Below are 70,926 nucleotides of genomic sequence, written 5' to 3'. Positions count from 1 at the left end.
TTCGTCACCAAGGCTTCTCCGCACCATCACAGAGAGCTACTCCCAACCACTGAAGTTGATGTGCATGTTGAAACCTATCTGCTGTCATAATCTAGGCCTGCAAAAGCAGAGTATTTCTGGAAGTCACGTTTTAGCCCTGTAATCCTCATGGAGTACTTAGAGAGCCCTGCAAATTTCACACACGGGAGTGTGCAGTCTAACACTTCTGCACAGAAGATGTTGTGGCTTCTATCTTACAGATAAGGACATTGAGGCGTGGTTAGCATGAGTGGTGGTTTACACAGCAGCATTTCTTAGCTAAATGTAAGCCTTCACTCTCCTTGCTCTCTCACTTGCATTTTTAAAAAGAGATTTATTTATGCTAACAGAACTGGGGTACAGACCAGAGGTGTGGTGGGTGAGAGAATTCACAGAGACAGAGCAGGGAGCAGAACAGGCAGATTGACAAAGTGCACTGCTGAGGGGAGCAGCGGGCGGTCAGGAGAGGTCTGCCGCGCCACGTGGGTCACTCCCTGGCCAGGAGTCAAACTGCAGTGGCTTCGTAGAGCTTCATAATGTGGTGCGTTAACCCGTTGCACCACCAGGGAGGGCCCACACTTGCTTTTTTTTTTAAACATTCATTCACTTTCTCTCTCTCTTTTGTCTTCTTCCATAACTATTATGCCTCTTTTTTTCTTTGCCTTTTTCACAAAGCTGCCTATATCGACATGTTGTAACACCAGACAAGACTTTTTAACACCAGTGTAGAGCATCGACCTAGCCTAGCAGCTTTACGGGGGGAGGGCTGACCTGTCTGGTGCCAGCAATCTCACCAGACAGGTCAGCCCTCCCCCCGTAAAGCTGCTCAAGCTGACAATTCACACAGAACACTGGACCTTTGGAAACTTTGGCCAAGAAGCTCCAATCACAACAGGAGCAACTGGGTCCCTTTGTTTTCTAGTTCCCAAGGGAGAATCAGATAGAACAACCTACTTGAAGATAACCACAAGTTTCATTTCCAATTGTGGGAGCAACTTGATAGACATTTCCCAGCATTGGCTCACATGTGACACATCCTGAGTGTATATTATAGGACAGGACAGGATTTCAGGAGCTCAGGACTCAGTAGTACCCACGAGAGAGTGCCCAAGACCAGCCGCTGGGAAGGGGATAAGACCACACGATGCCTTAAAGATTTTATTTTTACGTAGAAGAACGGGGGTGCAAGCCAGAAGTGTGGGGTGTGCGAGGATTCCCCAGAGACAGGGTGGGGAGCAGAACAAGCAGATCTACTGAAATCCACTGCTGAAGGGAGCAGCAGGGAGACAGAGAGGGTCTGCTGCTCCCTGGGCATCACTCCCTGGCCAGGGATTGAACCCGTGCTTCAGTGGCTATGACAGCTTCATAGTGCTGAGACTTTACCCCTGTGCCACCAGGGAGGGCCACTACCTGATACTTCAAAACACAAAGAATTGATGTGAGCATCACAGGGTCTCTCCCTCTCTTTCACCCTCCCTCCCTCTCGGTCTTCTCTTCCTTTCATCTCCTTCCCCTTGTTCTTTTTTTTTTTTTCTCTCTCTCTCTCTCCAGTGTAACTAATTTTGAAAATCATCAACCCTAAGGAGACCACCGAGTCTTGCCCGCTACTTGAGATGCGATGCCCTCGCAGTTTATCAGTAGATAGAGGTTTTCTGAGGTTTCTGAGGTATTCAACCACCAGTCAAATAAAATCCAGGCAAATATAGTTGTCAAGACATGATAATCCTCCTAAAAATCCATGTTAACTAGTACATAATGAGACTTCTTAACCAGGAGCTTAAGTTGCAAAGTGGACAAGAACTATACAGATTAAGCTGAGGCTCAGCCCAGTGATATTTGACCTGTATATAATCTATGTAATGGGAGTTTTCTCAACTTTTTTGTAGATAATTTGGGACTGTATTATCCAGGAATGATAGACATTGAACATGAGGATTTACTGGTCTGAATCTTGCCGTAAATGCTAAAAAACTCTGGGGTGAATTTAATCCCTAGCCTCGTCTGACGTTGGTGCAGGAGTAACAGAATATCCTTTTATGGAATTATGCTCATTAGTAATGTTTCTATGTGGTCGCCTGAAACTGTGGGCTCCCCAGAGAATCATGAACGCTGCCTATTTCTTTTGTTTTTCTCAGTAAACATTGTTTTAATGGGTCTCAAAATTCTGTGGCAAGTTTTTGATTGATTTCCATCAAAAAATACTGATTTTAAAGGGTAGTAACTTAAACTAACATCACATTACATTAAAAAAAATCTATCGAACAGTCTCCTTTTCTTCTAAAGTCTTAGGACGCATTGTCATCATTAGCCAGCCTTTCTATTATTAAACTTAAATGGACATGGAGATGAGCAGATCTGAGCCTGTCCTCCCTCCCACGATTAAGACTGCGGTGCCAGGTATCGGGGCAACAGCCAGTGGACTTTCCGGCCAACTCGGCAACCTGGCCCGTGCCTCCTTGCCCATCATCTTGATGACACCAGGACCATGGTCTCGCGTCACGAACCACAAAACCCCTCAAGCAGGATGATCAGAGACGCTAAACAGAGACTTACGAGGAACTATAAGGACAGCAGCGTGAACAGATCTCAAGAATTGCAGGTACCTGCCAACACTTCCCAGAATGAAAAGCCAATCTTCTGTTCTGGAAACTCGCAAGCAGCAGGGGCTGTGCAACAGTCCAACACAGGGGAACACCCAGCTCTAAGGTGGCCTGAACCAGAATAGTCAACCGGGCGTTGAAGCCGGCTACTTCCAGCGGTGGTCATTGTGGGGGTCGGGGGTCGCCAGCCACACCGCCACATGAACATTTCAGAAGTCTCTTTCTGGGCACCAACACCTGCATTATGCCCAGGAGAGTCTTCAGGCAATGCTTCATGGTGCAGTTCAACAGCCTGGACTTCAGCTGTGTGCTGACGGGAGCAGAAGCGATCACCACGCCAGGCCTGAGGACACCATCTCCAGTCTGCTCAGACTGACCGTGCCGGCATCCTGGGCTTGCTGGCCGGACAAGCTGGTGGAGCCTACAATCCAGAGTCGCCAGCAACATGGTTCTGGCAGGGAACAGGCCTGGGTTCTGGCCTGTCACTACCAAAAACCAACAAACAGAAAGCAGCCATTGAGTCTGTAAGTGCTTTTCCTTTTCAGGTAGGTCGTTGGCCGTTGATCTGAAAGAACGGCGGGCGGAGCATCCCAGAGAGACTTCTGCCTCTCCGCCCGAGCTGGGCTCTCCGTGAGCTAGACAAACACAGTCATAAGCGAACATACTGTCAGACAGCCTGTCACGCCTGGTGTCGCTGGGATTCCCCGCGCTCAGCCTCTCAGTTATCTTGTCCCTGGAACATTTGATGGTGTCAATGCCTCGAGCTCATGCATGAGGGAATCTCAGTTCTAAGCAAGTTGTAGGGTAAAGAAAACATCTCTAAGCTTTAAAACCGAGGCTATAGTTGGTCTAGCTGACTGCCAGGGATTAAGTTGATAATAAATAACTATCATTAGGGAGCCCTTCCAAGGTTCAGGAGAAATATACTTTTACTTACACAACTATTAGTTACCGCGTGTGCTTTGTGCCAGCAATGAGTTATGACTCAGTGATGAATGAGACACACTGCTTACATTCTAGTCGAAAGATAAGTAATCAATAATTTTTTTAAAAATTATTTATTTGTGCATACAGCACTGGGGTACAGGCCAGAACTGCAGGGGCGGTGAGAGGCTTCACCAGAGACATAGTGGGGAGCAGCACAGGCAGATCGAAGAAGTACACTGCTGAGGGGAGCAGCGGTGGGGCCAGGAGAGGTCTGCCACGCCATGTGGTCTCCTCCCAGGCAGGCGGGGATCGAACTCTTGAGGAAGTGGCTTTAGCTTCTCGGTGCTGTGCTTTAACCCACTGCGCCACCAGGGAGGGCTAAGTAATCAATAATTTTTTTAATTAAGACGATTAGAGTCATGGATGAATAGCTGTGTGTGCTTCATTTCACTTGGGCGGGATTTCCAAAACGCCTCCTCTCTGAGCGCTCTGCCGCAGAGCAGATCTCAGTGGGCCAATGGTCAAAGCTTTCCCTCTCTTCAAGCGTTCCCGCTTCACATGGCCTTATAATGTCCGTGCCTGAAGCAGGGCATCTTAAGCTTAGCGCCAGGAGCAAGAAGGAAGAGAGCAGTCGGGAGTCTTTTGTTGGACTCTGACTGCGAACCAGGTATCTTTTGACAAATGCATTGCTTTCCCCAGGATTCCACGTGCTGTGTATAACGCTCACTCCTTCCGAAGGGCGACGCAGCAGCAAAAGCATGATGTGATTTTTGCAGTCGCCAACTTCACAAGAATAAGAAGCGCTTGGAAACTGAGCTGAGCGCTGGGGAGGCCACACGTCTTTGGGGTGACAGAGACCCAGTGTGACCCTAGGGGGGTGTGGGTCCCGGCTGTAACAGAGCGCACTGTAAACGTGGGCGGAACTATCTGGTTTTGATTAACTCTGAAATGAAGGGAAACAGAGGACAGTGGAGTCATGCAGCTTTAAGCAACAGAAACATTCGCTTGGTAAACTCCACACAGAACCTGTAAGAAAGAAAGGGAGCGTGGAGGCAGCGTGGAAGCTTTCACGGGGAGATGGTGATGACACCACGGCTGGGGAGCTTCTGCCCTGGACTCTCTGTTTCGACGCCCCAACTCTTCCCTGCGAGGCTTTGGCTCCACGAGTGTCGCCGTCAGCGGGGCGTCTACCACCACCCGCGCTCATCACCACGGCGGCTCTGAGCCGCCCGCCCGCCCGCCCGCCCGCGCGAGCAGCGTCCAGCGCAGGGCCTGGAAGCCTCTGAGCCGCAGCCCCGCCCGCGTGCCGCCGGCGCGGCCCCACACGCGCTCCCTGTGCGCGTCGAGCTGCGCCACTAGGTGGAGCCAAGGCCCCGGCGGAGGCCAGGACGGGCGGGCGGGCGGCACCGGCTGCAGAGCGGCTCCTGCGGAGAGAGCAGGGGAAGGCGGGAGGGAGGTGATGGCTGCCCTGGTCTCTGCCCGAGGGCCGCCCTGGAGCTGAACTCAGAAGTCCCTTCTCCATTGGCCGAGCAAGTCCTTTGTGAAACATAGGATGAGTTTGGCTTATTTATTTTAGAGACTGGTTTATTCATGCACACAGGACCTGCTGCTGGGGGGGGGGCGGGGGTGTCGCACGCCTGGTGCCCTGGCCACACAGCGCAGCCTAGGTGCAGCGGCCCGCTGGTGCCCACACGCTCTTTCCTCCCCAGCTTAGTGCGGGGGTGGGGGGGTCCCCGGCCCTGTCTCTGTGCCCAGCACTCAGGCTCCGCGTCCCGGCCCCTGCCTAAGAGTTCTCTCCCTTTACTGCCGTGTTCCACAAGGTCCCGTTGCCCCCCAGTCCCGGGGTGTGGATGAGTCCGCTTTGGAACGTGTTGCCCTTTTCGCGGGAGCCCCCCGTCACCCCTCTGAGGTCCCCCGAGGTTGCCTAATGATCCCTGACTTGGCTTAGGACTCAGTTTCGTCCTTGACCCTGGACTGGACAGCACGTCCCGAGTCAGGGCCAGTGACCCCACGGCGGTGACACCCACTGCACACTGCGGGGCTGCGCAAGAGCCCATTCCCACTGCGCGCGTGGGTCCTTGGCTTTCTCCCGCCAGGAAGCTGTGAGAGCCGCATGGCCAGGTTCTAGGGCTTCCCCCGCCCAGTTCCGCGCCGCCGGTCAGTGTGGCGGCCGATTGCTCAGGCAGGATTCAGAGAGAACTGGGGCAGCTTGACCAGCCAGCTGCCACTTCTCTGACCCAGCCTGGCTGCTCAGTCACATTGATTATGACACTACATACACTTCCAGCGTCCAGCATTAGAACCTGACAGCTGCAAAAACTACTCTGGACACATTAAAATATTCTACAAGGGGATCCCACCCTTGTCAGACAGGACAAGATCAACGGTGCGGACTTAATGTCTGAAAGCCCAATGCAAAACCCTACGTCTGCATAAGGTCAAGTGAGTCTGTAAGCCCCTGTGGAAGACCAAGGAAGGGGAGAGTGGAGCTCAAATGGGGGGGGGGGACCCAGCTTTTGCCTCTCTGCTATGGATTCTTTAGTAAGCAAGAGATTACAATTAAAGTGGCTCAGGCCCTCCCTGGTGGCGCAGCGGGTTACAGCACAGCACTGAGAAGCTAAAGCCGCTTCCGCATGAGTTCGATCCCCGCCTGCCCCGGAGGAGACCACAGGGCGCAGCAGACCTCTCCTGACCGGCCCGCTGCTCCCCTCAGCAGTGGACTTCGTCGATCTGCCTGTTCGGCTCCCCACTCTGTCTCTGTGAATCCTCTCACAGCCCCTGCATCTCTGTTCTATATCCCAGCTCTGTATGCATAAATAAATAAATCTTAAAAAAAATCAAAGTGGCTAAGACTGCACAGATAACACGGTATGTCTTAGGTTGGGGCAACTTCGGAACTGAACCTCCCCCTGCCACATCTTAATATCGCAGGCTCCTGGCTATATAAATTAAGCTTGTGTGTGCTGGAATAGCCCACAGCGAAACCTGTGGGCCCTGGGTTTGAATTCTCACTTGACCTAATAACCTCTCCGTCTAGCCATCCCTGGGGAGTGATTTCCAGCTGACAGGCTACAGCGTGATCACCACCAAGCACCCCGTCCCTTCATCACAGAGCCACTGACCTTCTTCCCTCCTTCCACCCACCCCTGACCCCTTCCCATCTGGTCGGCACCAATCTGTGGTCTGAATATCAGACTTAGTTTTCATGTAGTTTTGCATCTTTTTAACTCGAAGCATGCCAAGAGCTGAGATACATTCAGAAAATTGCATTATTTATTTATTTATTCATACAGAACTGGGGTACAGGCCAGAGATGCGGAAGGTGAGAGGATTCACCAGAGACACAGTGGGGAGCAGAGCAGGCAGAGCGACGAAGTACACTGCTGAGGGGAGCAGCGGGCGGGTCAGGAGAGGTCTGCCGCGCCATGTGGTCACCTCCGGGGCAGGCGGGATCGAACTCATGCGGAAGCGGCTTAAGCTTCTTTGTGCTGTGCTTTAACCCGCTGCACCACCAGGGCCCCAGAAAATAGCATTGTTAGTAGGATAATATATTAGGTTTCCATTATTGCCTTTCCCAGGAGAGGTTTATATGGTAATGTGGGTGAGGCTCAAGCAGAACAAACGAGACCCTCAAATCAGAAATTAGGACTCATGGCACAGGCGAGGGAGGAATTGCGAAAGACAGATGGAGACCTCAGGCTGCAGAGACGATGCAGACCTCAGGCTGCGGAGACGATGGAGACCTCAGGCTGCGGAATCACGCCGGGAGCATCAGTCAGAACTTGATTTCCACACCCCTGGGCCTGGACAGTCCTGTTCTCTGAAACTTGACAAACAGAAAAGCTCCTGAGCCCCGCCACCACCCCTGCTCTCTCCCTTGGTTAAAACTTTCTGAAGAACATATCTGAGAGGATCAAAGCTCCCGCTTCCTCCCCTTTGATGTGTGGTCAGGGAGGCTCTGGTGTCAGCCTGCTGCTGCGCTTCCCTACACTGACACTCAGCTTCCTGAGGTCCAGAGTGCCACCCCTGCTCTGACCTGGCTACAGTGGGGTTCACGTTCCTGGCAATACCTGCGTTCTCCAGCTCCTTTCAGGCCCCTGAAGAAAGGATCCAGGTCAAGCAATTTAAAGGTTAGTATCTCGTTTTGCGCTTGACTGCTCTGCAGGATGGGGCCTCTCTTGAGAATGCTTTCCTTCCAGAACAACCCTGATTCTGCACCCTGAATTCACATGCTGTCTGCAGGTCTGCAGGTCAGTTTTGGGCTCACGCTGGTGTGGACATCTTCAGCTGAGAGAGCCTGTGCTTTTCCGACAGCAGCCTGACAGTCTGACCTGACTGCCAGGCCTGGGCTCCCTTGCCACCACAGGCGAGCTCTGGGCGCCAGAGGTTGGAAGAGCCAGAGCCAAGCTGTGGTCAGCCTCTCTCCGGGAAAAGGTGTCACTGCAAGTGTTTCCCTGTTTGTAGGACGAATGGCTTAAGCAGCACGCACTGTGTTTGTGCCCCAAGGAATGTATTTCTTAGCACATCTTGACTTGAGGCATTCTCCAGAGAATGTGTGGGAAGGTGCTTTTCATGGAGAACCAGTCAGGGCAATGCACTTCTCAAGCTCCAGCAAAGCCTTGGCTCATCTCCCCGGGGGCTGAGCTTATCTTGTCCACAAACTGACAATATCCCCCCAGTAGATCCTTAAGACAGAAACAAACAAACAAACAAAACCCCCACAAAACCTAAGTTGCCCCCCTGAAGGGAAAAATAAGCATAAACCCTCAACTTCCTTATAATTTCTTTATCCTTTAGTCCTTCATTTTCTGCCAACACTCAAGGCTTCTGAATGTCTCACTAGCACCAGGTCCGTCCCCGAGGCCCTTTCCGGCCTCTGGGGTCTCCGGGCTGGTCTTCTCAGACACTCTGGTCAGGCCGTGGTCCCCGTGGAGAGCAAGGCAGAGTCCTTGCGTCGTCTTGTCCCTGAGAACAACCGCAAGGCCCTTTCCTCAGCCGAGCTTTCTCCCTGCTGGCCTTTTGGGGACAGAGGCTCCTGAAATAGTCGAGTGCCTGCTGGGGGGCTGGGAGGCCACTGTGCCCCCTTTTCCCGGTGCTGTCCACTGACCCCTGCAGGCCGGCGCTTACCCTCGGACTCCGCCTCCAACAGGCTGAGACCTTGGGGCCCCTTGAGCCTTCTCAGCCTGGTCTCCTCACCTGGCAAACGTACCCAGAATGCTTGTGGGGCGTAAGTGAACCAGGAAAGCCTTGGCTCCCCTCTGACAACCATCTCTCACTCTTGCTCTTTCTGTATTCTTCACTCTCGTCACAACAAGCCAGGGTCCTGGGCTCCACGTGGGAGTGCCCCAAGCTTCTCCCTCCGCACGGCCCTGCCACACCTTTGCTAGCCCGGAAACCAGCTCCAGATTTCTGCGGAACAGCTTCTCTGCCAGTCCCCCTCTGTGGAGCTCTGTATTTCAGTTATCCTTGGTGATCTAAGTCCCACAAGTTTATCTGCTAAGAACTACTGAGAGTCCCTCAGGGCAGGCTTCAGTCTTTGCAGCTTTTTGGCTGTTACTTGTGTGAATATAACCACCGCCTAGGCCCCAGGCTGCTCCTTGTTCCCCCCTCTGCACACTCGCGCTCTTACTGAGTACCTGCAGCAGGCCCTATGTGGTGGGAAAAGCTGCCCCGTGGAGGTCGCCAGACATCCCAAGCAGGTAACACTTGCGGATTTGAGCGCAGAAAATGTCGGCATCCTTCTGCCCTCTGCCCTATCTAGTGGCGCTTCAAATGCCCTGACCCTCAGCTTTGAACACTGAACAGGATTGAAAAGGAAAACGTGTTTAGACACCAGACACTGAAAAGCAGGAGCATCAGAAACAGCTTCCAGGAAGGAAGGGACACAAAAGAACAAGCATCTAATTGCTATCAGACGTCTCAACACTGGAAACAAGATGTCAAAGGGCAATGAGCATCTTCAAAACGTGGGAGAAAAGAAATCTGAACCCGAGGCTAGCTGCTGTGTCCTGAGGGGGGTGCCATGAACTGGGGGTGCCAGCCTCTGTGTCTTCGGGGGAGGGGCGGGCCATCACCAGCCATCACCAGGGTTAGTGTCACTGCAGAGGACACGGGAGAGAAGCCTCGTCACCCAGAGGCTCTTCCCAGGACAACACCTGTGCTCCTGAGCCCCAGATGGTGGCACCGAGTAGGGTGGCGGCAGAGGCAGCAAGCCCCACCCTTCAATCAGCGTGCCGCCCCACAAACCCAAATCCTTCCTTTCCCCTAGTGATGTAGGAGCATCATCCTAGCAAGGAAGGAGTGGCCAGGAAACACTCCAGTCACGCCGCGTCCGGCGGGAGCTGCGGCGCAAGGCTCAGGTGTGTCGCTGCTCTGGGGCCGCCGCACCACTCTGGCTTCAGGCATCAGCACGGCAGGGGGGGTGATGGGGAGCAGCCGTGCCCGACAGCAGCATGGGCCCTGGCCTTCAGTTAGCTGCAGCCTGCCCGCAGTACCTCAGGCAGCATGCCTTGGGTGTGCTAATCAACCTCTTGTGTAAGGACTAAGTCCTTCACTTTAGCTTTTTAAATTTTTATTTAAAGATTTATTTATTTATGCGAACAAGAGGTGCAGAGGTGAGTGGACTCACCAGAGACAGAGTGGGGAGACGAACAGGTGGATTCAGTCTTCCTCTGGGAACCGAGCAACCATGCCACGAGAAGGCCAGCCACAGAGAGGCCGTCAGGAGGAAATCCGAGGCTCTCGTCAAGGCCTCTCTGAGCAGCCTGGCAGCCTGCACCAAGAGCCCTCAGGCAGCCCCTCGGACTCCACGCCCAGCCTGCCTGGCCCCACGGGCCCCAGCTCCAGGCAACTTGCTTCAGGCTGAGGAATCACCCAAACAAGCTTAGTCATCTGGCAGGATTTGAGAGCTAATGAAATTCGTCGATTTAACTAATTTAATCAATGATTGTTTGCAGCTATTCGAGGCTGGGTGGTTGGTGGCAGTATTGGGAATAACTGCAGCACAAGGCTTCCAGTCTAGCGCCGAAGATTGGTGCTAAATAAACAGCGATGGTAGCGAGATGGCAGGAGTGTGAGGGAGCATCTGTGGGAAGACGGGGAACGTCCCCAAGTTGAGAGCTTGGGACGAGCAGGAGGAGCTGAGAAGGAGCTTTTGTGTTCAAGATGGAAGCCAAGCACCCGGGAAGCCAAGAAAGAAGGCTGAACGCCTCTAAGGAACCAAGGTGACTGCAGTGAGCCTGCAGTGTGAGGAGCCATGAGAGGAGAGGAAGGCGACCGTATTGAGAATTCGGGAAGCTTTTTAGTGAGACGCGAGGTCTTTGAGGCACCGTAAGCCTCAAGGTCACATACACTTGACTAGAGTATAACGCATATACGCGCTAACAGATCCAGCCAATTTTCAGTATGCCCTTTGGTTTTTGTGCCTGGTTGGGAGAATTGGGAACTTTTGATGAAATACCCATCAGCACTCTTGGCTGGTTTAGGGCATGTGGTATTTTTTTCTTGGCCATGGACCACTCTGGTCCCCAGGCCTGGCTGCCTCCACGTAAACGAATGGGTGGGATTGCCACTGATGGTTTCCATATGAGCTGCCTCTGAAAGACTCTTGGCATGGACTGGTACAACTCCATCCCCAGTGTTAAAAACCGTTGATCAGTCTATCCCAACAACCCACCAGAGACGCCTGCTGTCTTTCAGGAAATTCCACGCTTCTGGGCCAAGCCCATTGTTTGAACGCCCCTGAACATCTCCCGAGGAGCTGCTCTCAAGCCCAGCCAGGACGAAGAAATAGATACGGACCCAAAGAGACTGAAAAACTGGGCAGGAAGCTATATAAAATGAGATGCAGCTTGGAAAAATACGAATTGTTACATCTGGGAGAGAAAATAATATATCACTGGCAATCCTGCACCCCACCCCTCCCTCAGCAAATGTATAAATATACTTAAGTCTAGGAGACCGTCAAGCTAATGAGGCTTAAGCTTCAGGTCCTCAACTGCATAGGCCCCTTCCAAGGCCTTGGGAGAGCATAGCAACATGTTCTTTGTAGATTTTTGTGAATTGGCAAAGGTGAGCTGACTTTGTTCACCAAGAAAAAATAGAATCTGCCAACCGTGCCAGTTACATGCTACCCAAAACCTGCGTCTGAACCTTGGCTGGACGAAACGTTCAGGGACAAATCAACAAGGTCGGTGCTCCCTCTTGCTAAGAACTCCTCCTCCTCGTTCCCGCCACTCAGCCGGGACATGAGCGGCAGAATCAGGCTCAGGCCATGGGCAAACACTGGGTCGAGTGTGTGCAGGTGGTATAGATGCGAAGGCTGGTCTCAGGCAAAGCCATGAAGCCAGGAGGTGAGTTCTAACACCACCAGCTGCTCAGCTGCTCAGCAATCCTTTACCAAGTCCTGCTTTGGCCTAGAAGCCTCCTGGGCTCTCCCTCCACTGAGGTCAAAATGACTGATAATTTACCACAAATATTCTGGGACAGAAACTGTTGTCTTTATATTACCGGACTTCAGTGCCTTCAGCTTCAGCTTACTTGTAGAACAATGGTCAGAAATGGCTACTATGGAGAAATAGGGTTTCTGAGAAGCCCTTTCAAGCATGGTGGGATAGAAGGTAGGGGTTCCCTGGGAGCCGGAGAGGCACCACGTGACGCAGCAGGAAGAAAGCGTAGAGTGACTTTATTTGGAAATCTCATATACTGCTTTGGTTACGTTCCACATGGAAAATATTTTCAACTATTTTCTCTGGAGTAAAATTAACCATATAGGAGGATGCAGGTGGCCTCCTACGGGAGGAGATCCTGGGGCCCCTGGAACTTGCCATCTGTCACAGCCCCCCGTTTGCATCACCCCACTGGAGAAGCATGTGGTTAGCATGGAGCTGGCATGTGGTTAGCAGGGATGGCTTTGGCTGAAGAGAACTTCTCCTCTGCATGGGGCAACAAGAATCTCCAGTATCTGGAGGGGTTCGGACTTTGTACCTTTCAAATTGCAATCGTTTAGAGCTGTGCTTCTTCGCCAGTCCCTGCCACCGCCCCGACATCTGGTAGAACAAACACCCCCCTCCTGACAGGCTGCCCTGGCTCGAGGCGCCTGGGAGACACAGAGGGTGGTATGCACAGCGGGCGTGCCCTTGGCTGAGGGTGGACTGGCCCTTTGCCACCCTTGAGAAGAGTACCTTGGGCAAGTAGGGAAGCTCCCCAGAGCCTGGAGTCCATCCCTCTAACAGAAGAAGACTAAGCCCTTCTCTTTGTGTGAGGCTTCACGCGTCACATTTACCTATCAGTAATCCTAGCAATTAATGAAGGCCGACTCCAGACTTGCACTGAGCAAAGATGGTGGAAGAGCAACTGGCCTCAGCCCTTTTCCTCCCCCACTTTCTATGGCCTGTGTCCTCACAGAGATCCTCCTTCTCCAGGATGCAGGGTTTTGGCAATTCAGACTTCTGGTCGACCCCTCTGAGCACAGTAGATGTCTCCAGAAGGACGTGGGGCTTGGTGGCTCATTCCTCTGAGAAATGTCCCAGAAGGTAACAAGGTGGCACACTTAACACCAATACGCGAATCTGCAATGATAAACTCAGTCGTCGGCAGAGGAGTCTGGCTGTGCAGCGGACCTTCCCAGCACCCTGCAGTTGACTCCTCTCCTATGGGAAAGGAAAGTCTGGCCAGGACCCCTTTCCCCAGGCTTGGAGCCACCTCCAGGCGCTCAGTAGAGCCAAGATTAACATTTTGGGAGAAATACAGCTGCAAATCCCGGAGGGCTCCCTCATGCCGAGATCTATGCCGCCAAGATGGGGCCATTGCCGCACGGTCTCTACCTGGAGCTTAGAAGGATTCCCAGGAAAGTCTACAACTTGCTGTCTACTCCTCCCAGCTCAGGCGATGCCAGCAGACAGGGGCTCTGGGGCCTTGCTGGTGGGCACACTGGGCCTCTGGGAAGCCCCTTGGGAGAGGTCCGACCTCATCTGAGACATTTTTTGGCAAGGTGCCTCTGATTATTTGTCCCCTGACTTGCTGCAGGACATCCAGCTTCTGAGGCCACTTGTCCCCTGACTTCCCAAATTCTTCTGTTGTGCCATCCTTCCTCCCCTGAGGCCCCAGAATTACGCCTCAAGCTTCCTGCTTTGTTCCCCAGCAACTCCCTCCAGGTCCAGCTCTTCCCAGCGCACTGGCCCTGCCTTCTGGCCTCATCAGCTGCAATCCATGCAGGAGTCCTCAGCCCCACAAGGCTCCCCAATGTGGGCAGCAGCGGTGACTGCGGTCAAACAGTAGTCCTGCATGGCCAAGCGCCCTGGAGGAGACAGGAAGCAACTGGACTATTTGCTTACGGATTCATATTGGAGGGAAAGTGCCAAATCAGTGTTTTCAAGTCAGCTCAATGGCAATGCCAGAGGAGAGAGACAGCAGCACCGTGTATTTACCTGCTTCTATTTGGGGCCCTTTCACTTACCATGCGGGCTGGCTTAAGTGCAAGGCCAAGAACAAAGAAGTCCGCTTCCAAGTTTACTTGGCTCTGAGTGTAGAGAGCCTCTCAGCGCAGTGGGGCGTTCGGTGTCGTGGGGTCACTGCTGCCCAGAACAGCCTCTGGCCGGGACACAGAAAGCCTGCAGACTGGCTGCCTTGCTGTGCCCTGGACCAGCCCTCCGGGGTGGGTTTCACTGGCTTGGCACATGTGTCAAGGCATCTGTCTGCTTCCCTCTTCTGGTTTGGACTGAAACTGATTTACTCCAAAATCTGTTATGTGTTTAGAATGTGTCATGGCCCAAATACTGGGTTTCAGTGCTATTCGAGTAACTTGTACAATTAATTACACTTTATACGGGCTATTAGGGCTTGAGTTGGCATGAAGCGTAGATATTGGGAACGAATAGTATGCAGATGGCGGATAACAACGACCCCAATAGCTAACATTTGTGTGGTTTGCAAAGCACTTTCACATGCATTATCTCTTTTAGTCCTCACAACTACCCCCCTGAGGCAGGTAGCGGAGTAAAAAAGAAATTGTTAGCCCCGTTTCACAAATGACGGACTCAGAGAAACTAGAGATGGCACAGTCCGCGGCTGAGTTCCAAACTCCACAAGAGCTGGCAGCTGAAAGCACGCAACTGTAGCTCCTGGGTTTTTAAAGTTTCTTCTTTTGAAATTTTCTGACATTATCCTGCATGGACGCCCAGTTAACATCTTTATCGTGATACAGTTGACCACAATAACCAGCATGCAGTACAGCTTGACAAGTTTTGACATATGCGTGGAGTCCTGAAATTAGCACCGTCATGGAGATAACGGACATGTTCATTGCCCCCCCCCCCCCAAAGCTTCCTGACCCTCCTCACATGCTTCTGTACCATCCCCAGGCAGCCACTGACATGCTGGCTCTTTCTATCACTTGGCAGTTCTTAGACTTTTATACACATGTAGCCATTCAGTATGTGACTTCTAAAAAATTATTTGATCGCTCTCATTCAGCATCTGCTCATCCATATTATAGTACAGGTTAGTGATGAATTTCCTTGCTTTGCTGAATAGCAATGATTCTATGGAGATGCCACGATTTGCTCATCCTTCCCCTGTTGGTCAGTAGTGGTGTTTGCGGAGTGGGGCTAGAACAAAGCCGGATGAACACGGACATGCAGCGCTCCGCCAGGCAAATGCCTGCTCGCCTGTCTTCATTTCTCATCACGCAGGAGCAGGAGGCTGCATCCTTCACAAGGCATACTTTTCACATTTTATGAAACTCTCAAATTGTTTCCCAAAGACTGTGGACCATAACCAAGGGGCACCTGGGGACCCCATATAAAAGGGTCTAATCCATTCTAAAATGGATTCCTGCCATCGGCTGCATAAAGACAAAGGAAGTGGACTCTTAGTGGGATAGATCGGTGATGGAGTTAGTGTGCACAGGAGAACAGAGGAGACTAGAGTGTCCCAATAAACACCCCAAGTACCCATCCCCTGTAGACAATGCCCAGCCATACAGGTCAGCCCAGTGGAGGCCTGAAAGCTTGCCACAAATCTAAGTTACTTTCTGGTGGGGACAGCAAGAAAGGAGCCAGGTGGGTGTGGGACCAAGGGAGATAAATAAAAATACCACTCAAGATAACAGCTGCCGTTGTCTCTGCTAAGGACAGGCGAGAAAGGAAAGGCTATAGAGGAGGAAAAGGTAGTATGTTTGGAAACATCCTGGTTAGCACTGAAGGTCTCCAACTCAGACCACCCCTACATGCTCAGAACTGCTCTCCTACAGACACCCCCGTCTGGCATGCAGAGTGTCTTGAGCTTAGAACACAAAATCCCTCGAGGCCGAGAAGCTTCTGTCCCTGCTTGAGTCCACCCTCCCCTTAGATCTTCACACCTCGAATTTCTGCCCTTCCCTAATCAAAGAAGCACCCACCGCTTTCATGACCGAGAAGAATGTCGGGGGTGGGAGTACCTCATGCAGTCGCGGGGTTTATAAGTAAACGTGTCTTCTCTGAGCACCTCATATTTACCCCCGGAGCAAGGAGGAGGCACCCCCTTCACCTATGTCCCATGAAGTCCCCGCCCCTTTGACAGCACAGCTCCCTAAACACAAGCCAAATCTCCCCAATCTTCTCTACATTTCTTTAGGTCATACGGCCATGTAAACTTCCCACAGGTATGTTATTACATTGCCTTGGTGTCTGTTAACTTGTCAGGCACTATTCTGATTACTCACCCGGCCCTAGAAGAACCCACAGGAGTGTGGGGTGACTCCCTCTTGCTCCAGCAGTTCCCTTCACTCATCGGTTGTGGGTAAACGAATTTGTGAATGCCGATAGAGAAAAGGTCAAGGGAAGTGCCTCAGACACAACTGGCTCCAGATCAGGTGTGATGCTCCGTTCTGCTCCTCCCCGCCCAGTGTCAGCTCTGCTGTGTTCTGTGAGGTTTCAGTCACAGCCAGGGCGTTTCTCCAAGCTGTGCTCTGACACTCCCAGGTACCTATGACCTGTGTAACTTGCAGTGCTTGTACAAAGAAGACTTTTTTTTCCTTTAAAGATTTATATATTGGGGCCCTCCCGGTGGCACAGGGGGTTAAAACACAGCACTGAGAAGCTAAAGCCACTTCCACATGAGTTCGATCCCAATCCTCCCCAAAGGTGACCCCATGGCGCGGCAGACCTCTCCTGACCCGCCCACTGCTCCCCTCAGCAGTGTACTTCATCGATCTGCCTGTTCTCTTCCCTGCTCTGTCTCTGTTGAAGCCTCTCACTGCCCCTGTACCTCTGGCCTGTACCCCAGTTCTGTATGGATAAATAAACAAATCGTTTTTAAAAATTTATATATTTAGGCATACAAGAGGTGGGGTGAGGGTCAGAGGTACGGGGTGCTGAGAGGCCTCCCCATAGACAGAGTGGGGAGCAGAACAAGCAGAGTGACTGAAATCCATTGCTGAGGGGAGCAGTGGGGAGACAGGAGAGGTCTGCTGTGCCCTGCAGGTCAGCTCCCTGGCCGGGGATTGAACTTGTGCTGCAGTGGCTGGCCATAGCTTCACAGTGCTGAGACTTAACCCCGTGCACCACCAGGAAGGCCCTGACTCTTTCCTTTATAAAAACAATAAACTTCTGCTTCTCTCCCCTGGAGTGTGAATATCACACGTGCTAGCTCCGCCACACGTACTGTCCTGGATGGTCACCCAGTCCCCCGAGCTCTAGCTTATTGCTGTCACCACCGGAGTCTGCAACAGTTTTCAATTTGATTCCTTTGTGAACCTCATTAATATGCAGTTATCACCTCCCTCCAGATCATGAACAGACATTAACCACCACCGGAGCCAGGGAGTTCGACAGAGGAAGAATTTGCGTGAGAAGATGGACAGAGCCTCCTTTCCCAGCACAGGGTTCTCATCAGTCTCCAGAGAGACCTTGAGAGGAAAAGTAAGAACGACCATGTAGGGACAAAGAGAGATGAAAAAACGCCCTAGCGTCTGCTTCAGCAAAGACCGTAGCCAAGAGTAGCTGTGAGGCTCAGAGGCCTGAGATGCGAAGCTACCGTTTTAGAAAACTCAGCAAATCTAAACAGATGAGCCGCTAGCAAAAGGAGTTCGCTGCTGGCTATTTTCCTTCCTGTTCGGAAACACTGTTTGGTCTCAGAGGCGTTTTGTCAGTTTGTTTTATCCCGAGTGACATGCAAAAGGCATAGCCTGGGCACTGCGGAGAAACACAGGCTGCTTCCACAACCCACGAAGGAATTGGTTTTCACAAGTTGGACTTTTCCTGTTCACCTGACGGATCTTCACCTCGACTGACCTTCAGGCCCACAGACTCGTGACCCATGCCATCTCTCTCCTGGACGGCAGCGCTGCGCCTATCCGGCCTCCAGCCCACCCTTGCGGCCTGCTGTCCGGCACGCCCAGTCTGTCCTCCACAGCGAGCCAGAGGGAAGGGCTCTGACGCACCAGGGAATGCGTCAACGTGCTTTTTTCACAAGTGAACTAGCGGGCAAGGTAGTAAAGCAGACAGTAGCCCCAGGACCCCACGCTGTGTCTGAGGACAAGAACACAAGTCCCGAACACAGTTGGCCACGTGTCTCCCTCGGCCCCAGGGTTGTGGGACAATGACGTGGGTCCCCCTAGATGGGGCGTTCAGTTGCCAGCGAGACCCCATGGCAGGGTGAGTCGCCCCCTCCAGCCTGAGTCCTCATGGGCTGGAACAGTAAGACTCTGACATTTCAAGTCGCTAAAATTCTAGCACTGAATATTCTAGTCTATCAGAGCACTGCCAGAATATTATGGTACAGAGGTTGGAACTAGAAAAGGGGCTCCTGGTAACCACAACCATAGCACCTTGGTGTGACAGAGCCATGTGTGACTCGGCCTCAGGGGCCAGATAGGTGCTCGCAGGGTCACCCCACAGCTCCAGACTCCTCCAAGCCAGCACCCGCTGTACATCTCACATGCCCCCCCTTTTAAAAGGGGGGCGTTTAGTGTGGTCGCCACGGCCCTGTCCTCTCACAGGCACTGGGGTAGGGTGGGCTGGTTGAGCCTTCAGGTTCTTGAGATCAGCAGGGGCTAGGCCAGACCTGGAGTGGAAACTACCACACAAGATACCACGAGGAGGGCCTCTGCGCTTCACTCCGAGGCCTCCACTTGGACTGTCCTGCCCGACCTGATGGGAAATGCAGGTTGTCCCCTTGGGGAGGGACAGTACTTTTGCCTGTGTGAAGAAGTCAGCACCAAGTATTTGACAGCTAAAAACAGACTCCGGCCAACATTCTGAGTGTTTGTCGGCCAGTTTCTAGCGCCGGAGGACAAGAGGCTCTAGCTCCCCACATCGGTGGGGGCAGCCACAGCCACGTGGCCAGCCCTGGCCAGCGGGCTGTGCCAGAGCTGGTGTGAGCCAGAGGATTTAAATGGCACTGGAAGAACCTCCGAGTCTGCTCCTCGCCCACGGAGGACCATGGACTGCTCTGACACTCTACTCCAGTAAGGAAGAAGGAAGAGTCCCTGAGGGTCTAGAATGAGATTTTCTGCCAACCTCACCTGGAAATGCAGTGTCCGTGAGAAATTCACTTTTGTTTCAAGCCACCGAAATTTTGGAACATTCCATAGCACAAACTTTCCTACACAAAGGATACATTTACCTTTCTCAAAGTCAGAGGAGAGCCAGAAGCAGAATTCAAATTTAGTTCTGTCCAGCTCTGAGGTGGAATCTCAGCTACTATCTCACTACTAACTCCAAGGGGATTTCTAAAGCCCATGTTTGAGCTAGGGTTGGTGAATTAGATTGAGTAATACAGGACTTTAAAAAACTGGACCCACGAAGAGGCTGATGGAACATAATTAGGATGGGGGAGGCTGGACAGAGACCCTAATTTGACTGCTCACATGGTTGGCAAAAGAAATCATAAAACTGTACCACGATTACATAGTTTTCCTCATGCAAAGAGGATGAAAGTTAGATTAAAAGATACTCAGGTGGAGGATTACATGAGGACCAGTTACGGAAGTGAGCGTTAACTCATTATGTCCGACGTAGAAGTTCCCACAGCAAACCCTGAGTGACATGTCTGTATAGTGGGAGGCGAGGCTAGGGTGACGCTTGGGAAAAACGGGATTGACGAGAGTTTGAAGAGGTGAATAAGCCAAGTTGAATATCTATTTAACCTGGGTAGAAACTGTCAAAAGGGCAGGAAGAGTTGAAGTTTGGCCTAGGATAGGAACTTCACCTGTTGTACAACAATCAAGAAGTACAACTAGGTTCGCAGATTTTGGAGACTTTTCTATTTCCCTTGAAAAATATTAAATGTTTCACTTGGACATTGTTTCCTTCGTGTGAGCTGCTTTAATAAATTTGTTTATCATCAGTGTAACAATCGCTGGAGGTGCTGAGCCTGAAGTGGAAGTCGGGAACCTGAGCTGTTACTCTCCAGGAGACACATTATTACTTTACTGACATCTGGTGGCTAGAAGATTAATTGCAATAATATATATTTTTTTAACATCACGAATGAGATGTGTTTCAATTGATATTTAAAAATAAAAAGATTTATTTATTATGCATTCAAGGTCTGAGACTGAAGTGCAGGGGGTGAGAAGATTCCCCCTAGACAGAGTGGGGAGCAGAACAGACCTACTGAAACACACTGCTGAGGGGAGCAGCCGGCAGGTCAGGAGAGGTCTGCTACTCCCTGTGGGCCACTCCCTGGCCAGGAGTGGCTGTGGGTAGCTTCACAGTGCTGCACTTCAACCTGCTACAGCACCAGGAAGGGCCCAAACTGAATTACTTTCTTTCTTCTTTTTAAAGATTTATTTATGCTTATAGAACTGGGTCAGAGGTGTGGTGGTGAGAGGATTCATCACAGAGAGATTGAGAAACAGAACAGACAGATGTACTGAAATACACTGCTGCGGGGAGAAGCAGGCAGGTCAGGTCTGCTGTGCCCTGTGGGTCAGCTCCCTGGCTGGGGATCGAACTCACGCTGCAGTGGCTTTGGAGAGCCTCACAGTGCGTTTTAACCCCTTGTGCCACCAGGAACAGCCCGCAAATTGAATTTCTAACCATATAGTAATAGTTGTGCTTTCAGACTATTCCTCTAAGTATTACTTTCTTTGCCATGATTCTTGACTGCCTCCTTTTACTCTTTCCTTTTATCTCGGTTACAGTCAACAACGTAACCTATATATTCAAGGTTCCCAGAGCAGCCTCTGAGCCAGACAGAGCCCTGAGGCCGGATTCCAGAGCTCCCAAACCCAGGCAGAAGGGAGAGCGGGACCAGGACTTCCCCTCACTCTCGTGGGCATATGTGTGGGCAGATCAAAACTGCAGCACTGGCCCTGGAGGCCTCCCCACCCAGCAGGACAGAGGTAATCGTGGGTCACCCTGGAGCAACACAGATGCTCCAGCCCTCCCGGGCAGACACGGAGCCACTTCCAGCCGACCACAGCGCCCTCGAGAGCCGTGCGTGCACCCCACAAGGCCCTGCCTCCTCGGTCACGTTGGTCTGCTCAGTACAAGGGCAAAACCGGCGATGTGTGCAGACCTTGAGTCAGCCCCGGGGTCTCGGAGGCTCTTGAGACAGTAAAGTCACTCTTCCATTTGTATGCTCGCTCGTAGGCTATGCCAGGCTCTTTGCCAAGAGCTGGGGACGCCAGAAAGAAGAGACGATCCCCCGATGCAAGGATCTTATGGGACTTGTGTGGGAAATACTAGATATGCACATAGTGAATTTCAGTGCATGATGGTCATGAACAGCTTAGCGGGTCAGGAATAGGACAGGGAGAACTTGGCGAGGCTGCGTGAATCGTGATAACCAAATATAAACTAGGTTTGGACAGAGCATCGAGGAGAAAGGCACTTGGGGTAAAGGGCACCACAAGAACAAACTCACAATACGTCAGAGCAGGCGACCTTTCCAGGTGCCAAAGCAAATTCACCGTCACTTACACAGAAAGAGCAGGGACAGAGAACAGAGGCTCCTCCCCCCTCAGGAAGGGGCCCCCGGACGCACCACGGCAATGACAATATACATGGCAGACGAGGGGCGAGCTGGACTCCAGCTGAGGCTTTCACAGCGAAGATACTTTGTGTGGTTTGTACAGAGTCTGACACAGCAGCACACCCAGACAGGTCCCGGCGCAAACAGCCGCATGTTTGTTCTCTGGACGCCCTGAGCACCTGCTGCCAGCGTAACCTGAGGTGCGGGAGGAGGCCACGGGGAACCCTGGCAGCGGGACTGTGGTCTCCCGGCTGATAACGTGGGCACAGGAGAGGAGAGCCGGGAGTGGGCGAAGGACAGGTAACAGGTCAAGTGGCCCCTCGGGCGGGGGGCACAGCCCGGGAGAGGCAGCGGCCGCCAGGAGCAGACGGCCTCAGTGCTCTAATGGTGCTTTCAGAGACTCGGTGCTTTGGCTTCCTGGGAGCGGTGGCGACAGGGAACAAGGGAGAGGCCTGGCCTGACTCCCCGGTTTGGGCCTGGGCAGCCCAGCAGGGCGGCTCTGCGTAGCGAGCCCGAGGCGGGTGGTGGCGGTTCTGGCAAGGCCACGCTGAGCCGAACCTGGGGGTTTCGCAGCCGGTCAGCCTGCCCACCCCGGCCCAGGAAGGGCGCCCAGCTGAGGCAGGAGCACACGCGGCCCCTCGTGGCTGATGCGTGGAGTTCTGGCGAGAGCCGCGGGTGACCAGAGCGAGGCTGCCGGCCTCTGCCTTCAGCAGAATAGCGACATCCAGCTACACGAGGGCCTGGTGGCTCAAGTACCCATCTTAATGACCTGGGCAGACCGGCTTCTGGCCCCATTCCACCTGTTTCACAGAACCGAGGTTTGGTGAAGCTCAGCAGCCGCCTCATGCTCTGGGCTGTGTTATGGGGGCCCGGGGCGGTCGGGTGCCGTTATTCAGGCTGAAAGGCTTTAGGGACTGGAGGCCCGATGAGCATCCCGAGCCTGCCCTCTAGAATCACACTGCCAGGACTAATAGGGCTGAGGACTAGCCCCTCTTCACCCCCCCTCTCCCTTGTCCCCCCCAACACACAATGTGAAAACAGGGATTAAATTTGCACTTAGGACAGAAACCCAGGGGTGGTTCAGAGAGCTGCGGATGATCAACAGAACGCGAATCGGAGGGTCCCAGTAATCTGTGATGTCTCAAGCCTCCGGTGATTCTGGTCACCCCCAGGGCTTACCTGCAGCTAACGGGCAGCGGTTTCGGAGTACAACAGGCAGGAGAGCAGCCAGCTGAGGGCACCGGACACCCAGAAGATGCTGAAGGTGACCTCCCCGGAGAGAACTTCTGCACAGTTTGCAAGTCTGAGCCGCCTTTCACCGTGTGGGGGCCTCTTTGCTGCACCCACTCACCCCAGGGGGACCTGAGCAAAGCTGATGCAGCTGCTCTGAAGCAGTCCTGGGGGAAGGTGGCAGCAGCCAGGGTGGGCGCCACAGAGGTCACAGCCCGGCTCCTGCTGAAGCCACTAACAAAGATGAAGTTCCATGCGTGGCCAGAGGGCAGCGCCACTCTCAGCCTGTTCCTGCCGTCCCCCCGGGAGGGCGGAATCTGAGGACCCGGGCAGTTTGGGATGAAGCGCGTCTCGGGGTCTAGCGCCAGCAGGACCACCACGGATGCCCGCAGGCGCATGAAGAGAGTCCAGGCCCCTCAGGCTCACCAGGCAGGGAGGCTGGCGTGCCCGGAGTCAGGAAAGGGCCAGGCAGGGGCACGCAGTGCTGGAAGACAGGCAGCAACCAGCTTCCCAGCCCCCTGCCAATTTTTACTCTCCCTGGGCTCTTGTGTTCTCTGCTGGTCTCGGGTGGTCTCTCTCCTGCAGTCACTCGTCCCCTCATGGCTGTCCTGGGCCTCTGACACTGCCGGTACGGCCCGGCCTCCAAGCTCAGGTGTGCACACCTGCGAGGGCCCCGCCCATGCTCCAGGTGCTCACCGTCAGGTGCACGAGGCCCAATCCACTCTCCCACGCTCCGCATTAACACCATGAAGGCCGCCGGTGAGAGGCCTACGGCCTGACCCCACAGTGGGGAGCAGGGCTCGGGACATGTGAGTTGAGAGGTGGACCAGATTGTTCCCTCTGCTTTTTGAGGCACAGGAAACAGCTACCACTTGCTGGGAGAGTTGTGTTAAGTGCCAAGAAAGCTGAAGAGAAGCAGCCATGTTGCCGCCACCCTGCCGCTCCCGGGAGAGGCTGTTCGGGGAGAGAGATGTCTTATGGAGGAAACTCCTAGGACAGAGAAGAGAGGGCCAAGAGACAACAGTGGAGGGTGGCAGTGGAAACAGCCCTATGGCTAAAGCTGGCGTCGGTCCCCGAGGCACCCACGGGTCCACCTTCTTGCTGCTTTGGGCTGATGGTGTCTGGGAAGCCTGAGTCCTGGGAACGAGGCCACTTTCGGGGTGTCCCGGCTAAAAGCAAGGCGAAAGCAGCTCCCCGAGCCTCATTCTGGGTCTCCTCAGCCTTGCCACTTCTACAAAACAGGAACCAAGGGGGCCCCTCTTACCGGGTGGTTGTGAACACTGAGGAAAACTATGTGTGGGACTTACCTGGTCGGCAACAGGGACCCAACACTTTCCCCAGCAGCCGTGAGGGGAAAAGAGCAACTGGTCATTGTACGCCTTATTTCCTGCAAGGGGCCAAGTCGAAAGGACGCCGTGGCTCCTCGATCCTGTGGCTGCAGGAAACTACGAATGTGAGTTCCAGTCCAGCTCAGGACTATTTTTACTTAGCGACAGCTGCCTGTTGGAGAAACTTCCCAAGTCAGGAAATTGCCAGGCTAGAAGGAAGCTAATGAGTAACAGGTAAGCGCCTCTTTCTGCGTGAGGACGTCTGAGCCACGGTCCGTCTCAAACAACACGTGTACCTTTGCAGGTCATCAAGTGCCAGGGTATTCGGTGTTTCAAGCTATACCATGAGGTGCAGATGGACTTCTGACCATGAAATGTGAACAAATATGATTTATCTCACCTCCAGCTGAGGGGTAAAACGTCCCTGTGTGACTCATATAACTCTCTCTTGCCCCATGTGGATACTTGGTTTAGAGGCTGTTAGAAGATGACACAATCTTGTCAGCCTGGGTCCCTGCGTGACCTGGTGGAGCAGAGCACATTATTTATGCCTGAAGTCCCTGAGCTTTGAGGATTTTCTGTTATTGCAACAAAACCTCTCCTCTCTGACTCCCAAGTCCAGCACCGAGCCTATCATCCACATACAGTGATTCACGAACCACTCTTTAACAAATTAAGTATCTTTCTTCTGCTTCCCAGAATCTCTTATTCATTTTTCCAGTCTGCTGCCGCACAAATCTGTTTCTCAGAATTGCGTGTCCTCCCATACGCCAGGCCTGACATTGGCACCACAATCTTCCAATCACTGAACCAAGAAACATGGGTATCCAGCATGACTTCCCCGCTCCCCCCAGTCCAAGCACTAAGTGATCTTAAAATCACTCCTAAGTGTCCCTTCAGTCTTCACCAGCTCTGTTATGTCTTCTTACTTTAAATGTCCATTGTCTCTTGACTGAAAGAGTATCCATTCTCCCTGGCTCCTGCCCCCGCCCTTCCAGCCCATCTAAGTCAGAGGGGATATCTAAATTACAATACTCAGTCTGCCTAAACCCATGGAGGGTTCTCTGTCACCTACAACTTCCTGGGTGGTCACTAGGCTCCCGGCATGCCTGACCTCGGCCTCCTCACCTGTCTAGCACACACTTGTCTCTCCCACATAGCCCCGTGCAATGTAACTATGGTTGTTCCCCCTCACTGTGTGGGTCCACACCTTACTCTCCAACTCTGCGCCTGGCAAAGGAATTCTGTTAGAGCAGACGTCACCTCTGCTGAGTGTGTGTGCCACACTGCACGTCTGCTTCCAGAAGGCCTCCCGGAGCAGACAGGTCACACCCTGAGCCTCACATCTCACAACTGATTTTAAGAATGTGCTTCCTTTCTTTCTTCCCTTTTCTTCTCTATCTTAACAGTTGCCTGTCAGTTTCTGCAAGGTGGTACCTGAGAATCTTGTCTCCAGATTTTCAGACCCAGACAGAGGTGTCTTGGTCACCATTTCACTACTCTGCTTTGATGTTTCTTTCCCCTTTCTGTTCCCAAGAGCAGAGATTAATTTAAAGGCCAAGATGAAGTCATTTTAGATGAATCTGTCATCATGTTCACCTTCCTTTTCTCTTCTCAGCCCAGAAAGTTAAAAGTAAGTAGGAAGCAGTGATGTGTGTGTGTTGGAAGCCCTGGTGAGTGTCAGCTGGGAGCAAGCCCTCTCCTTGCACTTGTGAAAACATCATGAGCGCTCCCCCAAGAAATTATTCTCTTTTCCCTTAGAAAATTCTCTTCACCGAGATGGTGCATGTGCCAGAGTCTGGCCTTCTCCAAAGCCGAAATCTGTGCAAAGACTGCAAAGGCCAAGAAAACAGCACTGAAAGGCAGCCTGTGTCCCCTACACACACAAATACACTTGCTCCCCACCTTCTGGAGACCCTCCGTAAGCTTCCCAAACACCACCTGGAGGATTACCCCCAGGAGAGAAAGGCTTGAGCACAAAGCCATCACCGAGTCCCCACATCAATCAGGCCAGTCATGGAGAGGGCCGACTGGCCGCCAGCCCACTGTGTCCGTGCTACTGGGCAGGTCATGGTCCCCACTGGGTCAGGCCTGGTGAAGAGAGAAGCTGGCTCCTGACTGGGATGCTTTGGAGTTTGCCAACCACACAACATCCTCGAAATGGAGCTAGGCTGGCACATTCTACATGTGCCATTTTTTCACAGTGAAGTAAAAGGAGGTGCCTATGAGTCTACAAGCATTTCCTACACGTTGTGGCTGTGAAAGGCCTTCCCCAAACCTCGCCTTCACCTTTCCTCCGTGTGTCCACAGCACAGGTGTATGTTCATCAGGCTGGTAGTGGCTACAGGTGCTCCAGACATGAAGGTGAGCGTGCCCTACCTCCCAGCAGGACGGCCCCAAGGTTCTTCTTTGACTCCCCCAGGACGTTTCATCTGGAAATCCTTTGGGCCTGGACACTGTCTAGCTGCCCAGCCCAGGTTTCAGGACAAAAGAGCCAAGCAATGATCAGTAGAGAGATTTCCTTTTCCTTCCTTCCCCCTTCGTCCCTCCCTCCCTCCCTCCCACTTTCCCTCCCTCATCTCCTCTCTCCTTCCCTCCCTCCCTTCCTTCCCTTCTCTCCCCTTCCATTCCTTTCTTGTTCCTTCTAGCTCTGGAATTAGAGTAAATGGGTTAAGCCCAAGTTCCATCATGTGTGAGCTGTGTAAGCCTTCAAAGTTTCTTAACTTCTCTGGACCCTTTACTCTTGTTTGGAAAATGGGGGTAGACATATTCTCCATAGAAATATGCCTCTCACCAGAGTGTTTTAAGGATTAACTATTCATACATAGAAACTAATGAGAACGTCTATTATAAGTGAAACACTCATAAGTAGTTGCTTACAACTAACTTCCCTTGAACCTGCTCAATAATAATAAACTACTAATAATCAACATTTAATGGCCATTCCTATCCACGAAATCAAAGTTAAGCTCATCCATAGTCTGGATTCAGCCCAACCCCCATGCACTTGTCCAAATCCTGCTGTCTACGATGCCGCAACCAACATTCCATACCAGAGTTTCAGTCATTTGACTTAAGTCTTGTTCCCCCTTAAAGCACAAATACCACATAAAGTCTTATCAATCATTTATAATGCCCTTATTGAAGTAGTCCCAGACAAGCCCAGCTGGAAATAATAATAACTCAGATTCGTATGGCACTCCACAATTTACAAAGCTCTCTCAGACCCTTGTTCTTTTGATCCTGAGAGCGTAGCTGTGGCCAGGCCGGAGAGCCAGGCCGGAGCTGGACTATGGCCATTTGGGAGAGAACAGGAGGCCCGCTGTGGCTGGGAGTCCACCTTCCCACTGCTCGAGCACCGAGCAGGGCCCATTTCCAGTTTGGTGGCTCCTGAGTCCCCCGTTCTTCCCACTCGACCACGCTTAGGTCACCTCTGAAACTCCCACAGCAGCAGGAAGTTCAGAGATGAGCTAAGGACCCAGGATTGGAATCAGATGTACTGAGTTCCCAGCAACCTGTCACTCACTAAGAAAGCTGAGGAAGGCATTTAGTCTCTGTGTGCTTTAATTTTATCACCTATAAAACGGGGCTAACAGTAGTCTTCCAATCAGGTTGTTGGGGGGTCAAATGAGAGCGTCCATTTGCAGCATGAATGTATGTTAACCATCCACACCGCTTGCTCAAGTCACAGCTGGGAAGGTTATTTATAAGTTCATTGCCCTTTAAAGATGTAGGGGGTTAGGTCACCCGCATGCTTTGTGGAAGGACCGTAAGCCCCAATGAGCCATGATAACTTGCACAGCTGGAAAAGCAGAGGCTGAACCCCAGGCCCCTGAACCCCTAACTGGAGTCTTTTGACTATTTACTGTGTGCCGAATACTCTTCTAGGCCTGTGGGAAGATTATTCAGCCATTCAACCAAAATGTGGGGCATGGGGGGGGGGCAAAAATTACAAACATTTATCATCTATTTGCACTGACAACTGTGAAATAACAGCATTTAAATCAGCATTTAATTGGTAGAATGATATGCATAAGGCCATTAGTGTAATCCATTGATATCTCCATGCACTACGTAAGTTCATGACCAACAAGCATTGTATTGAGTTTCTAATTGTATCAGGCGGTTCACTGGGTTTCAGGGGTCCACAGCCTCCACTCTTTAGGACCTGGGGGTTTAGAGCTGATGATATACATGTACATAAGTAATTTCAGCACAGTACTTATAAATCCCAACAGATGTTATCTAAAAGTGTGGAAACATAGATGATTATGGGAGCAGTAAGGAATTTATTTCTAAGCATGTCTTGGGAAGCAAAGGTCCAAGAAGTAACATTGAAACTGGGTTTTGAAGTATCTATAGGAGTTCACTAGGGTGTGTAGTAGAAAAAGTCACATCCAGGAAGAAGAAGATGACTTTGCAAAGACCTGGCTAACGAGCATGGATCGTTAGGAAAGGAAACAGAAGACTTGTTTGGCTGAAGTGTGGGATGCCAGCTTGACTGGGTCAGCAGAATTAGACAAGACCCGTCACAAGGGCCCTGACAGCTCAGTCTTGTGGAAAAGGAGAAACTGCCACAACTTTGAGCAGAGATATAACCAGGGACTTTTATTTCTTTACTAATGTGGAAATAAAGAATCCAGGTGGTCAGCACGGGCAGGTCCGGCCTGACTCCCAGAGGTGCTCAGCTGACACTCCAGACAGGTGTCTCATAGCCAGCTTGGCTTCAGTGCCCTCTGCTAGACCGGAAATACCCTTGGGGAGAAAAACTTCTGAGCTCTGAGCAATCCTTCCATGTCTCCGACATGATTGCTGATGGCCCTGCACGTTGGGAGCATCTGGTTATAGTTGTCAGATAAAACACAGGGCGCCCAATTAAATTTGAGTTGCCTGCGATGAATCATTTTTAGCATACGTACGTCTGAGGCACTTGTGCACACACAGATCTTAAATCCTGTTTATTTGGAATTCAAATTTAAGTAGATATTCTGTATTTTTACTTGGTGTGTGACACACATTCACGATGTTTTCACATTTCACATTGACAGCAGCAACAGAGAGCTGTGGGATGTAAATGATACACAAAAGATTAAAGTGACCTCAGGAGCCTCCTTCACACAGAGGAGGGGAAGTTACCAGAAACAAAAGAGGCAAGATGGAGTCACGGAAATGGTGATAGTGCAAATTTCTATCCAAAAGTATAACATTTCTCTTTGGCACAATCTGGTGGCTTATTGGGTTTCGAAATGAGGCTATCACCACTAATTTATATGGAAAAACTTTTGAGCATTCCCACCTCCAAGAAATGACCTACCAAGGAGGAGCGCTCTCCTTGCAGAAAGCAGAGCCACTTGTGAGAGAACTAAGCTCACGAGCTGCCTTGTCCTCATTCCATCTCTTGAAGCAATATTCTGACGATGTGACCTCCTACGTGTAAGTCACTCATAGACAAAGAATGTTCTGGCCTGGAGACAAGCCCGTTCTCCCCCAGATGAACAGGAAGAGGACAATATCTAGCACATGGAGTGAGCGATCAGTCAGGGTTCAAATTCTAGCTTTGGGCAAAATCACTCTTTTCACCTATTTTCTTCATATGGAAATTAAAATAATAAAACCTACTTTAGAGAATGCTTTTCAAATTCTGCCCTCCCTGGTGGCACAATGGGTTAGGACACAGCACTGCAAGCTGGCCACAGCCACTTCAGAGCTAATTTGATCCTGGCCCTGGGGCTGACCCACAGGGCGCGGCAGACCTCTCCTGACCCACCCGCTGCTCCCCTCAGCAGTGTACTTCGTCCATCTGCCTGTTCTGTTCCCCGCTCTTTGGTGAAGCCTCTCATTGGCCCTGCATGTCTGGCCTGTACCTCAGATCTGCATGAATAAATAAATCTTTAAAAAAAAATTCAAGCTGAGCATATGCCTATTACTACGCCTGTTACCTAAAGCCTGTTGCTAAGTTCCCATTGTACTTGTCACACTGCACAGTACCTTGGAGACCACTGCAGTGCGTCACACGGCTTGATCACCGCCTCACCGCAGGCCTGCCACACAGCACAGAGCAGGCATGTGGTGGCTTGCCCAAAGTTCACAGTGGCCATTGGTCAGTGCCTGGGTCTGGATCATCGGGAAAAGTGAGTAGGGGAACCCTGGGCAGACACGTGGCCCGGGGAGTGGGCGTCCAGCTTACGGCTAGACTGGACCTCGCAGCAAACATACTTGTTACGGAGGAGGAAAGGAATCAAACTACGGTGGACGCTGGCTATCTGCACGCACTGGCTCTAACTGGCACGGCAGCTGCTCTGCCAGGGAGACCTCTGTATCCCGCATACACCGACGGAGAGGCTGCAGTCGGGCGAGTCCCTCCGAACAAACCAAGCGTGAGACCCAGGCGGGATTCGAACCCACTTCGATCAGACGCTCAGCCACTGTGCAGCCTTTCAGGAGAATCTGAAGACGGAACTGCTTACCCAGGAGGACGGTCAGCCCAGAGGGACTGGCAATGTGTCCCCACCCCCACCCCGCTCTCAATGTACTTTCTGCCCAATGGCACAGGGTGGGTCTTGGATCCAAGACCCAAGACCCCTCTGCAAGCGACACCCCTCTGGCCTCCCCCTGGGGGCAGGGAGGCGCCCAGAGCCGCCTTTGCAGCTTCCATCCCTCCCAGAGTAGCTGCAGGACGTGATGTGAATATTAAAACCCGGGCGGGAGGAGACAGGACTGGCCGCTCCACCTCCACCCCTCCACCCCTCCACCCCTCCACCCTTCTCCGGACTTCAAAGCCAAAGGAAGCCTGGCGGCCCAGGGAGGAGGGAGGTGTAAATCTCCCCGCCGCCCTCGGAGTTGTGAACATTTGCGAGCACCGCGCCCCCCACCCCGCGCCTGCCAGGTGCCGGTCCCGCGGGCAGCTTTCATGTGGATCAAGGCCGGGAGGATGACAAGCCCCCTGACGGATAGACACAGGAGACTGGGCGGTGATTTATTGGCTTTCTGCACCTGACGAGACTCGCTAGGTCCATCCGAACGGGAAATATATGGGCGTCGCTGACTGGGAGTGGCAGCCGGGCGCGCACGTGAGCTCAAGCTGGGCAGGGCGGGGCCGGGCTGCCTGGGAGCGTGGCCGTAAAAGTGTCAGCACACGATATATTTGGTGGGGGGATCCTCTCTGGGCGCCCGCCAGGGCCTGCTCCCCGGGTCCGCAGCCGGGTTGCAAGGGTGTCCCCAGACCTACCCACCGGCAGCGCCCAGGCGCTGAGCCACCGGCTGCAGGGATCCGGACCCCAACGGCCCCACCTCCCTGCGGGGCTCTGCGTTGCAGGCCTGGGAAGGCTGGGCCAGCACTCACTGGACGGCATCATGACCCCCCTGCGTCTGCGCCTGCTCTGTGCATTGGGAAGAAAAACAGGAATTGGAACGTGAATAGGGTGGGTGATGATTAACAGTTCCAACCCAGCTCTGAAGGCTGAACTCACTAGGAAGTCGCTGGGGACAGTCTCTGGACTGCAGAAAAGGGCAGGGGAGCCTGGACCCGAGGCTGAAAGCCTGACCGGGGTTTGGGGTCACTTGGCCTCCTGGTGGCCCAGCGGATTGAACCTCACAGCACTATGACACTACCCCAGCCACTGCAGTGCCAGTTCCACCCCCAGCCAAGGAGGTGACCACAGGGTGGGGCGGACCGCTCCTGTCTCCCCTCTGTTCCCCTCAGCAGTGCTTCCTCTGTCTACCTGTTCTGTGCCACTCTGTGTCTGGTGACTCCCCTTTACCCCCTGCACCTCTGGCCTGTACCCCAGTTCTGTATGCATAAATAAATACATCTTTAAAAAAATGCCTGTCAGACACTTCTCCACAGAGGAAATGCAGATGACCAACAAGCAGATGAAAAAATGATCAACATCACTTGTCATAAGGGAGATGCAAATTAAAACCACAATGAGATACCACCTCACCCCAGTGAGAATGGCACATCTTCAGACAACTAGCAACAACAAATGTTGGTGAGGATGTGGAGTAAAAGGAACTCTCCTGCACTGCTGGTGGGAATGCAAACTAGTACAACCACTATGGAAAACTGTTTGGAGGTTCCTCAAACTGCTAAACGTGGAGCTTCCATATGACGCAGCAATCCCACTCCTAGGTACCTACCCAAAAGACACAAAAACACTATTCAAAAAGACACCTGCACCCCCGTGTTTATTGCTGCTTTATTCACAATTGGAAAGACATGGAAACAGCCCAAATGCCCAAAAGTGGATGACTGGATTAAAAAGATATGGTCCATATACACAATGGAATATTACTCAGCAACCAAAAATAACAAGCACATGCCTTTTGAAGCAACATGGATGGAGCTGGAGAAGATCATGCTTAGCGAAATAAGCCAGAAAGAAAAGGGAAAATACCAGATGGGTTCACTCATAGCAAGAGTATAACAGACCAGGGGAGAAAATAATAATAATAATGAACATATACCAGAGACATTTTGCAGGGGTGGAGTGGGGGATGATCAAAAACAGTGGGCGGACTGAAGGGGAGTGCACCAGACTGTGGTGATGGCACACGGGTGATCTGGTGATGGGAGGCCCACAGGGATTACAACTGAAATGGAAAAATACACAAAGTGATGGAAAAATAAACTTTTATATTATTTTAAAAAAATACACACACAAAAAAAAATCAGAAGTGATACCAATGCCGCTTTATTTCCTGTACTCCAATTACTAAGTCTTTTTATTTATCAGAAGATCACTATGTACTGACTTTTTGGAAAAATGTGAAATTTGCTAAACAACTTTATCTTTTAATGTAAAATGTATCATTATGTTGGTTGTCAGATCTCACATATGATTACTGTAAAAGCAAATAAAATCTGCCTAACTGAATAACAAAAAAAAAAAAAAGCCCGTCAGAGTCACCATATTGCACTGGTCTATTTAACAGGGAGATAAAAATTTACAGCAGAGATAAACTTAACCTTCTCTTACCTCTACAAGTGGAGGTTCCAGGTCACCTGGGGATGTAGTATCTCTGGGGGAAAAGGTAATTTGAAGGTCTGTCTTGGCTCCCGGAGGCCGAAGCCTGTTGAGGCCCTTCTGGCCAGGGTGAGAGAGCCTTTCCTCACTGAGGGCGGGTGGCAAGTCTGCCCCTAGGAGTCCCCAGAGCCCAGGAACCTGCTGGGAGAGAAGAGGCCCGGGCTGCTGACGCTCCCTTTGTGAGGTTTGAAAACAGGGTGAACTGGGTTCTCCCAGCCAAGGTGCTCACTGGGCCGCAGAAATAACACCAACCTCGGCAGAGGGGCACCACGTTCATGGCCCCAGCTCAGCGCCGTAGTGAAAAAATGCATTGACAAGGCTGGGGTGGCTGTTTCTGGAAGCTTCTCCAGGACCTGCTGGGCACAGGGATTGTGTTGAGGGATCAACAGGAGAAGATGGACCTAAACTCCCTGTGAGCAGGACTGGAGGGGGCAACCCAAGTTGCCCTGTCTCCCCCAGGTTAGCGTGCACATCGTCAAGGGAGACGAGATAACACGGCAGCCACGCCAGGAAGCTCGGGGTCCCTACCCCTTTCACCCCTCTCTGCCCGTCCTCAGCATCCTCAGGCTTTTCCGAGTGGGAATGAGCAGAAGAAGCCACTGGATTTATTGTTCACAGGCAGGTGGGCAGAGACGTGGAAACCAATAGATTCAGCGCACTGGGAGCCCAGCTTGGGGAAGAGGCTCCCTGATGTTGAGGGTCCCCAGTGCACTCACCCTAAACTGGCTGTCCAGCTCGCTGCCCCCGTGACCCCCGTCTTTGCTGGTTGTTCTTGCCTAGAGTTCCATTCTGCTGCGTGCTTGGAAATGGACTAACTCTAAATGCTGTTTTCAACCATTTTTGCAAATGTCTCCATCATCACGTTTTATTCTTGTTCCTCATCTCCTCCCCCCACTCTTTTTCCTTTCTTGTGGTGGCTTGGGAGAAACTATCCTGGGGGTTAGTTAGCACGGCTGGATGACCTTACAGAGGAATGAAGAGGAACAGCAGGGACCCACGGACCTGAGGGAGCTGAGGTGGGTTTGCAGCGCTCAGCCCACAGTTCTGCCCACGTGCGTGCCCACACGCGTCTCTGGGGCGCGGCACAGGGGCCCTTCATGCTTGCTGAGCAAACGCAGGCTGCATGTAGCCCCCACTCGCTCCCTCCCCGGGGTCCTGGCAGAGGTCACCCACACAGCCCTCAGCTGCTCTTGTGCTCACACCCCCTCCAGCCTTCCTAGGGACACACTGCAGCCTCAGCCCTGGGGCCTAATGGTATGACTTAGGGCTTGCCGGTGAGTCTTCCCAAACGCCCCCTTTTTGTAAGTAGGGTTGCTGCTCACGGAGGGGTTTTGTGAGAAAAGCGTGGTTCACACTGAGCAAGAGTCGGGATCCTCAATAACGGATTCTGGCTGCTCATGCTTCTAGTGACAATCCCATTTGATTGCTGAAAACAGCAGCAAAGCCTCTATGTCTTTACCCAGAGGCTAATAAAGCTGAATAGCTACATAATGCTTGATTTTTCTCCCCAAATGCTTTGAGGTGACCACAGTAGCCCAAATGTTTGTTTTGTTTGTACTTGCGTCTTAGGCTTCTGTGATGAAACACACACACAAACACACATGCACACACACACACACACACACGTGTGCACGTAGAGGCACGAATTCTTTCAGTTTCTAAAAGCAACAAGACGAGCTACCCAATCTCGGGGATAGCCAAGAGGACTGTCCAGATGAGCGCCAACTCCCCCAGAGTCGGCCCTCTGCTCTCACTCAGTCACCGAGGAGGGCCCATCTGAACCCAGACTTCCTCTGGCTTCTAAGTGCTTTGCTGGGCTAAAGATTTCACAGCAGGGGTCCTTCTTGCTCTCCCCCACAGCCATTTATCTGATCCTATACATTTTCGACGGGGTGAGAATCGCAGAGACTAAAATTATCAAAGACCAAATAAAAGAACTTTCTAGTGAGCAAGGCAAGGTGCGGTTTGGGCTTTGGGGAAGACATCGGGACATCTGAGAATACGTCCATCTGGCTATTGACTCTGCACGTGGCAATGGGCAAAGCTTGCACCCCTGGGCAAACTCTTTCTCGAAAGGGCCGGGTCAGGACTATTCCAGGTCATACAAGCTCTGCCTCAACCAGCCGAGTGTTGGTGCAGTGTCATGAGCAACACGGTCACGCAGCGGGCTCGGGGCCAGTGAGACCACTCACAAGTGTCAGGGAGCCAGACTCGGCCCAGGGCCAAAGGCAGCACCTTGGATTATCAAAGGGGCCCACTGGCACTTTCCACTAGCACTGAGGCTCAGTCCAGCCCAGCCCGAGGTCACGTCTCAGGAAGAGGCCCAGGGCCCAGGGACAGGAATGGGCCCGTGAGACCACGCACCCACGCACAGCCAGGAGGCCGGGCACCAGCCCCTAGGACAATGCCGGGCACCAGACTCCCGAATAAGCCGCGTTTCCCAGCGTGCGATGCAGCTGCCGGAGTTGTCTCAGCTGCTTCCTGCATCCTCCCTACATCCACTGCCGTGTCGGCGGATGATCGCACTGTGCCTCGATCCATCCACACAGCAAACACATGGCATTCTGCAGCTGCCGCGTCCCAAGCACACTCCAAGCCCCGACACCCGCAGCCAGCCACCCCCACACCAGCCCTCTTCTCTCTCCACGAGCAACTCCACGCGATGGTTTCTAAGATGCGCCCCCGTGGACCTGACCCCCAGGCTTGAACATCCCTCTCACTGCCCGCTCTTGTCAGCCCCCGGGCAACGGCAACTTGGTACCCAAATGAGATGGGCTCGGGGAACCCCAGAGAGAGGGCCCCCCGGCCTTCCGGGAGGCCTCGGGCATCTGCAGCTCAGGGGAGTCCAGCCGGGGCCACGGGGAGGACAGGGCCCTGTTTAGCCATGGACCCCCAGCTCCACGCACTGCCGAGACCTGTCGCTGCGACTGGACATGTTCTGCTCACACGGTGGGTGGGTGTCGCCATCAGGCGTCCTGCTTTGAGGAAGCTTCTCGGACGAGGACATTTTCCTGGTGATCGGGTGGAAGACTGAATCCAGGTATTCAGCTGGGCCATGATTCTGTGGGGCTCGCATCGCTTTGGAACACTTTCTTCTCTCCGGGGACCCTGGGCTCGCCCCGCCCCTGACACGTGTCCAGGGAGCTGGCTGTCCCAACAGGGGACACCGTGGTCTCCCAGCCAGCCCACCTGCCCAGGCCTCTCTCCTCCTCTTCCAAGGGGGCAGGCCGGGCTTGGCTCACCTGGAACGCCTCGGGCGGCCCAAGGGCTGGAGCGAGGCTCTGAGACAACCTGATGGATCATCTCATAAACAGAGCCCGCAGGAAGGAAAAGAAAATTATGCCAGCAGAATGCACTTATGAGAAATAGATATGTGCGGTGCAGGGAGAAATGCTTTGATATTAAAATTTTTTGTGACTTAAAAAGGCATGAAAAATGATACCGACCACTAACTAATCAACATTCCTTTGCGAATGCAGCTTCAGTTCCTAACCAAAAACACATCCCTGCTATTGTCTTGTCTGGATCCAGATGCAAACATGATTAATTAAGTTTCAGGGTGGTGTGGGGGAGGGCCAGGGCGGATGCCTCGCCAGGGATCGTTTTTATACACAGGCCTGCGGGGAGTCCCCGAGGCTGGGTGCCTGACCCCAGCGGGGCTGGGGCAAGGAGGGTGGGCTGCCCCAGGCCTGCGGCCTCCCCGGGGCCTGGTGGGTAGGGCAGGCCCGGGCAGCCCGCCAGCCACACCAGCATGGCGTGCACAGCCGTGGGTGCTGTCGGGAGGCCTGGGCTCGGCCCCCTCGCCGCCAGGAGCACGCCCAGACCCTGTGTGTGTTGCCTGAGTTTCTGCACTTGTGATTGGAAAGATTGGATGAAGTGCTCCTTCCTGACCGTCTCTTCCACTCCTGGTTTCTGACTCAGCATCCGGGTCCCTCACACGACACAGGTGTTTATGGCCAAGCACGGTGGTGGCCGATGTCACCTTTGGGTGAAGGTCTGGGGGTGTCGGGGTGGAGATGTGCCCCGGGCGAGCCTCTGGGTGCCGCTAGCTGAGAAGGGCAGAGTCCACGGGGCTCAGGCTGGGGCCAGCAACCTGCTCTGTGACCAGTGGGGCCAGTGGCCTCTCTCCCCGGGGACACCGAGAAGCCCAGACGCCACGCCGGTTCTGTCTTGCGCCCCGACACCATTCCCAGCTGGGCCTTTGCCAGCAGGCTGCTCCTGGTGGGGGCCAGAGGTCAAGTTCACTGGACAGGAATTCAGCGTGAGACTGTGGCCAGAGAAGCTAACTGCATCTACACTTAGGCAAGTGTCAGACCCCGATGGCCTCACTGATGTCGCCTATAAAGTGGGGCTAAGAGCACAGACCGCACCTCAGAGCAGCACTGTGATCGGTAAGGTCCAACATCTACAAGTGCTCATCACCAGGCCCAGAATGCTAAATAACCACATAACTAGGCCCCTCCACTCCCTGGGACCCCAGGTTCCCTTCAACAAGCACTGAGTCTTGACTCCCTCAGGGAGGAATAAGCGAACTGCTCAGACCTTCAGCCACACAGCACAGGCCCATTCGCCCATTCAGCAGATGCCTGCCGCGTCCCGGCCCTTAGTCTTGGGGAGACAGCATTGCATGGAACTTTCCGGCTAAGCCCTGGGCTCCATAGTAGATGTGTGGTGGGTGTTTCCACACATGGGGGCAGGAGCGGGGTTGGATGGGGGTGACAGGGATTTATAAGGCCTGCTGGACCCCAACCTGGAGCTGGCACCAAGCAGTCACCAAACACTTCCCATCAGACGTTACGGCCCTAGTGTGGGGGTTTGAACCAGAGCCAAGATCACAGTTTAGTGGGTGATTTTATTGGGAGTTTTACTGCTTTTTCTAAAGCCAACCGATTCCGCTAGTTTTTATCCTCTCTTGATGCTAGCTGGGAGTGACCGATTCTTCAGACTAGTCGCCATCCCCTCTCAAACAGAATAAATGGCCTCTTTCAAGTCCTGCAATTCTCACTTCCAGCGGAAAGAAGATGATTTTACATGCGTGTCTTGTGGTCCCGGGGAGCATCTGCAAGTCAGGCAGCGGTGAGTCACCTTAAAGCACCATCTTCAAGGGGGAGGTCATGATTTCCATTGCCCGGATGCAGAAACTGAGAGCAGAGGCCAGAGATAGCTGCTCAGTGACCCAGAGCCACAGGAGCGGGTCGTGCGGTTGAGTGAGTTCTTATTTCCTGCCGCACGATCCACTGCAACCTGGGAATGATCTTCCTGGGTAACGTCAGAATCATAAACATATGAAATGAAGAATTCCGAAGGCAAGCCCTGGGCCATGCCCGGGACACTGGCTTCAGTGAATGCACTCGAAGAATTACTCTCTGTGCAGAATGTAATCAAAGGTGGAGCTGACCTTGCAGAATCCCGCTCTCCCCACCCAGCCATGGGCGATGACTTTCAATTCAAGTCAACGAAGATTTAATCCCCACAGAGTGTAAGGCCTGCTCTGCTGGGTGTTTTATAAAGGACCCAAGCAGAAGGAATCTCCCTTGGAGGAACAGCCCAGGCAGACCACAGAGGTGAACATGTGGCCCAAGATCGCTCTGCCCAGCCCTGGACTGTCCTTCTGTCCCTGCTCCAGCTGACGGGGAAGCCGCGGCCCGCAGTGCTCCTGGGGGCCCCCAGGACCGTCCTGGTCTTATCCCGGGACTGTTTCCCCCACTTCAGGCTGCTTCTCCATCCTGGGATGTGGCATGGATGTCTGCACTGGGGGTTCTCTGTTGTTTCCTCTTCAGGCCTTGGGCTTGGGCACCCCTCCATCCACCCCCCAAAATTGCACACTCCCAGAAACCTGTGCTTTCACTTGCTTCCCTCAGGGCCACACCCCAGAACTGGAACCTGGATAGCTGCAGGCAGGAGAGAGACCCTCCGCTTCCCAGGCACAGGAGTGCAGTGTCCTGAGCTGGGGGAGGCCTCAAGCCCACCTCTGGCTCATCTCCTGTCCTGGAGCCCCCTGTGCTCCAGGGGTCCGCCGTCCAGGGGACCACCGTCCGCCGTGGCACAGGCGCTGATTCCCAGGCCGTGGGGACCCCTGCTCCTTCTTACCTACTGAGGTGAGCACCTACCTTCTCTGGGAACCCATCTGCCTGGGGGTGCTTTAGCAATGCACCCTGGATTGGGCTGTAACTGCAGCACGCCGGAGATTTTCTCTTTTGAACCCACAACCTGTGCAGCAGCACACGCCACCTATTTTGTGGGTGAGAAAACTGGGTGCCAGGGGAATGACGTCAAAACTCTGCTCCTGGGGCCACTGGGTGACCAAGTGGCCGAGGGCTGGTGGCTAGAACAGAGCCAGACTGGCCTGTCCTGGGATGTGCACAGCATTGGAAAGTAAGGATGTGGTGCTGTGTCCAAGGGCTTCTCATTCCCAGAGAGGACGCGGGAAGACACACTGCTGTTTCTCCAGAGAAATGGAAGAAAAGTAGCTCTTTGCACTTGTCTGGATGTTCGAAAACTGACGGGCGTTGCCCAGGTTCTTCCTCAAATACAGGGGCTGGTGGAAGGTGGGCTTGAGAGTGTAAGGTGCAGTAAGTATTTTGGCGCGTATCTGATGGATTTTGGCTGCATGGTGGACGGAAGGAAAATGTTTACAGATGTTGATAAATGTGTGTTTGCCTTTAAAGCTCTCAAAACAGATTTTGCCCAGGGCAGCAGGGAGGAAGCCAACCACAGAGAAACAGAAGATTTATAAGGGATCCCGTAGCCCTGAGGGCCGCCGTCACTGAACGCCAGGCACTGGGTGGCTTGGATGACAGTTGTTGTTGTTGTTGTTTTATTTATGCTTACAGAACTGGGGTGCAGGCCAGAGGTGTGGAGGGTGAGAGGATTCACCAGAGTCAGAGTGGGGAGCAGAGCAGGAGGGCCCACTGAAACACACTGCTGAGGGGAGCAGTGGGCTGGGTCAGGAGAGGTCTGCTGCTGCTGGTCACTCCCTGGCCGGGGATCAAACTCGTGCTGCAGTGGCTTCAGAGAGCTTCATAAAGTGGCGCTTTAACCCGTTGCACCACCAGGGAGAGCCCCAGAGAGTTAGTTTTTCATAGCTCTGGAGACTGCAGTTCAAGCCCAAGCTGCCTGCCGGTCAGGTCTGGTGAAGTTCTCTTGCTGGTCTGCATGTCATTGTCACTGGGCTCACGCACAACAGATTGGGGGGGTGCGGGGGAGAGAGCCCTGAGGTCTCTTAGAAAGACTCAACCCTCCCCCTCATGTGAACTGAATCACCTTCCAGACACCCCTCTCCCAACACTGTCACCCTTGGGATTAGCGCTCCCTCTGGGGGTATTTTAGGAGTTACGTTCAGAGCAGGCCCGTGAAATGATTTTTGTCAATAGCAGGTCCCAGCTAGGTCTGCACTGCACAGCCCGGGCACCCACAAGTCAACGTGTGAGCAGCGCCAGCCCCACCCGACACAGCGGCACCTGCCGTTATTGGTGGGATCCTGTTTTCGATCCTTTGGACACCAGACATTCACAGGACTGTCTTCCTCCTTGTAAATGATTTATTTACGGTGGGGTCATGACTAGTTGTTCAGGGGCTGTAATCATTGAGGAATCTTAGGGTGTTGGGGGACAGGTAATGGTTGTCACCCTTCATATTCTGCCATAGTGATGGTTTAGATGGATGTAGGAAAAGCATCCTTGAGATTTTAACAGCTTTTACGGGTGTTAAACCACCTTCAGAAACATTACCTACTTAATCTTTGGAACCTTGAAACAAAGGTTCTAAACTGAACCCGGTCTGCAGTGAGAAAATTGCGACTCAAAGGCATTCTGTGCTCAAGGTCACCTTGCAATGAAGAGGTCAGGTCTGCGCCACCTGCCCCCCCATTGAGACCAATGCTCCTGGGGGGCCCCTGGTGGCCAAGGGGCGGAGTCTCAGCACGGCCACCACTGTGGCCTGAGTTCGATCCCCAACCAGGGAGGGACCCCAGGGCGCAGCAGCCCCCTCGTCTCCCCGCTGCTCCCCTCAGCAGTGGATTTCCATGGATCCACCTGTTCTGCTCCCTGCTCTGTCTTTGGGGAGTCCTCCCTTCTCACACCTCTGACGCGCACCCCAGCTCTTACAAAAACAAAAACAAACAACGACAAAAAAAGCTCCTCCCCTTCATCCACAGATGCCTTTTTGGAACAAACAAACTGCCCCCAGGAGTTCCTGGGCAGCATGCAGAAGCAGCGAGAGCAAGATGAGGATGAGGGGCCACACACAGCCATCGGGGCACGGGTCCCCACTTGCCCCCCACATGTGCAGCTGGCACCTGGCCACGGCAGCCTCCTACAGTCCACGCTTTGCATAAACAAGGATCAAGCACGGCACACGCCGTGACTGCAGAAGGAATTCTCCAGACGCAGACAGGAGCATCTGAAGGAGGCTGTCAGCCAGCAGACGCCTGTTTCCCTGCCCTCTTCCCTTCCAAGCCAACGGCGGGAACTCTTGGGTACTTGAAGAGGGGAGCTGAAGAGGGAGGAAGTGTGAACAAGTTGCAGTGGGGAAGTTGTGCTTCCTTCCAACCTGTCCCGTCCTCAGCACTGAATCACAGACATGGGTGTGTATTTAGAGTACATGGAGGAACCCCTTTCCCATCAGAACATCTGAGACTGCGGAGGACTGAGTTTTACTGCCTACATGAAGTCCAGAGACTGTGGCCTGGCCTCCACTCTGCAGCAACAGTGGGGTAGAAACGAGGCACAAAAAGTGGAGACACAGGCTACCCCAGGTTCTCTGAACCCGACAGGTGTGGAAGGCCAGCTGCAAGCACTCGAGGCTCCTGTCTGAGACACAATGGATAATGGGGAGCCCTGGCCTTGGACAGTGTGAGGAAGCACTACCACAGACACAACAGCCTGCGAACATCACAGCTGACATTCTAGAAGGATCAGAGGCACGGAAGGGGATTGCTGTGTGGGGGAGGGAACCCCAGTGGGTAGAGGGCAGGGCACAGCCAGAGCAGCTGTGCGCCAGAGCACCCCAGCTCTGCAAGGCTGAGAAGCAGTGCCAGCCCCACTCCCACCCGGCTCAGCGCCTGTGGGTGAGTCCAAGGGCAGCCGGCAAGGGGTGACAGCCCTTTCCCTCCTGGACAGGGCGAGCAGGGGTAAGGGTGAGGAGGAGGATGAAAGGGAAGTGATGCCACCGGTAATCACTGCATTTAGTGGTGTTTGCCTACAAATAAGCACATTCACTTTTCTGCTGAAACTTCAACTAGGGGCCTCCCTGGTGGTGCAGTGGGTTAAAGCGCAGCACTAGGAAGCTGTCTGCAGCCACTGCAGCATAAGTTCAATCTCTGGCCAGGGAGTGACCCGCAGGGCACAGCAGACCTCTCCTGTCTTGCCTGCTGCTCTCTTCAGCAGTGTATTTCATCAATCTCCCTGTTTTGCTCTCCACTCTTGTCTCTGGCCCCCAGTTCTTGCATGCATAAATAAAATCTCAAAAAAATTTTTTTTCAAAGTAATTTGAACTAGGACTTGAAGTCGAAGGTAAGGCTCAAAACAGGAAAAATAAAGGTACATTTATTTCCCACCCAAGTCTGTGTTTTATGGCCTGTCACTGGGTCACAGCCATGCTGTGGTGGCTGGGTCTGTTCCCGCCATATCTAGGGAGCTGGCATCACCACCCCAAGGCCACCCTGCTCATCGCCCATAAAGCCAGAGTTGTATCTGTAGCTAAATGACTGAACACATATTCCTGGGGTTCAAAGAGTTTACCCAGCATAACCGGGCACCTATGAACATAAGCCCTGTGACTCTGTTGTTAACTGTGTAATAAAAAATACAGTTACAATATTAAAACTAAAGTTCAAATATTTTCGCAACACATTGTCCCAGCCTCCATGTCCTCCTGCCCCAAACACTTTGGCGTTGAGACTCCACTGAACTCCTTTCCCGTCTCCCCTTTACAAGTGTCCTTAAAGCACTGACCCCTGAGAGCCGGACGTCGGCTGGCGGCAAAGCCAGCCTTGCCTTTAACAGGGGTGCGCAGGCAGTGTAGACAACAAGGTCCTTGACCTGGTGTGCAAGCAAGACCACTACACTCTGTGATGCAGGTCCCTGAAAAGCTCTGAGAGAGTTGCTGTTCTGTTTTTGATCATTAAAAGGTTTGCTTATTAATTCTGTGACTCCAGCTTTCTCACCAGGTAGGGGCATGCAGAGGGGCTGCAGGAGGATGCTCTACTGTCTACTTGGCCACATGTGCAGTCAGGCCCCGGCCTGCTGCCTTCCCGTTGCGTGGGAAGAGAGGACTCTCCATGCCCATGAGGGCCAGGAATCCCTCACCCACCCTCACTGTGCTCTGGGGTTGGATTTCCAGCACATATGAGATCTTTGGAAGCTGGGAGCAAAGACTGATAGAGAACAGATTTAAGGAAAGGGAAGAAAACAGGAGGCTTCAAGCCATTTTCCAAAGAAGAATCCTGACTCCTTCTTCAATGTCTGTAACTACAAATGCTGCGAGATTTGAGAGGAAATGATAAAGACAATAAGGGGAAGAAGACCGGCCGAAGCAGGCGAAGGGACCGTGTGGGTTACTCTGGCCTCCACATGAAGTTACCCGCGTCATTGATGCGGGGTACATTCCTGGCTACCTCCGCATTCATTCTCCAGTTAATACTTCCCTCTTGCATGTTGTATCACCAGGGAGCACAGAATGTTATTTTTTAACCCTCCTCGAACACCCCCCCCCCCAGCATCTCAGCTATACCCTCAGATTACCACTTTCAGTGGGTCCCATAACCTTGATCCTCAGGGCACAGAGTTGAAATCTCAGGCCCTGTTTTCCCGAAGGTCCTTGGGAACCTTTTGCCCACAATTCATTGCCTCTTGCCAGCGATTTTCTACCCAAGGAAATAGGCAGTTTTATGAAGACCCACACAACACAAGACCTGGTGATGGTCTTCTCTCAGAAAATTACAACCCTGTCAGTCAACTCATATGGAACTAAGAGAGAGTTTCAGGAACTGCCTCTAAGGAAAGCCCAAAAGATTCTCTGGCTGGAAAAAAGTCTCTGACAGCTACTGCATTATATAAACAAGACTTGGAGAGAAATCCTATTATGCATGTAATTATAGGAAATGATTTAAACTAGTTTTACATTCAAGAAAACTGAAGCACAGAAAGGTTCTATGTCCCCCACATTCAAACACCTCAGGAAAGACAGTGCCAGGATCAGAATTACAACTTCCATTCAGATTTCTTCATGATGGGATGTCTGAAGGAGCCCAGTAACAGAATCTCTTCCCTGCCCATGCTCTGTACAAACTGACAAATAAAATGAAGAACTCCCTGATTCTAATATAACTCTGGTGGGGGGAAGATGTTGAATGTCAGTAAAAGGTCTACACGAGGGGATGGGTCCCTCCCCCTAGAAGAGAAGAATGGAAGCTTCCCTCTGCAAGCGACTAACTCCTATGAGAAGAAGGGTGGAGCCCAGCCGAGTGTGTCCAGCTGGTCAGTTAGTCAAGATCTTCCCATTCTCCTCTGGAAATTAGGAGAAACAGAGAGGAAGTGGTAGACATTACACTAAAAAATTTCCCTCAACAAATGGAAATACCATGAGCTGAGTACGAACGTTCCTACAAGGTATCAGGTTTTTCAGATATGGCGCTAAGTAAGGCTTGATTAGAAAAGTCCATGTCTCACCCAGTCCACTTCTGTTCCTTAGTCACAGAGACCACAGTAACTGGCCAAGCCTTAGACTCTCAGGGGCAGTGCAGCAGAGTCCAGGGAGTAAAGGCTGAGCCCACCTGTGACCATGCCACAGTCAGACCACAGCTCTGCCTCTGTATGAACTTGACATGAGACAAGGGTCCATTTCACTCATTTGTAAGCTAATAAGAGACTAAATTAATTCTAATAAAGTTATCATTTCTCATCCCATCCTCACCTTCAGACAGCACAATGTTCTTTTAGACCCATACTGGTTCATATTCATCTAGGAAAACCATCTATTAGAAGAATCTGGGTCTTAAATAGGTGGCTTCTTAGCATATTCCCAATATGTTACCTATCCCAGCTGTTTATTAGCTCCTTTCAGCCAACACATAATACACAGTGGACGTTTAAAGACTAAAAATTGATAGATGGATTCCCCAAAACCATGGCAGCAAAGATTACCGATTGCCAAAGCCCTTTATAAAGTAGGTGGAGAGCGGGAATGGTTCTCATCATCCTCTGTCTCCACCATCTTGATTCATCTACAGTGAAAGAGGAGGAGGTTATGGTGTGGAAATGTGTGTGTGTATGTGTATTTCATATTGCATTTTTTGGCTAACATCTCCAGTGAGATGATTAAAGAACTTTAGCTCTTTGCAACCAGCTCAGCCAAAAGCTTGACTATGCTTCGATTTCCCAATGTGGTTTTCATTTGCTTTCAACCTCATTCATTTCTTATTATTTGTCTTTCAGAGAAAAAGGCAGCAAGAAAAATCAACCTTGGTCTTTGTTAATTAAGACCTGCATTCTTGCTGGTAAATTTCAGAAAGACAATTGGTTCCTTTTGCCTCACTCTGGAGAACCTTGTAATGTGGTTCTATTCATTCATCAGGGCTCCGTGCAGCTTTGGGGTCTCCCCCAGTTCGGTGGTCCTTAAATTCAGTTTCATATGGATTTGTGGACATTGTATCAGTTTATAAAACTAATATTTTTCTCTGCAGAGCTCCAGCAAGCAGCCACTAGGATAATCTCATACATCTTCGTTGGAAAGAAGACAGAAGGAAGGATTTTTGTCTGACTTTGTGATTTTCATAATTTAAAAAAATAAAGGAGGTGAGGTGAGCACTAGATCTCGTCCTGTCCTTCCCACCTCGCCCCTCTGGCCACCCCCAGACCAAATACCAAGCATTCTAGTTCTGAGTCCCTGTTTACTTGGAATGTGAGGTCCTGACCCATCTTAAGCTCAGTCTCATTTTTCATGATAACAGAAATTAAGCCAGGGAACTTGGGGGTTATTTTCCAGAACGTAGCACCAGACGGGGGGGGGGGGGATGCCCTACTTCTGCCCTCGCCAGTCTCCTTCCCCTCACATTTATGCCTCGGGAAGAAGGCTGCTGTGCTTCAGCCATTTTCCCCAGTCTTGCTTGTCATTTCCACCAAATAAAACTTGCAAGCTGGAGGCTTTAGGCAAAAATGGAGCCTGAGAGCAAGTTCTCTGTTATTCAGCAGACGCTCTTCTGCCCCTTGCGGTGGGGTGCTGTGAGTGCAGCGGGCATTCTGAGACGACTCAGGGGTGCTGAGAACGGTCCTGAGCAGCAGAGCTGCTGCTGTTCCCCGCCCAGGCTCAGGGGCTCTCTACACAGTCCTCACGCTCAGGAGCTGTAGCGGGTGAAGCGTGGTTAGGTGAGCGGCCTCAGGCACCGGGGACACGTGGGACAGGTCAGTGGTCTGTCCCTTGACTTTTGGCCCGCCGTTGAACTAGGCCTGACAAAGGTGTTCAGAGAAACCAGAGCCATGGAATGTTCTACCCGTGGGGATGAAGACATCTGCAAGGTGGAGCCCCGGGGTCCCAGATATGGAAGTGGGGAAATGAGGGCAGACGGACAAGGGATGCCGAGGAAGAGCCCCAGTGAGGAGAGAAAATTCTGCCCTGGGTGCCAACGCGGAGTTCCAGAAGGCAGAGAGCTCAGATGCAAATGCCACTGAGCCTCGCGAAGACAGCTGAGAATTAAATCCTGGACTTCGGAGCGACTGGGAAGCGCAAGAGAGGAAACAGGAGAAAGCAGAGGACCAGGTGAGCACGGCTTTCCTGCTGACTGGCAGGTCTCAGTTCCTGCCCATCCCAGTGCCCCAGTGTAATGAACGCTCCTCCCGTCCTGTGGCTTTTCAGTTTCCTAGAGCAATCGCTGGTGCTGACTGAACTCCAGCTCAGCATCCTAGGTTCTTTCAATGTCGTGCGCCTTGAAGGTAACTGCTCTCATACAAGCCATTCCAGAGGGGGAAACTGGAGCGCAGAGGTTCCGAAACGGGACCAAAGGAACAGAGGCTCTCCAGGGTGGAGGCGCAGTTCGAACCCAGCCGCCCGGCCTCAGCGCTCCCCCTCCCCCTCACCTCACCCCTGTAGGTCACCACCTTGGGCAGCACCAGTTCCGGGAATGATGGGACCTCTGCTTGAGTGTGTCTTGCTGGGTGCCATGCACGGCGTGCGGCAACAGGGGCAGACTATTGACGCCACTCTCTGCCTCTCCAGTGGACTGTCCGTCTGTTAGAGCCGGTCTGTGCCTGTCCATCTCTCCATCATCCGGCCCCACACCAGGCACCTTACTGCATCCATCAGGATTCAGAAGAAACAGCAAACCCCACGCAGATGGGTTTAAGTGAAAGGGCCGCATCTTGCAGAATAAGCCCCAAGCTACAGTGCCCCCAGGAGCTGCTAACACAGCCACTCTGGCCTTCTCGAGGCCCCAGGGCTCCGTCTCCTTCCTCAGCCAACCATGTGGTGATAGCTGGTCATCGGGGTCGCCCTCCTCACGGCCAGACGCCCGTCATCACGGACCTGACGTCTCCAGCGCCAGTTCTAGTCAAGCACGTGGAATTTTTCTCAGAAGCCCCGCAGACAAGCAGCCCCCTACTCACTGGCTAGAATGAGCGTCTCAGAGCCAACCCGGTACTGAGAGCCGCGAGCGGCCACTAGGAGAATAACCTGCTTTTGCTCCCTCGGGCATGGGGTCTCTTTTTCCAGGCTCCATGGCAGAGAATGGACCCTTGAAAAACATCAGGGCTGGAGGGTTAAGGAAGAAGCTGGAGGAGTCTGAGGTGTGCAGCGCACACGTCTGACACGTCTATTGAAGTCACCTCCCCTTACTCACAGGATTTTACCAGTCCAGGCACGAAGCTGTGAAGGGATCGGAGGGCGGTCAGATGGCTTGGGTGAGAAGGAAGAAAATATCTGCAGAAGGCTGGGGGTTTGGGGCTGGTCCCACTGAAGAGCCGGACAGCGTGGGGACCACCCGGGAAGAGCCCAACACCACCCATGGGTCAGCCTCGCACACTGTCCTACCTCATCCCCCACGAACGCCCCTACAGTCAAACTCTGTCTCCTGTTGCACACAAAGAAGCCTGGCTCAGAAAGCTGCATGAATTGCCAAGGGCTATCTGGCCAGCAACCGACGCGAGGCAGGTCCTGACTGTCCCTGGGCACCCCCACTCCACGGCCGAGTCTCCTGGGGACCAAGAGGAATGAGCTCCGTGGGGCAGGATGCGTGTGCTCACAGAGCCCCGTGAGAGCAGCAGCCCAGACGAGCCCCCCTGTGCCGGTGCCTCGGGTGGGCTGCCTGCAGGACAGGAGACTCCCTGGCGTGACGGCGCCCTCCGGGGCCCCGCGAGCTTAGTCAGCCCTTTCCAGGGGAGACCAGACTGGGGCAAGTCTGCCGGGCCGCGTCGCCCTGGGAAGCTCTGCCCCACCTCACCCCACCTCACAGCTACCGGCACCACGCCTTTGTGGAGAAAAATGAGAGACTCGGTGAGCAGCCCCAGCCCGGAGGAGGAGGAGGAAGACGCCACGTTCCAGAGCAAGACGGCAGCGCGAGGCACCATCGGACTGACTGAGCAGGCGGTAGCGGGGCCTGGCTTAGTCCTCACGGGGCCGCGACGGCGAGGAGGTGGGAGCCGGAAGCCCAGCACGAGGGGCCAGTCCCGAGAGAGCGGAGCTCGGGCCGGCAGGACCAGGCTGCCTGTGACGAGCTGCGACACCGGAGGGTGGCTCCGCCTGAGGAGACCCCCCTCGCCAGCTTTCCTTGCCAGGAGCGCGGACTTCCTGTGGCGACGGCACGTGACCGCCCCCCAGGCCATCGCTGGAAAACAGGGCGTCAGAGTGAGGAGGCGTCCGGAGCAGAGAGCCCACGCCAGCCCCGCAACGCCCCACTGGCCTCTGACCCGGCACAGAGGACTGGGGGGGAGGGGAAGGGCACCCCACCCCCGGGTGGCTTCCCTCTGGCCTGCTTCCGGGTTACCTTTAACCCCCCGTGGGCCGCCGCCATATTGGATCCGGGTCCCTGGCGCCGCGACCCTCCCAGGACGGCTGCCTGCCTGGGACGGCGGGGCAGAGCCAGGGGCGCAGCCACGGGTGTGCAAATACTGTCTCGTCCTCGCTAAACTCCGGGCAAGTCAACGCGTCAGCACAGGGGGAGAAAGAGACATAGTTTTCTCACGAGAAGATACACTTGACATGGAGTGACGCTTTCCCCCAGAATTCTGGGGGAGGCCAGGACAGAGGGGAGAAAACAGTCTGGGGAACAAATTCCTGGCTGCCCACCCCACCTCCTGGGAAATGGCGCAACCAGGGAGCGGGAGGATGGCGCTTTTCCAGGGCCGCGGAGCCCGGAGGACGGCCAGTGGAGAGAGGAGCGGCTGGCCATCCAGGAGCAGGGGTGAGGGGTGCTGTGGGCTGGTGTACGGCTCGTGAAGTTACCCGCTGCTGAGAACGATAAGCATCGTTGGCTTGCTCCTGGAAATATGGATCTGATTTGGGATTCTTGGAAGAGCGTCCGGGGGCTGAGGAAAGTAAACAAGACAGAGGACAAGTGGCGAGGAAGGCCTATGGAGGGATCACGTGTCCCTGGGCCTGGAGCTGAGGCTGGGTCCGCTGTACTTAAAGCACTGCAGGGGATCGAGTGACACGTGGGGTCCTGCCTCTGGCAGCACCCAGTAGCAAGGTAGCCGGAGGACAGACCAGCGCCCACTCCCTCCTTCGTTCCCAGTCAGCGCTCACCCACCCCTCACTGTGCAGTGCCTGTAAGACAGCTGCTGTCCCTGTGCGCAGACCTCGGAGGGGTTGAAGGACTCACCCAGGGCCACAGCCAGACCGACTCTTCCTCCCCTGTGCCAGGCCCTGTGCCACTCACCCCACCTGCAGCCAAGAGAACTGCAGAAGTGGACGTGCCCTCCAGCGCTGGCTTCAGGGAGCAGCAGGCCACCTTGTGCAGGGTGCCCCCTGCCCGCCTCAGCGCATCCCTCTTTAAAAATGGGAGACGAGGCCCTCCCTGGTGGCGCAACGGGTTAGGATGCAGCACTGCGAGCTGGCCGCAGCCGCTTCAGTGCGAGCCTGATCCCCGCCCGGAGGTGACCCACAGGGCGCGGCAGACCTCTCTGACCCGCCCGCTGCCCCCTCTCCAGTGTACTTGTCCATCTGCCTGTTCTGCTCCCCACTCTGTCTCTGATGAAGCCTCTCACCACCCCTGTGCCTCTCACCTGTACCCCAGTTCTGACTGCATAAATAAGTCTTGAAAAGAGAGAGAATACTACATTAAAAAGGGGGGGAGGAGAGAGATGATTCCAACTTGGGGTTGTCAGAGAGAATATTCAAAACACCTAATGACCAGCGTGGCATAACCCCACCAAGGAAGCACTTCCTCTTACAACCGAAGGGGCTTCCCTGGAGGGCAGCAGTCTTTCCTAGACCCAGAATTCATGTGATGGCAGCGTGGGGTGGAGGGGTAATGTCTGAGGAGGAGTAGAAAGACTGGAGCGCGTTGGGAGGCCCAGGGAAGCCAAGCCAGCCTATGAAAAGTAAAGTCACAAACATTGATCGGATGAAAACAAACTCGCCCAAATTAAGCTTGTAAATCCGCTCGTTTGCCGATGGTCCATTTGCCAACTCGCCATTACCAATGCGTGCTGCTTTTCACTGCTCAGCCAGCGTGTGGCAATTCCTGGCGCATCTAATAATTTCAACGGACGTCACGAAATGGCCTAACGTGGGCGTCCTGGGCGAATTGCCTCACCGGACTTGCTGGCACCGCGGAAGGGTTCTGCATCTGTGAGAACGCTGCAGCTACATGCCCCGGATGGGAGGGTGGCCCCTCTGTCTGGGGTGCCTGACTGCACAGCTCCGGGCGGGGCGGCCAGGCAGCGCTTTGGCAATGCCAAGTCAGCCGGAAGCGTGCGACAGACACAGGTGTGCAGGCCAGCCGGGGCCGCTATGGAAAACCGTGTTTGCCTGGGCAGTGAGCATGAGCCCCCGAGACTGAGCAGCCAGGGAGCCCTGAGTGACAGGGGGCGCTTGCAGCACTGCCTGGGACAGCAGGGCCAGGCACTCAGTGTGGGGGTGAACAGTGCACTTTCTGTTGCTGCCCTGCGCCCCCCAGGCTGGAAGCCAACTCCTCTTACAAACAAAAGCCAACTCCAGGGGTAGTGATTCTGCTTTGGCTCGAGGGGGCGCAGCTGTGTTTTTACTAGCGGGGGGAAGGAAGGTTGCTAGAGCGCGATTCCCCTTTAATGACCAGCATCAGTGTCAGCTGATAAGGAGCCGTCCGGCGGCGTGCGCAAGGGTCAGTGAGTCGAGACAGTTAAAACACTGAAAACAGGGCAAGCTCCTTGGCATCTCAAAAGAGAAGGGGTTCGGGGTTACAGAAACAATGTCTGTCAGTCGCAACCCCATTTTCTTCTCTCCCAGTCACTTCTCTCCTGGGTTGTGAGAAACAAAAGTGTGGGAATGTTGAGACTTCCAGACATTCTGAACACTAAACACCGGTGAGAGATCTCGGGGTAACGCTGAGGTTGCCTCTTCCTCCCTGCCTGACCTTGAGCCTTAACCTTTCCGAGCCTTGGCTTCTTCGGCTGTGCAGTCTGTCACAAGCCCCCGCCCGTGGTCTGGGGACCAAACAGCAGTGCTGAAGATCCTCTCCCAGTGTCCAGAGCGTGTGGGTGTGGCCGCTTTTACTATTAAGAGCAGAAGCAGGATGTGCCTGCTTCTCTCGTATAAAAATTACAAAAACAGGGTGACTTGGTGATAGGAAACCCACGGGGATTACAAAATGAAAAAATAATGTACAAAATGATGTAAAAATAAACATATTATAAAAAACAAAATGACGACGTAATTTTTTAAAAAATTACAAAAACAGGTAGAAGTATAAGGAAATTACAGGGGAGAAGTATTAAGCCCGCGGACTACAATGATCTTTGAAAATTTCTCTGGATGCGCAGACACAGCCCCTGCGTGTGCTCCACCTCACCCGCGGGCTGTGCTGGCACCTGTCCCAGCAGCCCGGCTCTCAGCCACCCCGCCCCCCCTGTCCCCTCTCCCTCCATTCCCCACCCCCGCCCCTCCCACATCCCCCCTTCTACAGGCTCAGCCCTTCCCCTCAGCTGCTGACCCACAGCCACCACAGCGCCTTCCTTCCTCCCCTTCACCCCCAACCTCCTCCCCCTGGGGAGGCAGGTGCCTGTGAACCCCCAGCCTTCCTCGGTCACCTCCTGCTTCTCCTGCTCTCACACTGTGGTCTCAGTCCTCTCTCAATGTTAGCCTGTCTCTCTTCAAGACACAACCCCAATCAGTGGGGTCATCTTCCTTTCTTGTGTAAGTGAATGCCACCCCAACCACCGTCACCCCCCCAAAAATGACAGCTTTGGGTTCAGGCCCAACCTCAGCGAGATCTTTGCAGGTATCAAATGCCAGGTAAAGCGCAGGGCGCTGGCACAGACAGCACCCCACTGGGGCCGGAGCAGCGGGGAAAGAGCCCTGCGGACCCCAGCCGGCTCCTCGCTGCGGGGGCCGCCGGCGCTGCGCCCCATTCTGCAGCAGCCCGCCTGCAGCCCCTTGTCACAAAGGGCCCCTTAGCTTCAGCTGCCCTCAGATACAACCTAAATTAGCTTCCTGCGTCGCACGGCCACGTCTCGGGCTGCACCACGCGGCGTGGCCGGCCGAGCTCTGGCGCTTCTGGGCGGAGCCGGAGTCTCATCCCCGCGTGTCGTCCTCCCTCCGTGGGAGCCCGGGGAGACGTGTTGCCACTGCCAGGCGCCCTTGTTTTCCGCGACGCTGCAGCAGGGCAGCAGGGCGGGCCAGCGCGCGCTCCCCTGGACGCCCCCTGGACGGACCCCCAGAGAGCGCGCCTCGCCTGCCGCAGGGGCCAGAGGGTCGCTGGGCAGCGCACAGCCCAGCCCCTGCGGCTTCCGTCGGTGCTCTGGATCCCGCGTGAATGGCGGTGATGACATGTTTAATGAAAGGTAAATATTTACGGTCAGCTTCCAGCAGATGTCCTCGGCGGGTGGGGCGAGGGGCTGGGTCAGCGAGGCCGCAGCTCGGGGGCTGGGCTCTCATCCACCGCTGCCCTCTGGCTCTCACCTGACACACTGCTGTGCGCCTCAACGCGCCCCCGCGGTTGCTCTGAAACCAGAGCTGGCAGGGAGCCTGGTCATCGAGCTGCCGGCACAGCGCCCCAGTTCCAGGGCGCCGGTGGGCTCGCGCTCCCCGCCGGGTCTCGGCGGCTGCAAACCCCCTGCGGCGCCCACGGCTCCCAGTCTCCGGGGCGCTGCTGCCATCTAGTGGGGAGGTCGGGAAGCGCAAGAGCCTGGCGCTCGCGGCCTCAGGAAAGAAATGCCACTGCCCGGTGGGGTGGGCACCCTGGAATCTGACACCCCCCGCTCCTGAGAGTGGCTGCAGCCAAAAGGAAAGTCACAGAGTGTAAAGATGTTCATCCGACGCACGCAGACACACCATCACCCCGTGACCTCTCTGGATGATACGCATGTCATTTTGGCCTCATTTTCCATCCTCAAATTAAATTCCTGGGAAATACTGGCTACCTAGATGCATAACTAAAAACAAGTGTCAGGCCTTCGTGTCGTGTAAAGATGAAAATGTATGATTTTTAAAATTCGTTTTAAGATGTGTCTCTGCATGCAACACATCCTGGTGGCCACTGAAATGATGGTTTGAGTTTAAGGGAAATGAGAGCGTCTGAAGTCACTCACTGCAGGAAGGGGGGGAAGCAGAGCTCAAGGGGGCACCAGGATCAACCCCTGTGTTCAGGTAACCACAGGCCGGCAGCGCTGGTGGTGGTGGGTAGAAATAAGGGAAGGTGCGTTGGTGGGAGAAGAGGAGGTGTGCTTTACAGTGGGAAGGGGGGAGGAATCAGCTGCTGGAGGCTCACGGGGAGGCCCGGAAGCCCAAGCACGCAGGGACACTGTCAGAGAAGCAGGCGCTCAGGCCCACGGCCCTCCTCCCCGTGGCTGGGGGCTAAGCCAGCCCCAGCTCTGCTGAGCATGGCTTGGTCCCCAGCCACGTGTGGTTGGGTGGTTTGTCGTGTGACCAGCACAGGAACTGATCGCCCAGTGGTACAGCCTGGCACACTTGGGGTGGGCGGGCACCCTGTCCCTGACGTGTCACCCTCGAGGGGCCCACCCCTGTGCTTGCTCTTGGGCCCTCCCTGGTGGCGCAGCGGGTTAAAGCGCAGCACTAAGACACTAAGGCCGCTTCAGCATGAGTTCGATCCCCACCCTGGAGGGGTGACCCCCAGGGCGCAGCTGACCTCGCCTGACCCGCCCGCTGCTCCCCTCAGTGGTGGACTTTGTCAGTCAGCCTGTTCTGCTCCCCACTCTGTCTCTGGTGAATCCTCTCACCGCCCCCTGCACCTCTGGCCTGTACCCCAGTCCTGTAAGCACAGGTAACTACAGAGTGGGGAGCAGAACGGGCAGATCCACTGAAACACATCAGGGAGCCAGGAGGGGTCTGCTGCGCCCTGTGGGTCACTCCCTGGCCGGGGATCGAACTCACTGCAGCAGCTATGGACAGCTCCACAGTGCTGCACTTCACAGTTACCCTGTGCTGCCAGGAAGGCCCTGTGCTTGGTCCCTAATATCAAAGCAATGGTGACCCCATATCCCGGGGGCCGCCGAAGACCAGGCACCAGCATATCTGGGGGCTGGAACTTGATGAGCCGCAGTCACAGCTGTGCAGTGCCTGTGAGCTTTCGCCGCAGGCTGGGTGCCTGGTCCAGCGAGGGAGTTGTGGCTCTGGGGCCTCCATCCAGTCGAGAAAACTACCTCGCGGTGGGGGGAGCCCTTGGGTAACGTACACAGTTCACCTGCTCGGTCTTGAGGCTCTGGTTTAGCCCTGCAGGCCTGGCCATGGCCCAGCCCTGTGATCGCCCCTTGGTGCTCATGTGCTACCTTCGCTTCAGGGGGACGAAGGGTGGTCAGGGGTCAGGTGAGCAGCCCAGTCAAGCTCTTGCAGGAGTGACAGAGCCACGTTCAAGTGCAGTGAACCTCGCGGGCACCGCCTCCAGCAGGCAGGTGACTGGGAACAGGCATCTTTGTCCCCGCTGGCCTTGAGTGACCTGACACCGAGAGAGCTGTTTGCTGTGAGCTGGGCAGCGGTGGGTGACACCCCTCCTAACACGAGGACCCCGCTCCTCGCGTGTCCTGGTGTGACCACTCCACGCTGTGTCAGGGATCTCAGAAATCAGCTGCAATCTTAAGCAAATTAAATTAAACTCTGCTGGCAGGATATGAGCGTGGTAATTTATCAACTGTTTCCTAATGGAGACCAGAAATTTAAATGTCACTTCGGGCATTTAGTTAAGATCTGTGCTCGGTATGGGAACAATTAGTTAACAGACTGCAAATAAATTCTCTGATTACTTGGGGATGGGATAGTGACTTGTTACAAAGCCCCTCTTGGATACGAGGGGATCCGGCTGAAACATCTGTCGTCAGCTTGGCTGTTGGGTTTGATCCTGCTTGGTGGGCCAGGCTGTGCCCTCCTCCCTCACTCGGGCGCCTCCGTCCTCGTCTCGCTTGCCGGGCCTGAGCTCTGAGAGTAGAGAGCCAACCTCTCCTCTGGAGGGTATTCAAGTATGAAGCCTCTTGCTGGGACCGAATGCTTGCGCAATCTCTGGGAGGCAATTTTATGGTTCTCTGACCTATCTAACTATGGCCTGTGAGCAAACAGCAGGCAGTCCAGGAGAAGTGCAGTGACCAAATTCTTGAACTGGGTAGGAGCATGAACAACAACAATCTGTTGTACCCTGCACTGTACAAACACACCTACCCTGTACATAACTACCCTGTTACTAAGCCGCTGCCTCCTAGGCATCTATCCAGCAGAAATTAATTCTCTCACAGGGGACAGTTAATTGCATAAGAATGCTCAGCGCCGTGCTATTCACAGTACACCCCACTCCAAGGCACACCAACAGGTGAATGGACCGGCAGGTGAGCGTTACGTCACCACGTAAAAGCACAGTCCCCAGTGACAAGCGGTAGGTAAACTGTTCCTACAAGGAGCGACATGGCTGAATCTCAACAGCATTTCATCGAGTGAAAAGATGCCCTGCACAGTCTGGTCACTGATTCCCAAAACTGAAAGTTCTAGAAGAGGAAAAACCAGGCCGTAGGGACAGAGGGCAGAAGAGGACTCCCCTCAGTGGGCAGAAGGGCGTTGATGGAGCGTGGACAGTGGATCTCTCATGGTGACACACCCTGCAGCTTCTAAGGTCCTGAATTCTAGTCCAGTACACACAGCCCAGCTTCCCCTGTGACCTGGCCGAGCTTTGAACCCCCACTCTCCACGCCTGGCTCACCTCCACCTGCAGAAAGCCCAACTTGATAGCCTATGGAGAAGACTCGGCAACTGGCGGGAAACCTTCCTTCCCACTAGGCCATGATGGGAGTCACTGGCCACACTGGCCAGCGAGCCCTTCCTCCCTGCCCTCACTTGCACATTTGCCCCAGCCCAGGGGACAGTCACACCGGCTCGAAGCCTGTGAGGAGCCCGCTGGCTGCAGAAAGAGGTCACTGTCCCTTGGTCTCCCCGACCCCCATCCACAAGTGGTTTGGCTTCAGGTTTCAGCAACGCAAGGTTAATATTAACGTGCCCTCGGCTCCAAAGGGCTGGGTAGGTTTTTAATATTAACCTGCCCACAGCTCCAAAGGTCCGGGCAGGGCTTTAACCCTGTGGGCTTGACCAGAGACCCCAAGTGCAGGGGCCATCTGCACTTCTAGAATCGGCTCACACAAGACAGCTGCGGCCGCTGGGTACAGCGCTGCCCAGGGCGGGGCCTGCAGGGCCTGAAGCGCCCTCTGCCGTCGGGACCGGGAACTCCTTCCCAGCGAGGCCTGCTCTGTCTCTCGCTCTCCAAGAAGCAGGACGACCACAGCCTGCAAGCACTCGCCACTTCCCTCCCCCCAGACTAAGCCGGTCCACTGTCCATCCCGTCTCTCGAGGTCCCCAGAATAAAACCAACATCTGTTTGCAGCCTCCCTGACACCTCCGCGCCGGGCCCTGTTGGGGTCCCAGGGTGGGCCCATCTTGAACCCATTCTCTGGAATTCAGGAGAGGCTCTAACAGACACCTTGACTCGCTCAGCCTGAAGCTCGCTGGGCTCTGCAGAGACGAGTCCACGAGGACCGAGCAGAGAAGGCGGCCGTTACCGTGTTGCCTGGGAAGAGAAAATGTTCCTTAGCTCAGCGCGGAGGTCACCCTCGAAAGGTCCCGGGATGCTCATCAGTTCAGACTTGAGAGTCTGTTTTGAGGATCTGCACGGCTCTAAGTGATACCAGCACGTAGTCAGTATGGATGCCCTTCTCGTGGGAGCGTGAGCGGTGTTAGGTGGACACTGAGGCCCGGGGAGGGGAAGCGACGTGTGGAAGTTACTGGGCGGCTGAGTTTCGCTCCAGGTCTGTGCTCCGCGTCGCTACAGTCTCTGGAGGGAGGGGCGCGGTCCAGGGCTGGGAATGGCAAGAGGAAGCAAGGGGCAGTGAGCAGATCAGCTCCAGGGGAGCGAGGTGGGCGCCGCTAGGGTGGGAAGGGCGAAAATAGACCCTGGAATGGGGTTTCCGGCTCTCAGGGGTGGGCACTGGCGAGCAATTCTGAAGTCACACGGCCATCGAGTGGAGACACATACGCTAGCAATGACTCTCTGAGCCACCCCGCACTGGGAGAAAGACAACTGTTACTTTGCACTCCGGCTGCAGCGGCTGCAGAAGCAGCCCCCTGGCGAGCCTCGGAATAGCCTGCTGCGTGTGCGCGCCTCCCACTGGGGGTCCCGCGAGGCTCCAACCCCAGCGCTGCACGTTACTTCCAAAAGCTTTGAGCAAATGCGCTAATCTCATTTTCTCTTCAAAAAACAAAGGAGGGGGAGATCTGTCCGCCATCTGGCCGCTGTGAGCGAAATAACGCGTGTGGTGCGTGGCGCAGGTCACAGCCGTCGAGCGTGCGGGTTCCCGTGTCACTCCGCAGCGGGGTGGCCAGAGCGGGTCGCGGCTGACCGCAGGGCCGTTGGACACGGACCGTGACTGTCGTGAAGCCACAGTCAGTCCTTGGGGGAGTCATTTGTTGAAGGCCCTCGGGTTTGCGCTCCCAGCCTATGCCAGGCTACCTGGTTACCGAATCACTTCCATTAGTGTCCACCCCCACCCCCCACCCCACGCCCGCCTATCCACTTAGATGCTCAGGTCGGCGAGGCCAGGGTGTCCTTCCAGCATGCCCTCGGCAGCCCCGCTGCCCCGCTGTCCTCTGTCCACTCTCTCCGGGCTGCCGGTGCTGCCAGCCCTCCTCCCAGCAAGCCCCCTCTCCATAGCTCTCGCTACCTCTTCCCAAAGCACACCCTCTCCCTTCGGGTCATCATCCTTGACAAACTGGGGAAAGTGCACTTCAGGGGTAAATAAGCAACTATTTGATCTCAAAGTCAAATTCTGTCATGAACTGCACTTGAAGCCGAGGGCCTGTTGCAAAACAGCGCAGCTCCTTTCGACATTAACCAGGGCCCCGTGTGGCTGCTCACTGATTTCCGCGCTGGGCGTGGGTGCATTCAAGACCAACCTCTAGCCCCGGCTCCTGCACACTCGTCCAGCAGCAAACCACTCCTGAGTAGCTGCCACTGGACTCCTCTCTCCCTGCACACTGGACAATGCTAAAATCAGGTTTGTTCGGGGGATGTCGTCTGTGTGCCTTCGCGTGGGGGATGGAGCTGGCGTGTCAGGTGGGGCAAGAACAGAGGATGCAGACTGTGTGAGGTGTCGTGGGGGTTCCTGTGCGTTCACAGGTGCTGGGCTCTGAAAAACTGGCCATGCACAGACAGGCTCTCCCGGAAACCAGCACCGGAAGGCTTGGCTTCAGACACTGCACAGTTTATCATTTAGATCTGTGACGGTCAAGTCTTAGAAGCGTCCAGTGGAATGTTTTTTACAGTCATTTTTTTAAAAAGACTTAATGTATTTATGCATACTGGGGTGCAGGCCAAAGATTGGGGACAAGAGGATTCCCCAGAGACAGAGAGGGGAGCAGAGCAGGTGGGTCTACACACTGAGGAGGGGAGCAGTGGGGAGACAGGAGAGGTGCTGCGCCCTGTGGGTCCCTCCCTGGCTGGGGATCAAGCTCGAGCTGACTGGCTGCGGACAGCTTCACAGTGCTGCGCTTTAACCTGTTGGCCACCACAGTGGAATATTTATGGATGTCCTTCCAAGGGAAAATGAGTCCAAAATGTGCCCCCTTAAACAGGTGCTAGAAACACTAACAGCGACAGTCCCGGCCCTCGGAGATGTATTTTATAACTCAGTCACCGTTTCCTGGCCTCAGGCAGAAGAGAGCAATAATATAACCGTTGTCTAAAAAACAGAAAAATGAACATTTCTCAAACAACTGAACTGGTGGGAGAAGCTTGTTTGGAATTACATGCCAGTTCCCACCAGCAGCTCTTCCAGGGATTGATCCTGAGTCAAGTTGAGTCTTAGAGCAATTGCCACATACAGCGGGAGATGTCGGCGTGACGGTAGAGTCTGCACAGGGGACCGACGGAGAGGGGGCTTGTGACCCTGGGCCCTGGGCCTCCCAGCAGGAAGCAGGACCCCCAAAGCTTTTCTCACTAGCCTGCGTGTTCCAGGACCCGTCCTATTGGCCAGAGCCCAGGAGGTGGGCAGGCATACCCTTTCTGGAGACAGGAGAACTGGAGCTTGGCTAGATGAGACGGGGAGTGTCACCGTCCTTCAGCTCTGTTACCGTGAACATCAGACGGCACCTCCATGTGGGCGATGTAAATGCCCACGGTTATCACTTATGGCCAGTGAAACAGCAGCGTTTGCGTGCCGTCTGATGGTAACGATCTTGCTAAGCTGTCGGCCACGATGACTCGATGCCCCTCTCGTTCTCACAACCACGCCTGGCTGAGTGAGCCCATTTATTTGTTTTCGTGATGCTTAAGAGTCAGTGAGACGCAGGTAGAGTACTTTAACCTTTCTGAGCCTTGGGTATGTCATCTGGGAAATGGGGTTGACAACATCTGTGTTTGGGGATCACTATAAAGACTGAAACATGAAAGCGCTTAAACAACTTACAGAATGCATGATTCGTCAGGAAACGCTTTGTCAATGCTTGCAATGTTGATGTCATTAATATTGTTAAGGAGCCAACATATGGCACCAAACTCTTTGCATAATCAAATTACTCTGCTGCTCAGTGGAATAAGATAATCCCGAAGCTCTCAAACGCCGTAAGAACACACGGATCCCTGCCTTCCCCACTGTCCTAGACCGTCCCACACCCCCAGGGGAAGCACGCAGTTCATGCTCCAAAACTCTACTCGGAAGTCATCTGTCTGGAATTCAGGCCGTGTGTTCCCACAGGGATGATGCTACCAGAATAGCAGTTGACAGAATATTCCCACTTGATTCACCAAGTTGCAGGAAGTTGGTGTTTGCAAATCAAATGAGAATGAAGGAAAGTTCTCATACCGGTAGCCACTAGTGAAAGCTTAAAACTAAGAAAATTAGGCCATAAATATGTTCTTTTATTTCTCATCATTGCTAATAAGGAGGAAACACAGGCTTACTTGGAAGTAGCCAGAGCGGTGGAAAGTGCTTGGCAGCGAAGGTCCTGGGGGTCCTGACTGGCTGGGCATGACTGCTAAATCTTTGACATTTTTGTTGTTGACACCAGAGGCTCTTGGAGCACGAATATGAAATTTCACCTCCTCGGAGCAAGCCCCTCGGAAAGGAGACTCGATGGAGAGATAAGGGAAAGGAAGAAGCAGTGGGAAAGATTAACAAAAAAAATCAGCCAACAGCTTAGGTGAAGGGAGGAGGAGTAGGCAGCCCTGTGCAGTCAGAGGAACGACTTGGCCTGGCCTGGGGCACGCTGGGGGAGGGAAGCCGCCGCTCTCGACGACACCGGCCGAATCCCGTCGTTCCCGCGGGCCCCACGAGGGGGCGCCCCGCGGCAGCCGGCTGGCGAGGCGGGCGGGCGACATGGGGGAGGGGCGGACAGGTGTGGTGCGCCGCTGTTTGCAAAGGCGGGGGTGGCCCGTGGGGGTGGAAATAAGCGTCGTTTACTACCTGGCCGTGACACTGGCCTGACTGCTGGGTGGCCTCTAGAGGGGGGGGGGGGGAGAGGCTCCGGATGTGTGTGAAGCCCTCCTACCCCAGGCACCCCCACCACCACCCATTCCCTCGTCACTGCAGGCCTTTCGGACCTGCGGGATCTTGGCTCTGACACCCACACTGAACGTCAATCCAGGTCCTTAGCGTGCGGCCCTTCCCGGTGCCGAGGGAAGCGCTCTTCCCTAGCGCACACCAGGAGCCTGCAGAGTCGGGAGACCCTCGCGATCTGTCAGTCATTGATTCCCTGGAGGGCTGCGTGCACGGAGGCGGGTGTGCACGGAGCCCGGGTGCCCGCACCTGCCCTGCGCAGGCCACCGCGGGTGGGGAACCCCGCCTCTGGGGCAGCACCCGGGCCTTCGGAGGCAAACATCAGGAACCCAGGTCTGGCATGGTCAAGGGTCTCTTCTCCAAGTTCAAGTCTTACACACAGGAATGAACCATTGAATCTACGGTGGGGACGGATGCAATGCACCAGCCTTGACTGCCGGCTTGGAGAAAATGCAAAGCTCACTTGGGGCTAACAGGAAGCATTGGCTGGCAGGCTAGGCCACTGGTTAGTTCAGAAGATCTGTCTCTTCTTAGGCGTGACCACCGGGCTCCAGTAAATGGGCCCCCACCAGGGTTCTGCAAGGGCCGCCAGAGCACCCCAGGAGCAGAATCACCACAGCCGCACTGCCTTGACGTAAGGCAAGAGGGCACAGAGCAAGAGCGAGCATGGGGACAGGCGGTGGGCCAGTGTCCCGCGTGGGCCTCTCCCAGGACAGGAGGTGTTGGGAGAGGACTTCGGGGTGCCACCATTAGGGAGCCCAGGAGGGCCAGTGCTCAGGGGTGTTGGGGGTGTCAGTGGGTGCCCTCAGCTCGGCAGGTACCCAAACTCCAGGCTCTGGGCACTTCCTGCCCTCCTTCACCGTGAAGGGATCAAGAACCCAAAGCTGGGAAACAGCTGAGAAACCGGCTTTAGCCCCAGAGTCAACGGCAGCACCGTGTGTCCGCGAGAGGCCAGGCCGTGGCTCACCGCGCACGACACCAGCGTCTGCCATTGGGAGCTCACGCTCCTGCAGGGACACTGGTGATAAAATAACGGGTGGGCACTCTCGGGCGGACGGGGCTGTGTGCTGGGGGAGACCCGAGCAGAGCGGAAGGCAAGTGAGTCCGTTTGAACAGACCGACCCTGAGTTGCTGACATAAAATTCCACCAAAACAAACTCAAAGACGTGCGTCACAGATGCGTCTTCAACCTGCCGCACAGAGCACCCAGCACTGAGGCGCTGATTCTGAATGCGAGCTTGTAGCACAGTCAGGGGACTAAAGGGAAGTCTGCTTGCCCCAAGGCAGAATGACCCTGGGGGGGAGGGTGTTTGCTGTGTCTGCTGGATAACACCTCCCCCACAGTCAGCACCAGAGACAGGCCTCCGCGTGGCCTGGAGACAGGGGCCTCTGGGCTTGGAGCTCTGCCCACGGCGCAGAACTTCAAACGTATCATGAGGTTTCATCAGACAAGTCCAAACTGAGACTCCTTCCCAGGAACAAGTGAGCAATACTCTTTCAAAGCCTCCGGGTCGGGAAGGTCAAAGATGGCCGCCGGCGGGGAGTTGGGGGGGGTTGGGGGGAGTTGGGGGGCCAGGTGCCAAGGAAACAGGACAAGGCCGAGGTGTGGTCTCCTTCAGGACCTCCGGAAAGGGGATGCGAGCGGCAATGGCGTAATAATGGAGAAGCCTGTGTTCCTGCCGGCTGGTGCGGGTGCCCTGCCCCAGCCAGGACGGGCCATCATGGTCAGCCCCCCGAAGGCTGCTCCGGGGGCCCTGCTCAGCTACCCCACATTCTTCATGCTGCAGAGTCCTTTTGCACCTCCCGGCCCTTCTCCCCAGCCTGCAAAGTTAATCTTCAGAATGCAGATTTCAAAATGAAGTACAAGGCCTTGGGTGGCCTCCAGGATTCCACGTCCTTGGTCTTGATTCTAGGTCAAGATATTTTGTCTTTCTTCCCCCCAAAAAACTGACATCAAGGAGGGAGAGATAAATATCAACATTCTTCAGTGGCCTTGGAGAGAGAAAACAATATTTATGGGCAAGATGAATGGGGGCATATTCAACATGGCGGAGCTCGGACTAACATCAACTCTCCCTAGGTCTCAGATCAAGCATTTGACACTAACTCATTTGATGTTTTTAAAACCCTGTGACACTGGGGCCTCCCTGGTGGCACAGGAGTTAAGTCTCAGCACTATGAAGCTGTCCACAGCCGCTGCAGCACGGATTAGATCCCTGGCCAGGGAGCTGACCCACAGGGCGCAGCAGATCTCTCCTGTCTTGTCCACTGCTCCCCTCAGCAGTGGATTTCAGTTGATCCACTTACTCTGTCTCCCACTCTGTCTCTGGAGAATCCTCTCACCCCCACACCGCAATTCTTGCATGCATAAATAAGTAAATCTTAAAAAAAAAAAAACCCTATGAGGTTGGCTATGAGCTTTATCCCCACAGAGAGGTACAGAGAGGTTCAGCAGTTAGTTCTGAGTCACACAGCGGGCACAAGGAAAGGCGAGACCCACACCCAAGGACGTGGTCTTTGTCTGTCTGCACCCAGGTCCACGCAATAGCCATTTTGACTCCAGAAAGCAGCGTGAGAAACCGAGTGTACAGACAATGGCCAGACCATATACCAATGGCAGGAGAATCCCGACCCACGGCCTTTGCAAACTACCCCCCATCCCCCCCCCAGAAGCCAAACTCTGCGGAATCGAAGCAGAGGTCAGGACGTGGCCAGGGCGGCCAGCTTCCCCAAGCCGGCCCCTTCCCTTCGATCTCAGGACTCCAGAGCAAGGCAAACACATTCCCAGCTTGTACCGCACCACCCACAGCCCGTAGGTCCCCCTGGGCCTTTTGTCCCACCCTCAGCTGCTCCTCCCTGCCTCCTGGAGCTTCTGCGAACCCAGGTTGATAGTGGCCTGCCCTAACTACAGCCAGCTCTGAACAAACAGCCTTTGTTTATTCTCAGAAAAAAGACAGAAAAGCTGATAGAGAGTGAACTCCAACACACAAAGTCTGTGGGTTCCAGAGGGGCCCGGGCACAGAGAGCCTCTGGTGGGGGCCTCAGCTCACACAGAGAACCGGCACCGGCCCCTCCCTGAGCCGATGCTCCTGCCAGCTGGCACAAGGACCCGCACCCTCCGGAAGCGGGCGAGTGTGCGTGCGCCCAGCTCAGCCCTTTCTGCTGCTACCTCTTGTTGACGAAGCAGACAGGATCAGGGTGCAGGAGGTCGAGCTGTGAAGACCCACGTTGAAGAATTTCTAGAAATCTGAGGTCTGCACAGAGACGCTGATTCTCCAGTAAGAACAAATGCCAGGTGATTGTGCCAGGCACCCCAGAAGTCACTGCAAGAGTGACATGTGACGTCAGAGAGCACTGCAGCAAGACCAGCTCCCCCAGATGCTGCTCCCCCAGACGCTGCTCCCCAAGAACCCCTGACTGTGTTCAATCCTCCCCCTTGTGGGAGAGGGGTAGTGGGGTGACTGCTAATGACCCAACTAGGGTCCTAATAGAAACGAGCCTCCCCTCAGGACCTCAAAAACTCCAACCCATGATGAACAACGTTCCTGGACTCAATCAAAGATTCCACAGAGGGGCGTCAAGGCCCACGAGTCTGGCTGCTCCTGCCAGAACTCGGTCCCGGGCCAAGAGGGAGGTTAATTACCAGGAAGGATAAGGGTGGAGGCCGACCAGACAGAGTGGAACCCCAACTCCTTGGTGACAGGGAGTGAGGGCGCAGGGGAGAGGCCAGACTGACCCGGCCAAGGGAAATCAGAGCTCTGACGAGATGGGAGCCGCCTTGCCCTCACCGGCCGGCCCAGGCCCTCGCTCCTCCCTGGGGCATCAGGCCGCTCCGTGCTGGGGACAGTGGCCTGGGGCACTCTGGGAGCAGACCTGTTCCCAGGAATCCTGTCCTTCACCCTGACCTTTCCTCCCAGACTCCCAGAGGTCCAGTCCTCTGCTGCAGGGGCGGTGGGGGGTGGGGTCACTCTGCCAGGCCTGACCCTGCCCTCGGCATGTGGCTCCCAAGGTAAGGTCACGTGGCTCCAAGGTCACGTGGCTCCCAAGGTCACGTGGCTCCGGCCCCTCATCCTCCTCCACACAGCCCCCAGGGCTTCGGCTGCAGCTGCTTCCCTGAAGCCGCCACTGCAATGGCGATGACCAGGCTCCCGTCGAGGCTGCGCCCCCCACAGCAACTCACGCTTTGGGCCCAACTGGAACCATGTAATTGCTCAAGCGAGGCCCCGGCATGTAACCTTGGTGTTATCTCTGCCCCACGCTGGGAAGCAGGACGCGGGGTCTTGAAGGACACCCCGGAGCTCCCACAGCGGGGGGGCCCAGAGGCGGTGTCTGGGTCTCCCTGGGGATCCGCAACCTGCCTGCAGTGTCCAGACAGAGGCTTCGTACAGGACATCGCAGGCAGAGCCTCTGCGAGGCCGCGCTGGTCCCCCAGAGCCTCCAAGGAACAGCAGCGTGAACCGCGTGAGTCATGACACTGGGAAGACGTTACCTGCCCGCATCAAGTTGAGCAAAAGGCAACACTGAGAGCCAAGTCGGCCTGAAACGCTGGCCAGATCCTGGCTGCGTCCTTCCCGTCCCCCAGCCAGGAAAACAATCGGAACTTAGATCATGAGCAACAACGCGCACTTGATCTCAGCCTCCCCGACTGTGGGTTGACTGGCAGGCATCAGACAGATGAAAGTCAACGGAGGCTAGAGCGCTGGTCTGTGTGCAGAACGCCTTCATCCTTCTCCCCTCTGCTTTCCCCTCCTCCTAGACAGCTGGGAGGGGAGGAAAGAAACAGAGAGATATCCAGGGCTCACGTAAAGTGGGGAGCCAGGAAGCCACGAGATAAGATGGAGCTTTAGTTGCTGGTGGCTTTAAGTCTGCTACAGAGCAAGCGGAACTACATAAAAACATACAGAGCTGCGTCTCCCCCAGGCTTAGAGAACACCGAGTCCCGGTGTCCCCTTCAACTGCAAGCCTGGCAGCAGGCCGCTAAGAGAAAGAAAGGACCAAGCTTAATAAGCTCCACACGTGCTGTGACAAGGAAAAAAGATAGCATGGCTAGATTTTCGATCCAGAATATTCTCTTCTTTAAGATTTTATTTTGATTTATTTATGCACACAAGAATTGGGGTACAGGCCAGGGGTGCAGGGCGTGAGAGGATTCCCCAGAGATGGAGTGGGGAGCAGAACAGGCCGACTGGCAAAGCACACTGCTGAGGGGAGCAGCGGGCGAGACAGGAGAGGTCTGGAACGCCCTGTGGGTGACTCCCTGGTCAGGGTTCAGACTCGTGCTGCAGTGGCGGCAGAGAGCTCCATAGTGCTGAGACTTACCTCTGGTGCCACCAGAGAGGGCCCAACACGCAATATTCTTGCAAGACCAACACAACAAATAATTTATGTGAACCCATTATTCAGTCCTGTACCTTGAGACCAAAGATGGAGAACGTCTCTCTTCAGAGGCCCCCAAAAGACATGAGTCTGGAAGCTTCCTCTGTGAAAATCTGCTGCCTGATTTTTCACAAGTTATTCCATGCCTCAGGCCCGGTTCTCTTCCAAAACAAAGTCATGAGACACACGTCTCCACTTCTCTGTCTACTTCACAGGGAGCGGGAAGGGAATGTCAGGCAGATGCAAAAAATAGTGCTGGGCTGTACGAAGACGCTGGCTTCTTTTTCCTTTCTTTCCTGTATCAGGTTCTGGATGATACAATTCACACTCCTCCAGGCAGGCGACTATGGAGGAGCTCGAGCCATTTCTCTTCGATTAGACCGCAGCATCGCTGCATTTCTATTTCAAAAAATCTGCAGAAGAGGGTCCTCCCTGGTGGCGCAACGGGTTCGGATGCAGCACTGCAAGCTGCCTGCAGCCGCTTCACTGCGAGTTCGATTCCCGCCCCGGAGGTGACCCACAGGGCGCAGCAGACCTCTCCTGTCTCCCAGCTGCTCCCTCAGCAGCGTCCTCCGTAGATCTGTCTGTTCTGCTCCCCGCTCTGTCTCTGGTGAATCCTCTCACCGCCCCTGCACCTCTGGCCTGTACCCCAGTTCTGTATGAGTAAATAAAATCTGCAGAAGAGCATCTCTGTGGGAGCACAACACAGAGGCTATGAGGATTTGTTGAGACATCAGGAGTTGCGGCCTGGCGGGTCGTCCTCGCCCAGCCAGGCAGACGCACGACAGACGGGAGTGTAAACTCAAGCAGTGGCCGTGAGTCTGCCTGTGGCGCCCAGCGCCACGCCCCACCCCGGTCCCGGGGAGGCAGAGGGTATAGTTGGCATCTGGATCATTACAAAACAAAATAGCGAAATGCACACGGCCAGGGGGGCCGAATCCGGAGAAAACCAGGTGGAAGCGTCCCAGGGTTCCCGGGTGAGTGAGGCGGGGTGCCCTGCGTTCCCCACCCGTGTGGAGGAGGGAAGTGCGTTCCACCAGGCAGCCCAGTTGATGGCCAAGGTTTGTTACGGGGGGCTGGTCATGCCGTTCCTCGAGCAGGCTCCCCGAGAGAAAGCCAAGCGTCAGCCTAAACCCATCATTTGTAACAACAGCTCGGCACAGCAAGTCATTCTCATCGCCCCTGATAATATCACAACCGCTGGCCAGGCCGGTGAGCCCTCCGACTGCCAAGTTCCCAGACTCCCGTCAGAGTGAGACCTTGCAATACGCCTTTGAGAAACCACGTTCTCGCAATGCTGTTGTGTCATGTTAACTCCTGTTAACCCTCTCAAGCACACAGGTGTAAGTGGGGCAGCAGAGTTGGAAACATGCGAGGAACCATTCATTCGGTTACCGCGACCGGGCTCCAAGGCCCGGTGGGGCAGGTTGCTGTCCTTCATCACATCAGCTCAGCACGTCCACGGCCCCTGCCACCACTGCAAGGGCCGCGGCCGGCCGGCCTCTGCGGCTGCACCCCGGCTCCTCCTCCCCGCCCGCCTACGACGGCTGCACCCTAAGCTGTCCGTGGCTGCCTGTCAGCTCTTTGGCTCAGCTCTTCCGTGGGGGTCAGCGCGACTCCTGTTCTCCTTGACTGGATCAGACGTGGCCCAGATGCCCTCCAGCCCATTCTGCCCCCCCCTCCCCCAACGAGGCTTCCAGCACCCCACATTTCATCTGACCTCGACCCCTTGTCCACCAGAGGCTGCCTCAGTGGTGTTTGAAGTCCTCGTTCCTGGGGCTTATCCTCAGCAATGACCTGAAAGTCGCCCTCAAGCCGGAGGTTAATTTCCTCCACGTGGCCAACGGCCAGAGAGACCCCCAGAGCAAAGAGCCACAGATTTCTCCACCGTACCTTCCAGAACCCTCTCTGCAGGAGTTCGCCACGCTATGACCAGCCGCAGCTCCTGTTCCCATGCCCTCGCTCCGCCTGGAGGGGGCACTCCCAGCCCCGTCCTCTTTCCTCCTGACCGGTGACTGTGCCAAAGTCCCTCCTCCACATGTACATTTCAGATCAGGGGTGGGGAAAGCAGAGGGAATACACGGTGTTTCCTGGTCTCAAAACCCGTGACATGGTCATTCAAGGGCTTCCTCCAGGACATCAGCCACGTCCCCAGGAGCTTCAGACTCGGAGGTCCCCTGGGGACTCGGAGAGGATAGCCTCAGCTAGAGCCTCCCCCACCCCTCCGCAGCGCCGAGGGGTGACCTGCCCTCCCGCGTGTTCAGAACATACTCATGGTGGGCTGATGGCCAGGAAAGGTCACCAAGAAACAGAGCCTGAGCCAGGTCCTAGGACACACCATGACACAGGACGGGGCGTGAACAGGTGGGCATCTTAGAAAGAGCCCAGGCAGCTGGGAGGAGACAAGATGGGGCGTGCCTAGAAGCCAGCAGCAGGACTCGGAAGTGCTCCGAACAGCTGCATGGCGAGGACGGCACTTAGGTCTGAGGGACACGTGGGAAGAAGGGGCCGGCAGGCAGGGCTCGCCAGGCCGCACGGCCCGGACACGCGGCGGCGGGGAGGAGGCCCGTCCTCTGGCTGGGGTCTGCCTGCAGGGCTGGCGGGGCCGCGGGGATGAGGGGCCCGCAGCTGCCGCCATCGCCCCCCCTCCCCACCCCCCGCCTAGTCTCACTGGGTCACGGCGTTGGCTTGTCTTGTTTTTCCTTGAAGGCCCGGACATGCGCTTGGTGTGCGTGACAGACTTCCAGGCCCTGGCTCGGGAGCGCCTGTCCAAGCCCAGCTGGGACTACATTGAAGGCGGTGCTGGCGAAGGCATCACGCGGGAGGACAACATCGCGGCCTTCAAGAAGTTCGGCCTTTTCTTTTCAGGGGTTGGCCTAGGTGCCTGGTGGGGAGCTCCTTGGCGTGGGAGGGGCTGCCGTCGGGGAAAAGCGCCAGATACAACGACGATTTTTATCACTGGGGTGGGGGCCCGGGGGCCAGCAGAGGACGGAGGAGGGAGGATTCCTAGGCCCGAGTCACCGCTGGGTGTCCCAGCTACTCTGCTCCTGGGAGAGTCCGGGTGACCAGCCACCCGAGCCAGGGAGACGCGGGCAGAACTTAGACACCCCGAGTCCTAAATGCTGGCTTGAGAGGGAGAATTACAGCTGGAGCCAGGACCTGCAGAGTAGAAGGAACGTGAAAGCACATAGAATCAGGGGGGTGAAATGTTGATGCAAGCGGGTGGGAAGGGGGGTAAGTTGCACCCCACAGCCCCTGCCTCCGGGACCTGTATGGTCAAGCTAAGGCGCTTGTTTTTTTGTTTTGTTTTTTTTTAAAGATTTATTTATTTGTGCATACAGACCTGGGGTACAGGTCAGAGGCTCAGGGGCAGCGAGAGGCTTCCCCAGAGACAGAGCGGGGAGCAGAACAGGCAGATCGACGAAGCACACTGCTGAGGGGAGCAGCGGGCGGGTCAGAAGAGGTCTGCCACGCCATGTGGTCACCTCCGGGGCAGGCGGGGATCGAACTCATGCGGAAGCGGCTTTAGCTTCTCAGTGCAGTGCTTTAACCTGCTGCACCCCCAGGGAGGGCGCCATGGGGCTTGTTTTTTTTTTAATGAGTGAAGAAAAACAAAAGCAGGACTAGCACAGAAAACAGCCTGCAGTCCTGGTGCGTCTGTGGAGAGCAGGCTGGCGTGCAGTGACGGAGGTCTGGGCCGTGGCTGTCTGTTGCAATCGCAGAGCTGCATGGTGGTGACGCAGGTCGTCTGTCCCAAAGCCTAAACACTTGCCGTCTGGCCTTAGAGGCGATGATCGCTGGCCGTGACGGGCACCAGGGCAAGCCGAGGGCTCAGATCCAGGCCAGCACTGTGCCCAGCACGTCCCTGCTTTACAGCCGATGGTCTGCACCAGCCAGCGTGGCGATGCGGTGGCTGCACCTCGCACCGGAGCTGCAGCTCCCACCATTCCGCCGCCCCTGTTTCCAGGACAGTCTACTGTGCGCACGAGCGATAGCATTCTGTGCAAAGCAAGCGTGTGAGGGCCAGGAGGCTGAGCGCTGGCCTCAAAAGTGGGTTTGATCTATTTATTGCGCGTGAATTTGCCTCCTTTCCTTGAAAGCGGTTTGACCCGCGACTTCACAGGAACCGGCCTCCGAAACAAGCAAGACCCCTCCGTGGCTCGCTTGCGGGCATCTGTGCTCCTGTGCGGCCTTTTCTTACTTTGTGGAGACCTGGAACTTCTCGGTCCCGCTTCTTTATTTTCGGGTCCTTATGAGGAATCAAACCCAGCAGCTGAGAGTCTGGGTGGAGAGTCCGAGA

The 70,926-nt window shown here is 54.5% G+C and overlaps 1 protein-coding gene across 1 annotated transcript in view; it reads left to right on the top strand.

Moving 5' to 3' along the window:
- Positions 1 to 69,343: 69,343 nt before the first annotated feature.
- The window catches only part of HAO2 (hydroxyacid oxidase 2 (long chain)), a 9,286-nt gene continuing 7,703 nt past the window's right edge, over positions 69,344 to 70,926 (top strand). The window contains exon 1 of the mRNA XM_004689593.2: positions 69,344 to 69,474. Within this exon, the coding sequence (XP_004689650.1) occupies positions 69,344 to 69,474 (131 nt within the window). The remainder of the gene's footprint in view (positions 69,475 to 70,926) is intronic.

Source organism: Condylura cristata, unplaced genomic scaffold (genome assembly GCF_000260355.1).
Source record: "Condylura cristata isolate star-nosed mole 26May11 unplaced genomic scaffold, ConCri1.0 scaffold00026, whole genome shotgun sequence".
NCBI lineage: Eukaryota > Metazoa > Chordata > Mammalia > Eulipotyphla > Talpidae > Condylura > Condylura cristata.
Note: the sequence above shows the minus strand (reverse complement) of the source record. Positions and strands in the feature narration are given on the sequence as shown.